At 39.2% G+C, this 72,089-nt stretch overlaps 1 protein-coding gene across 1 annotated transcript; it reads right to left on the bottom strand.

Moving 5' to 3' along the window:
- Positions 1-21,277: 21,277 nt before the first annotated feature.
- Colec10 (collectin subfamily member 10) lies at positions 21,278-57,266 on the bottom strand. The gene is made up of 6 exons (XM_005072662.4): positions 57,143-57,266; positions 37,152-37,223; positions 34,829-34,900; positions 25,595-25,648; positions 24,126-24,221; positions 21,278-21,752 (listed from the first exon to the last, which is right to left on the bottom strand). The coding sequence occupies exons 1-6, from the start codon at positions 57,264-57,266 to the stop codon at positions 21,364-21,366; spliced, it is 807 nt and encodes a 268-aa protein (XP_005072719.1). The 3' UTR covers positions 21,278-21,363.
- Positions 57,267-72,089: the final 14,823 nt, after the last annotated feature.

The raw sequence follows: 72,089 nt of genomic DNA, 5'->3' as shown, positions 1-72,089 counted from the left end.
TACCTTATATGCCATCCTAGAGCCTTCATCCAGTAGCTGATGGAAGCAGAGGCAGACACCCACAGCTAAACACTGAACTGAACTGGAAACCAGTTGCAGAGAAGGAGGAGTGATGAGCAAAGGAGTCCAAACCTGGCTGGTGAAACCCACAGAGACAGCTGAGCTGAACAAGGGGGAGCCCTTGGACCCCACACTGGTAACTGAGAGGCCAACATGGGACAGACCCAGATCACCTGAATGAGTAAGGAGGCCTCAGCCCTGGCGTACAAATGGACTTTGGGAGCCCATTCCACATGGAGGGATGCTGTCTCAGCCTGGACACATGGGGGAGGGCCTAGGCCCTGCCAGGGATAATATCACAGACTTTACCTAGATTCTCTGGTGTTGTGGATTGTAACCTGATTATCCTTTGCTTTACATCTGATATCCACTTATGAGTGAGTACATACCATGTTTGTGTTTCTGTGTCTTGGTTACCTCACTCAGGATGTTGTTTTTTCTCCAGTTCCATCCATTTGCCTGCAAATTTAAAGATTCCATTGTCTTGTTTTTGTCATTGTTGTTGTTTTGTTTTGTTTTGTTTTACCAATGAGTAATACTCCATTGTATAAACGTACCACATTTTCTTTATCCATTCTTTGGACAGGGGCATCTATGTTATTTCCAAAATCTGGCTATTACAAATAATGCTGTTATGAGCTGAGCAAATGTCCTTGTGGTATGACTCTACACCTTTTGGGTATATGCCCAAGAGTGATATTTCTGGGACATGAAGTAGATTGAAGAGGGGGTAGGTAGAGAATGGTTGGGGAATGAGAACATGAGGAATCATGAAGACCGAGTTGGGGAGAGGCAGAGGGGGAAACCAATGGAAGAGATACCTTGATAGAGGGAGCCATTATGGGGTTAGAGAGAAACCTGTTGCTAGAGAGTTTCTCAGCAATTCACAAGGATGACCCAGTCACTACCCTAATTGGCATCATAGAACCTACATCCAGTAACTGATGGAAGCAGATATAGTGACCCACAGTTAAGTGCTGAGCTCCTGGAATTAAGTTGAAGAGGAGGAGAAAGGATCAAGAGCATGATGGGGAAAAACACAGAGACAGCTGATCCGAGCTAGTGGGAACTTAAAGACTATGGACTGACAGCTGGAGAAGCTTCATGGGACCAAACTAGACGCTCTGAATGATGGGTGACAGTTATGCGGTTTGATCTGTTGGAAGGGCCCTTGGCAGTAGTGCTAGTACCTATCCCAGGAGCATAGACTGGCTTTTGGGGGCCCATCCCTTATGATGGGATACCTTGCTCAGCTTTGATATGGGGAAGGGGTTTTGGTCCTGCTCAACTTGGTCTGCCAGACTTTTTTGACTTCTGAAGAAGGCTTTAACCCCTCTGAGGTGTATGGGGGTTGGGGGAAGAGGAGAAGGGAGATGGTGATATGGGAGGTCGTTATGTCATGCTGTAAATATGTGTTGCTTTTATTGGTTGATGGATAAAGCTGTTTTGGCCAGTGGACGGGCAGTATATAACCTGGTATGAATTATAGGCAGAATTCTGGGAAGAAGAATGCAGAGAAGTGTGGCCACCATTGCAAGTTCACTGATGAGACACCTACAGTTCCCCTTTTAGTCTACAGAAGAAGGTTTTAAGCCTAATTCAAAAACTATATACAATGATAACAAATATCAAGCACATTTCAGGAAAAGGAAAGGTAAACACGCACAAATTAAAACGTACTATCAGCAACAGCAACATTGGGCAATAAATATATACTACACGTCCAGTATACATGTCTAATATTAGGGTAAAGGCATGACAGAGATTACTGTGATATTAATCTTAATAAGGAAAGTCTAAATCTACAATAGAAGAGGATATTGCTATGACTGTCTAGTCTTCATCCTCATCAAAGACCCGAGAAGGAAATTAACAATACTAGGGCCCAATCGTAGTGACACATACCATTAATTCCACCACTCTGCAGGTAGTGACAGGTGGATCTCTGTGAGTTCGAGGCCAGTAGTCAAGGAGAGAATGAACTCCAGATGGAGTGTCATCAGAACCCAACAGTTTTCTCTGCTATCATTCATGTTCATCACCCTTCTCCATTTACATCAGCCTTCTTCCTCTGTGAGACTCACTTACATTTCTCTACTACGAGGTGCTGAAAGTCCCAAGAGTTGACGTTAACTTAATAAATCTTAGGGACAGACAGGCATCCAGCAGAGAAATCAGTGGCGATGAAGGCTTCTCCCATGTGTTAAACATGACTGTCTTTATGAGCTATTCTCCATATTCCTACTGAAAACAACTCCTACTGTGTCAGAACAAGTGACAGTGACTGCTCCACCATTTCAGTTGTTAGTAATGCCAGAGGAAGAAAGATATATGGTCTCTCCCATTTGGGGAATATATGTACATACATACATACATACATACATACATACATACATACATACATACGTATTCACGAGAATAAGGAGATTGACCTTGTATTTGACGTATGTGACTTTTTGGGAACCAATCACAGTGGTTGGGCAAAGTAATTGGTCTGATTGGCCAGACTGGAACATTAAATTGGCCATGGAAGAAAAGTCAGATAATTACCAGACACCTCAAGACCACAGGGAAGCGGATACATTTAGTAACAGTGTTTGTTATAAAGTGTACCATAGGGCATTATTTTAATATCTGCCTTGCTCATTTACTTACGTATTTGTTTACTTGTTTATTCATTCTTCATCTATTTACTAGCCAAATCCATCACCCATGAGTGACAACCTGAGCCTTCTAGTTTCATTGTAATACATAATTCTACTTATGGGACTGATCCAGACCCCCTGAATCTGGGTGTCAGTGAGGAGGCCTAGGGAATCTATTGAGCCTTGGGCAGCAGATCAGTACCCATCCCAAGTATACACACGGACTTTGGACTCCCATAGAACAATGTGAGGTGCACTCTCACCCTGAACTCTTGGGGAAGGGTCTAGGCCCTGCCCTATATGAAATGACACACTATGGACACTCCCATGGAGGGCCTCACCCTCCCTGGGGGAATGAGGGGATAACGGGGGGGTTGGGGGGAGGGCACGGGAGGAGGGGAGGGAAAGGGAGAGGGACCTGGAACTGACTTGTGAAGCAACCTTGTTTCTTATCTAAATTTAAACTGGAAAATAAAATAAAAAAAGAAAGTGCTTACTTGTGTCTAAAGCCCATTGTGTAGGCATGAATCTTTGTACTAAGTGACTTTTTTTCTAAATTGAACATGATAAATTGCCATCCTGAATATAGATTGACTTTTTAAAAATATAAATATATATTAGTCTATTGAGAGTGCCTAACAGTGACAAATAACGACACATAAACAAGGGACATGCAAGTCAAGATTGCCTAGGAGTGGAGCCATGTAAGAGTAGTGAAATCTATTTCAAATCCATTAGAAAGGCTTCAATAGGTAACGGTAATGAATTTTATAGCACCCAGGTCAGAAACACCAAACAAGCTGTTAGTTCACTACACAGGATCCATCAATCATTGTGCATTAATCATCGTGCCTGCAGAACTGGTCTTTTGAAATGGACCACATCTATGGTGGGGAAGATGCTGCTCCGTGGGATGTTCAGACAAAAGTCCACCAGCGAAAACTTCCATAAAATATTGAAGGTTGTGATACCACCAGGAAGAAAAGAATAGAAAAACATGACAGAAAATATTTTAGCTGGACGAATGACTCTCCATTTTTTGGTACCCTGCAAAAATAGTCCCATGCTCAGCATAAAACTCATTGACACACTTGTTTTCTTCCCTGCCCTCCAAATCTGATTGGATCATTTCACTGATCAGCTTTGTCACCTGCTGAATCACAGTGACTCTTCCCAGTGGCCTCAGAATTCTCCCGGAGGTAGGCATCTGTGGTCCACCTGCATGCTTCAGCTAGTATCCACTGATGTGTGTGTTGACTCAAATGTGTTTTGTTCTAGTGGCTGATGATGGCAGTTCCCTTGTTATTGTAATAAAATAACTAACTTTAATGAATGCAGGCAATACTTACCTAAAAAGATAGTGGTTTCTGAGAAACCTGAATCTATTGTAAAATCCAGTTTCAAAAATTTGTAGCATTAAGGGGATGCCTTCAGTATCTCCTCAGAGTTGGACCTCTCCATTTTACCTTAAATATTTTCTGATGGTGTTACCCCAAGTTAACCCATCTGGTCTCATCCTCTTATGGAATCCATGGAGCTGAACTAGGAAAACTAATTAACTCCTTACCAGTCTCCCTTACTTTCTGTGGTTTCCACATGTGTTGGCCAAGGAGAATCCAGGGATCCAGGAGGTTTTGAGTGTTTATTCTTCCTCTTGCATCTTTCTTCCTAGTCACATCCACTGGGTGACCCACAGTTGTCTCTCGCTGGTGACCACACCCATCCAATTCCTTGCAGGCACACAGATGCCAACACCACTCCATTTTCAATCTTTGTGTTTCTCCATGCTTTGCCTATGTTTCATCATCCATCCCTTACTCTTTGTGAGTGTGCCTGCTCTTTCATCCCAGCACTCTGACAGAAACAGCACCAAGAAAGAGGTAAAAACAAAAACAAAAACAAGTTGGTCCAGAGTACAGCTATGGAGACTCCATGGGACTGAACAAGGCCTCTGTATATGGGAGACAGTTGTGAAGCTTGGACTATCTGAGGGGTGCCTGGCAGTAGGACCAGGATCTATCCCTGGTTCATGAGTTAGGTTGTTGGAGCCCTATTGTGGGATGTCATGCTCAGCTTTAATACAGCCGATAGAGGAGCTTGGTCCTGTCCCAACTTAATGTGCCAGACTTACTGGTTGGGAACTCTTACCTGTTGGGAAGAGTGGGAGGGGGCAGGGAGTGGAGTCAAGGGGGAAGGAAAAGGAGGAATTGGAGGGAGAATTTTGACTGGAACATAAAATGCAATAAAAAATAAACTTAATAAAAATAAAGTCCCTACCAGTCAACCCTGGTGGCAAATTTGACTTTGTCATTCCCTATGCCGATAGAAGGAAGAACAACATGAAAGGAACTTTTCAAACTCCAGTTTCATATTCATAAGAATATGGTTAATGTGCTCTTCATAGGCACATGTTCTGTTCTTACTGCCACAGGGGGAATACATTATTTATAGCTTTGTTTAATTCACCGTCTGACACCAATTTTAATAAGTACTCATTATTGGTACTTTTTAAAATGTAGTGAAACAATAGCTTACTTTATGATTAAAGGCAATATTTTCTCAGATGGATGACCTGATAAAGTCACCAGACACTGATCAGCTAACTTCTTCATGAGATTTAGGAAGAATATTTGTTAGACACAACCAGATGAGGCCATATAGAAAAGTTTTGTTCACATTTCTTCACATCATCAGAACTGAAATAGAGGAAAGCATGCAAATATAAATGTGTTAAAATGACAATGAGTCCTGAAAATGCATGTTATCTTGATAGTAGAGCCACATGGATCATGTTTACATACATACATGTATGTATCTATATCTGACTTTTGTTTTGTTTTTGTTTTACAAGACAAGGTTTCTCTGTAGCATTGGAGCCTGTCCTGGAACTTGCTCTGTAGACCAGGCTGGATTTGAACTCGTAGAGATCCACCTGTCTCTACCTCCCGAGTGCTGGGATTAAAGGCATGTGCCACCACCACCAGGCAATATATCTGACTTTGTAATATATTGCAAAACACTGTATTTACTAATTATCTGATGCACCATGTACTGATCTTTCAACCTTTTTCATATAACACTCAAAAATATCTTGTGTGTGTGCATATACTTGTGTTAAAGGTATCATATTGGATTCTTATGAAAAAGAAAAGAGAAAGAGTGCCTAGCCTGTTGTTCACTGTAGAGTGAGTAAATAATGAACTTTGTGTCTCACAATGTTTGGAAGGCACACTCTTGTAGACATCACATGGCATATCCAGAAGAAGAAAGAAAATGGTATTTGGAGCCCAGCTATTTTAAATAAAACCTGTAGAATGGAATTGGCTCTATTGTTGGCAACAGGGAGGTCCATATCATTTACTGGCATGTATGAAAAGCTAGTTCTTCCTTTTATTCTGTGTTGTGTAACTAGAAAGACTGTTGTCATTAGAAACTATAGCATTATAGATGACTTTAACTTGTGGTTTTGGGAATGACTGGATACTACAAGAACATTCATGTGTTTTGGTCATTATTGGCTGCCTTGGCAATAATGATTATAAAAACATGTCTCAGAAAGGAAGCAGTCAGTCCAAAAGTGAGTCAAGAGAAGGAAAGTTCAGTAATTGGACTCTTGCCTTATAAGAAGATGCCGAATCATTGATGATAAAAAGGCACGAGAGATTGAAGAAGGTTATAATATAAGAAATATTAGAAACATAGATTTGTTACTTATGGTTTCTGAGACTCTCCAAGAAGAAAGACAATTGCTTAAGACAGACTGTGGTGACAGGGCAGGTGGGCAGACAGGTACTGAACTTCCTGCCAAAGAACTTGGTGCTTAACACACAAGGCCAAAAAGCAAGCAGACCAGAAACCTACTAACTTCTAAGTGCCCCAAAACTTGTGAAGAAAGAGTCAAACTTCAAAGAGAGTCACAGCCCATTTATAAAGCATTATCTCCAATACCAAGATTAGACGTGGCTGGAGAGAAGGATGGGCAGAAAGATGACTAGCAGAACACCATGCTCGAGGGCATTCTTTCCTCCTAAAAAAGATTCCTTGAGATGGGGTTAGCAAATACATATGTGCTCTTATTCTAATTCCCAGAAGAAGCCTAAGTTCTCAAATTACAGTATTGTCAAGTTTCCAGATATGATGGGTCATCTTAACAGCAAAGTTGTTCCTTTAAGTAACAGAAACAAACGTTGTTTCATCTCTGAAATATCAGCTTGACATAAGTGTTAAACGGGCAATAAGATAATGATGGGCAATGTAAGAATTTGAAATACCTCATAGAGCTTGCATGCTTGTTCTGTGGAAAATTGAAATTGCTTGCTCCCCGCTTGGGAGACTTCCAGGAACTGCTAAAACGCCCAGGGAAACTGAAATTTCAGTGAGTTTGAAAGTGATCATTGCATTATACGATTGATTTCTGGCCAGCAGCTACACCCTTATGGTCTTACTCATGTTTGATTTCTGCGGATACAGTAAGCATATTCTTGCAGGCTGAACTGAGCTTCAAACTAGTGTGCCAAGGAAGGGCAGGGCAAAGGGAAATGCCCATATTTCTTTACTACCAGCTTTATTTTAAGGCTGCGTGGACTCATTATTTTACACTAAAATAAATGCCCTGCACTGTGGAATAAGAGATCAAATCTTTCAGAAGGCGTTTTGAGATGAGGCACATAGCTGCAAATGAATTCATGCTTACAGCAGTGGTATCTCACAGCCTCCCTGAGCTGAATCACTTGGCAGGAACAAGTTAACTGAGAACTGGAGGGTGAGAGGGAACAGAAGGAAAGAGGGCTTGTAGGAGGCACTCTACAATTTAACAAGATAGCTAGCGGTGCCTTGTGATAGTTATATATAAAGTCCCACTGGTCTTAGGACACTGAGTAGGAGAAATAGATGGTGACAGGACTTTTAAGTTGGAAAGCGCTGAGTAACTACAGTGGCGAAGTCATAGTATACATATACCCGTTAACTGCATCTCATATATTTACCTCCCTACTATTCAGCTCTTCAGTTAAATTTAAGCCAATACAGTTCAAACACTAGTACTTCCTATGAGGCCTAATGAATCTACGGATAGATAGATAGATAGATAGATAGATAGATAGATAGACAGATAGACAGACAGACAGACAGACAGATAGCTGTGAAGAAAGACACAGAAAGACATCAACTCAACAAGCTAATAAAATCATCCACCATATCCTTACTACCCTTCCACTTGTCCTGATGATGTGCTGGAATACCGTCCAACAATGGAGTCATGTGAGGAGAATCTGAGTGCTTGTGAGAAAGCTCCAAATCAAGATGAGAGTCTTGTGACCTAGGTGTCTTCAAAAACACAGACTTGTTCTTGGAATGTGCTTTCGTGTAGGGGATAGGAACGAATTTACTTAGGATCATTCATTGCAACTGGCTTTTGTTATTTAAGTAAGGAAAAACATGTTTTTCCCATATGCAGTTTGTCTATGTGATTGTACATCTGACTCTTCTGAACCCTCAGAGTATAGATTGTCTGACATTTTAAACAAAGTTGGCTATTGCATGAAACTTTAGTCTCCCTGGTTACATGGCTCGATTTTTCTAGGCATGACTCACTGCCTCTACAGTGGTGACAATGATGGACGCAAGATCAAGACCAAACATTTGGGGGCAAACACAGGTCATTATGTAATCCTGTAGGATGCACTGTATTTTATGAATTGATAAAGAGGAAGACTGACATACAGTCTGAACTTACAATTTCTCCTCTAGTGGGATGGAAAACTGAAAAAAGGAGACAAACAAAGGAATCTAGAAGGGATGCATGGACCTCCCTTGGAAGGCAAAATACAATAAAATGTACAGGTGGATGGGAAGCAGGTGGGACACGAGTGGGAAGGATCAGGTGAGTGAGGGCAGATGAGATGGAGGAGGAGAGTGAGGGGAGGGATGGGTGGAATTGGGGAGCATTGCAGGTGGAATTGGGGAGCACTGGGGGAGGGTGGAAACCTCATGCAATGGAAACTTCCTGCAATCTATGAGGGAGACCCACCTGAGAACTCCTAGTCATGGAGGATATGGAGCCTCAACTGGCCGTGTTTTGTAGCCAGGTAAGAATTTCAACGGTGGGACTGGGTTATAGAAATAACAACCTTTTTTTTTTGTTTTTTTGGTTTTTTGAGGCAGGATTTCTCTGTGGCTTTGGAGGCTGTCTTGGAACTAGCTCTTGTAGACCAAGGCTGGCCTCGAACTCACAGAGATCCGCCTGCCTCTGTCTCCCCAGTGCTGGGATTAAAGGCAGTTCCTGTCAGGTAACTCTTGTGTGAGTCTATCTCACTGTCTGTCAGTTGTCCCCACCACTGGCTGCCCAGGCTGTGACTTTTCTATGTATTCGTTATCCAGTGAAAATTTTCCTGAAGGCCTTTCTAAACAAGTCACCTCTACTACTCACTGAACTACCTTGTGAACATGGACCACATTTCTCTAAGTTTCCACGATAGCATTTTGCACAAAGTAGGACCCAGATGTACCAATGATTTTATATTCTATTCCCAGGTTTACCATTTATAAAGCAATGGCTGGGCAAACATGATTACTTGTTATATCCTGGACATTTTGCTTTGACTTTTGTGTTACAAAGATGAATGAGGCATCATAAGAAGTCATCCATCTAGGAGCTCAGAATTGAACTCTCAACAGACACAAATCTGTGGCACCTTGAATTTGGACTGCACAGCCTCTAGAACTATGAGAAATTATCTGTTGTTTATAAGCCACATGATCTTTTATATTTTTTCTGTTTTGAGACAGAGTTTCTCTGTTCTGGAATTCGCTCTGTAGTTCAGAGTGGCCTCAAACTCAGAGATCTACTTGCCTCTGTCTCCCAAAGACTGGGATTAAAGTCGTGTGTTACTATGTCTGGCTATAACCCACATAACTGGCAGCATTTCATTATAGCAACCTTAGTGAACTAAGACAGTAAGCAATGGCCAATAGATAGAAAAAATTAATAAGCATAAATCAGGGAGGTGAATATGCTGTGGAAACTAACAGATATATAGTTTGAAAATGTGTAGCAAATGGTAGAGGTGAAATTATAGACTGAGGTTATGTTATAATTATTTATTTAGTCATTCATTCATCAAAATGTAAGCATTGCAGATATTAAGAGTTCATAGCTTTACTTTTTAGGGCTATGTAACAGTAAGAAGCTGATCGTTGTCATGAGTAAATTAAATACTACTTCATATATTAAATAGAGCCAATACAGCCTGGTACACACATTTCAATAGTAAGAGAGAAAGATTGCTATCATTTTAGACTGACAAGGGACATTTTCATCTCTACGATAATATTTCTATAGTAAAGGACTTACATGCTTTTAGAATCCTAAACAAAGGATTACTCTGCTGCCTTTCAGGTAAGATCAAGTGTAGATCCCCAAAGAAAGGACCTAATGTCCTTACCACTGTGTACCCATAAGTCCGTGCTTCTCTCCAGTAGCTCTCACAATGCCCTTTTAGAGGGCCCTTGTTCTCCATCTTTCTGTCATACTCTACTCCAGTATCCCACTGTTGTAGCCCAGGGGACTCCAATACATCATCTTCCCTCTTCTGTCTGAGCAGTCGCCTCTCAAGTTCTTTTTGGAAACTTTATCATGTCTGACTTTAAGTGTTTTCAACCAAGTCCCCTCAGAACACTCTATCTCTATTAAAATCAATTCCTTTATGTGAGGCTGTATTTTTACTTGCCTTTTGAGGGATGGGGAAAAGAATAATCTTCAGAATTCTTGAAATATCTATTTGTTCGTTTTGAGGAATGAAAGAAATGTTCTGAAGTTTCAAGTCTACCTGAGACTGATGGAAATGTTGTGAAGTGGCAATGTTTTCTTCAGCTTTTCTTCCCCATATATCCATGAATATATGTGCTATCCATGTAAATAACAAGCTTATAAAGAACTGAAAAAGTCACAGGGAGTATGAGTTGCACAGTCATATTATAAATTAACAACCTCCCAAATGACAACGTCGTATGAGGCAGAATACTGCAATGGTTTACTAATACTGCATGGATAAACTGGCAAACTGAAATCATAACAAGGTGACCTTAGGGTGTTACTTAGTCTCTGTGACTTAATTTTTCCCATATAAAATGGGAAATAATAATAATGGTAATGAAAATTGTATTTAAAATGTTTAGAATCATGCTCATGTTACAGAAATCATTACAGTAACCCATCCTTATTTGCTGGTTCACGTCCTATTATTTTAAATACTTGGGCTTAATATGATTCACAAAATTTGGAGGGAAAAATTCCAGAAATAAGTAATTAATAGTTTAAAGCTGTTTATTGTTCTGAGTAGGGTGATGAAATCTTGTGTGCTCTCTCCTCTCTCCCCAACCCAGGACATAAATAATCTCTTCATAAAGCATATCCACACTATACATTGTTTGTCCATTTGTTACTTGGAAGCCTTCTTTGTTATGGGACTGTCGCTGCTTGTGTTCAAGTAACTCCTATTGTTACCTAAGTTACTGCCTTTATATAAAAATGTGAAAATTATGTACCTAATAAAAAAGGAAAAAGTGTATTCTGAGGAAGCCAGGGTAAGCATCCTTCTTCTTTTTATGAAATTATAATGCTAATACTGGTTTAGTTGCTGCATCTCAAACTGTAAGTGCTACAGTCGTAGTACTGGATAAACACATGGATAAGTGATGGGGGATGTCTTTCTGTGCGTGGTGAATATGTGTTTATCTTATTGGTTAATGAATAAAAGTGTTTTGTCCAATGGACAGGCAGGATGTAGCCAGGCAGGAAGTATAGGCTGGTCTACCAGACTAAGAGAATTCTGGGAAGGGGAACACAGAGATTGAGTCTCCAGACAGATGACATGTAGCTACCAGGAAGATAGACCACCTAGGTGTTCTCAGGCATTCTATATGGAGATACATAGATTAAAAGAAATGGGTTAATAATTAAGAGATAGCTAGCCAATAAGAAGCTCGAGGCATCAGACAACAGTTTATAATCAATATAAGCATCTGTATGTTTATTTGGGACTAAATGGCTGCAGGATGGGGCAGGACAGAAACTTCATCAAAAGATAAGACATTGCACTTGTGGATGCGTGTGGTGGGGGATGCATGTGGTAGGGGAAGTGTGTGGTGGGGCATGGGTGTGCTATAATTCGGGTTAGGTATTATCTTTGTGTTGAAGCATCTCTTGATGTCTTGGAATGTAACCTTTGGAACTGAAAGGAGACTACTATACTCTGTTTTGACTGCCATGTTCAGTCACCATTCTTGACTTTGTTACTTCCTCTCCTCTCTACAAGCAGGCTTGTGGAGAATATTAGCTATACATCCTTCCTTGACTTCTTACAGCTCATTTCCCCTTCAGTCTTACTCTATTTGATCTTCCACCTCCATTGTGATATTGACAAACCCAATAGCTACTTTAAAGCATTTCAATACTTAAATTTCTAGAGACATTCAATGTGATTGACTGCTTTCTCTTTGAACATTTTTGAAACTTTTAATACATTTCTGGCTGTTTTAAAATGTCTTCCTGAGGAAATAGTCCTCATTTTTCCTGTATAACTTTCTATTCACCTGACAGGGAATTAATGCGTCTCTCAAATCCCACCTGAGAAGCTTCTCTTTGCAGTAGATGGTGGCTAACACAGTGACCCTGATAGGACAAGATGTATCAAATAAGAGACTGCAGAATGCTCAGCCCTAAAGGGAATATGCATTCTGTACCCCAACCTCCAAAGCTTAGGGATCATTGCTGAAAAGGGGGCCACATAGAGTACAAGAACAAGAGACAGTGATACCTACGAAGAGATACTGTCTTATGGACACAGCAGGGTCGCTGTATACATGAACTCACAGCAGTCTTGACAGCACATACAAAACTTATGAAAGTCAGATCGAATCCCAGCCTAGAGAGGGAATTTAGGCACACAGTCCCACCCTTAGTCACAGAGCTATTGCAATAGCTAGCTTCTAGGAAGGGGAGAGACATTCTTCTCTAAGAGTGCAGCCTCCGGTCAGTTAACCACTCTCCACTGGAAGATCACATATCCAAGGATATCTAGGTAGCACACATTGGTCTTGAAGAATTAAAAGGAAGATACAGAGTTGGGTGAGCAAGGAAGAGGGCCACTCTGTGAAGAGCTAGGGAGACAGGTGAATATGATCAAAATCCGTTGTTGCATGAAACTCTTAAAGGTATAACCAATGTGTTGGAATAAACTGGATCTCAAGCTATTTTTAAAATTCAGCATCTCTTCTTTAAGCAATCTCACTGCACCATGAAGTCCTAATCTATGTGCATGGTTTGGACAGTACTTACTAGTCAAACTTGCCCATGGAAAGTACTAGAAAGAAGATAAGTATGATACCAGCTCAGCTAGTACAATATTGCAAAATTGAGATTAAATACACGTGAAGTTTCAGAATTTGATCTTTAGTTATATGTGACATGGCTGCTGAGGAGCAAAATCAAAGTCTTATATAGTAACAGAAGTTGTTTCAGACAAAGTCTTTTGAAGAAGAAAATTGGTTGCCCAGGGCTTTTCCACCATAGTGTGCTGCTTGTCTTATGTGAGCTTCTGAGCACCGTTCACATGAGTGACTCCTAATGAGTAATAGATCGGAAACTTGCTTAGATGTATAATTTGGTAGATATCACTCTTGATTAATTAATCAAATGTGCATGAGTTTTATTTCTCTGGCACTTCAAGTCATCCCTTACACACTTCTTTGATCTGGCTCTAAGAAATTCTTAGCACATGAGCTAGATGGTAAAAGTAATCTAATAGCTGATTGGAGATGAAAGGAGACAAGGATAACATACCCTCTGTATCAGAGCAGCATGGTGGAGATGAGTCAAAGACTTACGGGGCATATCCCATTAGTGAAGAAAAAGAGATTCTATCTTGATGTTCTAGAGAGGCAGAGCAAAACTTACTGCTCTCAGCTGCTAAGGAATAGTTGAAAGGAAGAATTTGAACCCAGAGCTAAGGCTTTTGGCATGTGAGAACAGAGGCTTGTTTTCTTCAGGTCCATAGCATTGTACAGAACTGTTCTGTGAGCCAAACTACCAACATCTCCGTCAGGTCAACTGTGCCCTTCAACACCAAAACCCACCTGAGAAAGCCAGGTTTGTGGTATACCTTACTAACCCTGGCACTGGGTAGGTAGATTTCTGGGGGTCAGTAGCCATCCTGCTTAGCCTACTGACAAGCTCAAAGTCATTTAGAGGACTTGTCTCAAAACTCAAGTGTTTGGCTCCTGAGTAATTGTATCAAAGGATGTCCTCTGGTTTCCACATGCATGGGCCCCCCTCCACCCAACAGAGAAGTTTCTGAATCTGATAACTCTAAACATCCCTACATAGTGAGAATTTTTAGAAATTCAAGAAGTTAACATATTTGTTTGTGTCTCTCTCTTTGAAAATATAACAAAAAAGTAATATAGGGCTCCTCTTCCTTCAAACAATCAATGTCATTGGGGCAGGGGGGAGCATTATGCCACTAGGTATCTCCAAAAGGGATTTCCTTACATTTTAGACAAATTCAATAATTTCATTTGACTGGGCAGTGATGGTACATGACTTTAATCCCTGTACTTGGGAGGCAGAGACAGGCAGTGAGTTTGAGGCCAGCCTGATCTACAGAGTGAGTTCCAGGACAGCCTCACCTATGCAAGAAAATCCTGTCTCAAACAAAAACCAAAAAACACAACGAAAAACCTAAAAAACAAACCACCACCCATCCAAAACAAACAAACAAACAGCAACAAAATAAAGGGAAAAAAGTAATTAGATTTGGATTTTATCAATTTCTATGTCACAAATCAGCAAGATAATATTTGTGTGGTGATATTCACAAAGCAATGACTGTGTCCACTATAAACAAGCCCTCAGTTCTGAGTGGATGGAAATCACTATGTATCTGGTTCCTGATATTTAAAACCTCTGGGAGTCTTTGCTGTCAAACTCTTTGCATTCCCAAGTATTTTGTGAGCTTGGGGTTCTGAAGCATTCTTGTTTTGATAATAACTTTTCTGTGCCATTGATTCTTGGACACTCTCAGGCACACTGTTTAGAGTGTAATGAACACGAGCCTGTTGGGATGGTATATTTTTAGTTAGTTCCTTTACTCCTGGAGTAACTTCTCCCTGTTACCAGTTGCAAAAAGAATACAGGGCACCTACCAGGGCCATTGGGAATGCCTCCCGCCCAATTAAGTGTATGGACTCAATGACTACATATCTTAGTGTAAGATTTTGAACTAATGAATTTCCTTAACTGCTAATTCAATAGAGTCTGCCTCAGTTCACCCAATCTGGATAGCTGTAGTGCCTTAACAACTGTCTGTGTTTGAGGAGTTGCTTGCCTGGGAATAATAAAATCTCACTTCCTTTTCAGATACCTTTGTCAAACTCCTGGAAGATCATGGCTTTAGCTACCAGTTGTGAAGAAGGGTGGCAAGGAAACTTCTCCATACATTGATAGATGGAACATGACCTGGGACACCCATGGGGTGTTAGAAGTCTTGGAAATATTTTGTCAAATTTAATAATTTTCTGTATCATATTCCATTGTTCTTTGACATTTCTTCAGAAACTTCATGCTTGGCCAAGTAGGCAGATCTCCATTAAAAATATCTAGGAGGTTCATTATTCCATCACCTAGTTGAATAGAAATTTGACATACTGTCCACTTTGATTTTCAGAATGGTACAAAATTTTTAGCTCTGGATGGTGGTAGGATGCTGGTAAACCTCTTACTTCCTCCTGCTAATATCCCAGACAAAAGCAAAGTTCAGTTCTGCTAAAGTTGAGCCTGGGGAGCTAAAGTCAACCAGTGCCACTTACAGAATCTGAGTGGAGGCTATGGGCAGAAGCCTGGGTGACCCTAAAGCAGACACACTGGGAAGTGTGCACCTGCAAAGATCCTGTTCTTACTCCACTCCTGCCTGGCCTGATGTAAATGAAAATAACCGCTGCACACTCCTGCTAGTGAGCTGCCTACCACCATGCCTTCCCTGCTGTAATGGACTGTGTGAGTTCAAACTGTGAGCCCAAACCCATTTTTTCCTCTCATATATAGCATTTTGAGGAAGCTGGTCACAACCATGAGCAAAGTAACACACTCCTGTGTTGTGTGATATTGTGTTTATGTTCTGACAAATAAAGCTTGCTTGAAGTCAGAGGGCGGGGCTAGCCACTAGTTAGCCACAGAGGTCTGGAGGACTGTTCTGGAGTACTGTACAGACAGGGACACAGGAAGTGATAAGATGGGTGTAGAGAGGATCTGGGGCCCTTTTGGACTGAGGAAGGAGACGACTGGCAGCTCTTCCACATTTTCTGATCTTCCAAGTTTTTACCCCAATAACTGGCTCCTGGTTTCTATTGATTAAGCTTAATTAAATTAATACTTCACTCCTGTGTTTATTGACTCTTTTTTATTTTTGTTTTAAAGATTTATTTGTTTATCAAGCATACATCGATCTGCCTGCATGTGTGCCTGCAGGCCAGAAGAGGGCACCAGATCTCTTTACAGATGGTTGTGAGCCACCATGAAGTTGTTGGGAATTGAACTCAGGACCTTTGGAAGAGCAGTCAGTGCTCTTAACCACTGAACCATCTCTCCAGTCCCCCCCTACTGACTCTCAATCTCTCTCTCTCTCTCTCTCTCTCTCTCTCTCTCTCTCTCTCTCTCTCTCTCTCTCTCTCTCTCTCTCTCTCTCTCTCTCTGTGTTCTATGTTTCTAAAGCAAACACAGTGCCTCTGTTATGTGAAATGAAGAGCTATGGGGTACACAAGTACCAGTAGAATAATCCCTCAACATCTAAGAATGTGCATCCCTGAAAGCCATAGAAAACTCAAAGATAACCTCTCAGAAGAGAGTTGAGGGCAAGGTTTCTTCTAAACATTAACATTTCCAGAAAATGTGCACTTGTAAAACACCTCCTTTCTGCCTGCTAGCTTTCTCTAGGGTTCCATTATAGGAGTTGGTTCAGTAAATGACTGTAAAGTTGTGGACAGCCTGGGAAAGAGCCTCTCATCCCTTAATTTCAATCCACACAAACTATGCTTCTCAGTATAGTGCTTACAATCACCTTATTGGGTTGAAAGTGAATATTACTTTATTTTCTCAAGACTTGCCTATGCTCCTGTGACTTCTTGGATAGTTTACACACCATGATTGAAGTTATGAGTAGTTTTTCCAGGACTAGAATTCTCTTAGTAGATCAAAGGGTTGATGCTAACCAGTCCCCATCGGCAACCCAGTTCCTGGAGGCAGACTGACCAGATATACACAAAAAGCAGCAATTAACTATTGAAAAGTTAAACTAAGATTCATAATAAGAACAACACACATGCCAAAAGGTATCAGGGAGAGGGGTAAGGGAGAGACATAAGGGGTCTTTGTCCCAGGACTGCCTCTGGGTAAAGAGGAGACTGATGTGGTTCATTAAAAAATGTGGTTTATAAAGGTACAAGGGGAAACCCTGTGTTAGGATGAGGTGTTTAATTTTAATTGGGTATGTTAATTAGGTGAGCTAAGGGGGGATTTTTGCTGGACTTCAACACTTTAATAGCTGGACCTTGGTATTCAGTCTCAGGAGGAGGAAGTCGCCAAATAAGGGAATAGCCCTTGGTGGCTAGTTTTAGGATGGTAACTAAACATTATTTTTTTAAGCAAGGCAGAAGGAATCGGGGGAAGGGAAAGACATGCCAGAGCCATGTTTACCAGGCCCAGACCAGCTAGAGTCCCTTTAGGTCAGCAGAATGAACATTTGGCACCTGTCAATGTTCATTCATGTACAAACAGAAGGATATTCTATCTTGTAAGGGAATAATGTGGGTAGATGTACACATTGACACGGGAACTTCGTGTTCACATAGAAATGAGTAAGCCAAAATAGATGAATTAATAGATTTGAGCAGATGTGTCAATGTTACTCTTTGAGAAATGGTAATGTAAATCCTCCTACAAAAATTCTTGAGCCAATTTATCTTAGCGTACTGTGGAAAAGATATTGTGTTATTACAACACTTATGTAAAAACAGCACGCCTTTATATAATCCTGGCAATGCCTCCAGTCCTGAACCTCATTATCATAGCTTGATGTGCAAAGAATCTGAAGTAAGTTTTGCTCATGAGGCTGGAAATATCAACTGTCTTCTCCATGGTCTTTCCAGTTCTCATCTCAAATTGAAACCACCGGAGACATGTCAGGCCATAGTATGTATGATCGATGATGATGCTAGTGAATTCTGCTGTTATCCTAAACACAACTTATTTAACTGCTCCTCTTGGAATCTTCATGCTTTCTAGCACATGGATTCTGATTTTAACCTCTCTACTCCACTACCACCAGATACCTGTCCTTACCCCTTTCTATGAGCTTTACACACCCATAGTGTTTCATAGTGTCTTCTCCAAGATGTTAGACCACATGTAACATACTCATTCCAGCCCAATGAATAAATTGTCTATGACTGAGATGACCCAGTTGATTAGTACCCATACTTTTCATCTCTGCATCTTGTGGCTCGTGAACACAATTCGAATTAATTGGTCATGCTGCGCAGTATTTAGGATTTGAGAATGTTGTTGTGGTACTGGACATCACTTTGATGATGTTTGGAGTGTCAAGGACAGTTCTTTTGTCTGCATCTCCCTAATTTAATAGCTTTCTGTTGATTTCCCAGCTGATCTCATGGCTTGACTTCTCAATTATAAACATCAAAAAGCATGACAAGGACAACGGGTGCAAATTAGATGAAATGTACTTTAATTCGCCATAAGAGCTGATTAAATTACCAAAAAGATTCAAATGCAGACTAGATGAGCATTTCTTAGAGTCACAGTGAAACAAAGCCTTATATTATATAAAGGCTTATGTATACAGGATCAATGGAAAACTGTTGTTCTATCATCATTTAAAATGATATAATAGACATTACCCTCATAATGAAAGAATTCAGCTGTGGTATGAAGGCCTAATCATGTAAAGGCAAAAGAGTTAACAGTTTTACTTTTAAAAAGGGATTACCTTACTTTTAATATGTGTATCTGTGTGCGTGACTATGCACATGTGGGAGTCCAGATAGAGGTGTCAGATTCCATGGGATTTTGCTAGGGTTCCTTGAAAGAGCAGCATGGGCTCTTAGCCACTGAGCTACCTTTCCAGGCCCCAGTAACTTTACTTTTATGTTTTAAAACTCATATTTTATGTAATTAAATATAGGTTCTCTATACATGATATATCGACATATATTAAGCTTTATATACGCATATCAAAATTCTCATGGTTTCTCTCATGCATCTCACAGCATGCATAGCTAGTAGCAATGTCTAAGTCGGTGGTACACATATAGTCTGTCTAGCTGGTACTCTCCCAAATAGCTCACCACAATTCCTCCTTAGTTGTCATGGTTCTTCATGAAGAGAAAATGATGAGGACACAAGAGATAAAGAACATTTAAATTATTCCCATAATGTGGCCAGGAAGGGCCACATTCACCAAGGACACTTAGACAATCATGATGCCAGATCTAGAGTTTGAACTTTAGAGCACATGTGTGTCATGCTGAATGAAGCCATAGGTGACAACACCCGCAAAAACTCAGCCTCCCTGTAGGCAATTCTGTGAGTGATGCTGCTCACTTAGCTTCTCCCTGCCCCTCGTTCTTGCAACCATCCAAGCCTGCACTCTAGGGACCTGTCAGCTTGGACCAGCAGGATAGAAGCTTTCTTTTGTCTCAAATATGGTGACTTTGTTAATATCCTTGCTTCTTTGAGTGTTTACACTGGGAAACGGCAATATAAACTCCTATTCTTTGAAGCTGCCATCTACTCTTCAAAGTGTCCTCCAAACGAATATGGGTTATTGAGAAAGCTGTTAGCATTATAACATTTATAATAGAAATGATAGCATTTGCCATATGTTCAAAATATTCCGACTTTAGGGACTCAGAGCAATTGTGTACATGGATCCAACAGGAGCCGCCCTAGGCTGTGTTTGCTCTTGACTGCCTTTCTCTCCTCTCAGAACTTTCTTTTCTTTGCCTGTTTCTGGGTGTTATAGTTCTCTGAGAACTTGGCTGGCATGTGGCATGGTGCCTTCATTTGTGATAGTATTAAACTGATCAGCCTTCAAAATACTCTATGCCACAATCTCAAAAGAGACTCTGTAACTCGTTTAATCACCTGATAACTGTCAAAGATTTAGCCAATTTCTCTAGTCCAGCTGAACTGAATAAGGCATTCATGGGAGACCTGACATTGATGTCATCATTTCCTAATGACATCTGGCACAATTAGAACTTTCCCCAGAGATGGAAATGGGAAAGTTCACAACTTGGCTAGCAGATATTTGTAGGTCTTAAAATCTAGGTTGGATATTGATTAATTGTCAACACTTAAGAATATGGAGTTATAAAGCTGCAGCTGTCTGACTTCTGTTCAAATGTCAGGACCCTGGCTTGTAGCAATTCTGGGTCCTGCGTGGCAACAACAGCAGTAGCTAAGGAGTAGCTGGTTCCTTCAAAGAGCAGGCTGTGCTTAGTGGATAGGGGGCCTCGCTCCTTCCATTCCATCTATTTATACCATCTCTCTGGGCTCTGCAGGACATGGGTTTGTGACTCTTGGTGAATTCACAGAAGTAATGTCAGTAAATCCCATCTCTCAACCAGTTAGTCATGGGCGACGTCATGAACAGATGGCTTAAGGGGAACATATGCTGTTGATCTGTTTCTCTTAGTTCATTAACTGCTTTGCCAGCATTTTAAACAGCCTAATCACGTGTCACAACCTGTAAGTGGAGCATCAGTTTAGAAGGAGATAATCTGGAGATTCGTTCAACTGTTTATTTTCAAATGCCAAATGAAAGCTGCTTTGAGGTTTGCTCTGCAGCCCAAGGTAGCATGCTGCCAACCCAGTAAATGAGGGTTCTATACACTTTCCAAACGCTGTGCCTGTCATAACCCTGTGATGGCAAAACAATAGGAAGGGAGTCTCCGGCAACATTAATTCGCAGAGAGTGAAAGGTCTCCCATGACATTTCTTCCATATAAGATGGAAGTGGGAAGGGCCTTGGAGAGGGTTGCACCTTAATATTTTTGAGTTTTCTGAAGGCTTCACAGCACCCAGCCCCATTGTCTATGCGGAAGGTGAGGAATGTCTACATGAATACATTTATGAAAAAAGATGCAGCCATTAATAGCAAGGAAACAATTTAACAAAGGGACTACTACATGTTTAGGAAACTCTTTCCCTTCAGAATTCTAGAGTCTTCTTTCCATTAACTCAGGGGGTTAAACAGAAATGTGAGAGAAAGATCCCGAAGCAGACATTATGTACAAAATTGCCACAGTTGACACAGAGAAAGAAGATAGTGGATTCAGGACCCTTATGTCATTTTAGCAAGGCAGTGTAATTAGGAAGGCAAAGATGGGTAAAACTCCTGGGAGGCCTAGGAAAAGAGTGACCTTGCGCCTGGCGTTGGTGGTGCACGCCTTTGATCCCAGCACCCGGGAGGCAGAGACAGGCGGATCTCTGAGTTCGAAGCCAGCCTGGTCTACAGATCAAGTTCCAGGACAACACAGAGAAACCCTGTCTCAAAAAAAAAGTGACCTTGCAATATGAGGGAAATGATCATTTCTTCTTGACAAACTCACAGACAAAATACATGGTAAGGTGACACTCTGTGTCATTCCACCTGCCTGAGCTCAGCATCTCCACACAGTCCTCATGGCCATAGGGGTCGCTAGGCTCCCCTTCCTTCCAGTTGCTGTAGTTCTGCAATGGGCTGTTGTCCGTGAACACATACTGCCCCTCCCTCTCGAGGTCATTCACCCCGATGAACACTCGGAAGAAGCCGCTCTTGGAGACATAGTCAGCAATAAGAGTGTTAACGACCTCGTCCTTAGGCATGGCTAGCATCCCTCCCCGAATCCTGCAGTGGGTCAGGGATTCCCTGTAGTTCTTCTCCTCCTGTACAATGTAGTAGAATTTCTCTTCAGTTTCCCGGATCCCTGCTATGACTGAAGGGATGAGAGGGAAAAATATTATAATGTGTTTCGAGAAAAGAAGCAGCAAATACCTACATAATATTGTCAGATCTTAATGCACTTGCTCATCATTCAAGAGCCATTTTTGCAAGGTCGTAATGAGGTAGTCACCCCTTTCCTTTCTTCTGTGCCTATCAAATGAAAGTAAAAGTCTACCGTTTGTCCTCCCTCTCCTTCCTCCTTAGCTTTCCACACATCAGTCTTAACAGCAGCCTTGGTAACAAAGCCCAATTAACAGGAGCTGCTACCTGGAGCATCTCACATTTTCTTAACCTAGCTCATGTTTCAGGTATCCCTGCCCCCCTTTCTTCTGCACCCACACTTTTCATGCTTAGGAAGACCCTGATGGTCTTTTAAATCTCAGAGAAAATGAGTTTTCCTGTGCAAGGGTTTCCAGTGACCTTGGCTGGACATGGAGTCTTCTGTGTTCCCACTTGTCCCTTCCAATGTCATCCCCTTTTATGCCACTCAACACTCTCTACTCTGCTTGCTTGTGTGTGTCTTCCCTTGAACTGTGAGTGTCTTCAGGTCACTGCTCATGTCTGACACCCTTCAATGCAGTACCTAGAACAGCCGAGGAAATGCTAAATGCTTATTAAAAGCAAATTCAATGGAATATCTAGGAAAAAAACGATGAAGTTTGTCCACTTCAGGTCAAATTTCTAGGATATGGACATGCACAATGATTGAGATTATCCATACAGATGTAAGGGAAACTAAGTTACTGACTGAGTTTCAAGATACCAAGCATTGAAAATCATCTTCAACTGACAATGTGGTCTTTGCATTCTTGGCTTCATTTTGAGGTCTTTAGACATAACAAGAAATCTGTGAGCACTGGAATGTTATAACTTTTTGGTTCTGATGTGTTCATGACAGTCTGAATCATGGAAGATATGGAATTTTATTTTTAAATTGGAACATACATGTATGCACGTCTCTATCTGTTTAGGCCGTGCTATGTCAATGTACCCATGGAAATGAGAAGATGGTATCTGATCCTCTGAAAGTGGAATTACAGACAGTTGTGAGGGCTTGACATGAGTGCTAAGAATTAAACTGGGATCCTCTGAAAGAGCAGTACAGGCTCTTAACTGCTCAGCCATCTCTCCAGTCCCATGCATGTATGACTTACTACTAGAACTTAGAACCAATTAAGTTGCTTAGGTAAGCCTTACTATTTCCTAAGCCTCTATCATTGCATGTTGACTCTGAACACAAGACAGCATTTGTGTGCTTCTGCTAATGTGCAACATATACCTCTAGATTGCACTAAGTAAAAGTCCAGCTAGCTGAGATCAGCCGTAACAGTCACTGTATCAGTTCCTTCAATAAAACTGTCTCAGTGGATCCCTTTCCAAGTTGAGGACTTTACTGCTTTTAAGTGTGGGAAAATGGATAAGGGGCAAGAAAAATGACCAAGTTGAAAAATTTATAGACACACATAAGACCTGTACTGAATGTATTATTTAAAAATGAAATAACAACAACAACAAAAAAAACCCTACTTGGCTATCCGTATTCATGGACATGGCATTCTCCAAGCTTTGGGTGACTTGCAGCACTTGTAACATGGTAATGAAAAACACTAAATGCTATATTGTCAGTAGTTACTTTATCCCACGGGCTCAAGGAAGTAGCCATTGCTGCTGTTCATATTTTCTGGGATGCTGTTTCTATTTGACTCTTGGCTGTGTTTATTCTTTTGGCACAGCTTGTCCAGCTCTGTTCTTTTCTGCTTCCCCTTGGTGGAGCAGTCTGACTTAATTTTATGATTAAAAGCCATCTTGTTTCAAGGTCAAATAAGTTTATTCCTGTTTTCTGTAAAACTTGGATTTGATCAGGTCTTGACCCATTTTTCTGGAATTTAGCATGTTTCATACCCTCCACCCTAATAAGAAAACATGTTCTGCCACATTTGTACATAACCAAAAAACCTGGAAACCCCCTAGATTTGCAGTTTGGGAGCTATATAAGTCCCGATCTTTCTTATGTTCAATACTATTTTTTCAAACCCTATTTTAGGGAGATAGCCCCATCAAACAGAAAATAAAACTTGCTTAATTTGACCAAAGAATTTAAGTAATGGTCTTTACTCTTGTTCAGTGGGACTAATACCCTTTTTTAGCAAAGATCTTTTTCCTGCCAATGTAACGCACACACACATTATTGATTCTGTGCAGTGAAATAAAAAATATTGAATTCTGAGAGGGTAATGAATATTTTAGGAGTCTTGTGAACTGTGATACTTTGCTTGACAAAAGGTATTTTCCACTAAGGAAAGAAATGTGGTGTTGAAAGATCAGATTAATAAACATGAAGCAACAAAGAGGTGACCCTGTTTACCATTCTTGATGAACTTCATAGATGTCTTAAGACGAGCAACACTAATATCCAGCTGTCCAACCACTTTCCGGTATCTCCCACAGTCGCAGATGGTGCCTTGTAAACGACAAAACTGTGAATTCACATTGAAGTACACGAAGAACCATTGGAGAGAACTGTTTCTCTTTTCTCAGCGTTTGCTGTGTTTTCTACTATTTTCTGGTTGGTTACCTCTCTTTATGAACCTTCAAGTGTTTAACTTTTCATTTAAAACAAGGTTTCTACTTTCTTGTAGAAAGGATCCATAAAACTTCCCTTAGCAAGTGTTTGGAATGAGTTAAATAAAAAACAACTCTAAATGAGAGGTTTACAAAGAATGAATGAGACAAACAACTGTGCGTGTATGTTGGGTCATTTGGCATTTTTGTTTGGTACAGAAATAGTCTGCTCAATTTCAGAAGAAACTTTTTACAGCTTCCTTAAAACATATTTGCAGCTAGGCCTCTCTCCTGTTACTATATTATTCATGAGCTCACACAGCTCTCCCAAGATAGAAGAAACTTTTCATGATTCAATTGCATGTTAACTCTGATTATCCATGTAAAGTAATGCTGTCAAGTTTCAAAGACTACATTTAAATACTGTGAATAGATGCAGTTGAAATTTTATAAGGCAGCTGTCCAGTTTATGGGTTAACTATTATTTTAATTTGCCATACAGCTTCTTTTTCTTATCCTGCCTTGGTTAATAGTGAGGAGGAGAAGCAGAGTCAAAGAAAATGGTGGTAAATCCAAATGACTCTTAAAAGAGAGAAATAAAAGTTTCTGTTTAATGGCTGCTGGGTACAGTTTTCCATTTCTTCATTATTTGTCCGTATGAGAAGCTAAATGAACCCTATTAGTCAAATGCAGAAACACCCGGTTCCTTAATTGATCTATGTATGCAGATAAATGCAAGCACACACACACACACACACACACACGACAATCCTTTGACTGTTTCTTCACTAGACCACTGTGAATAGAAACAACTGGGACTTCCCCCAACAAATATTACAAGTTGAGTTCTCTGAGGATCCTCCCAGCTCAAGGAGGACAGGCTCTGTAGCCAGGTAGTCTTAAAGGGCAGGCTCAGGCCAGCGTTTGACTCAGATGCTCAGGAACATGAGGCATGGCTGCTAATGCAGCTTCCGGTGTGGGTTTTGCCCTTGGTTCCAGACACTGAGCTGTACTCCCTGATATGTTGGGCTTGCTTGTCACTGCAAGCATCACAGGGATGGAATGTGCCCTCATTTCCTTCCCCAGGGCTTGGAAAGTCACCAGTGGGAAGGCAGGAAAGTTCTCTTTTGCCGTGTCCTCTACCTCGTGGAAATAAGGTTGAATGCATGGAAAGAGGTTCTGTTTTCTTAAATAACAATGTAGCTTTGCACCGGACACATTTGGAGTGGTGTGGGAAATCAATGAAATACAAAGTGAGCATGTTGTTCCTACCTGCCTTGCCTTTTTCTCCAGTCATCCCGACCAGACCTTTTTCCCCTTTGTCACCTAAATGAAAATAACAAAAAAGAAAGCACAACAAATAGTGAGTCATTTTAAGCTGACAAAATATCCTGTATCTCTAAAACTGATTTGGGCTGTTCAGAGGCACAGATAATCAGGTGAGCTAGAATGTATTCAGACTGGTTGCTGAAATACCTGCAGGATATATAAAGAACATTTGAATTTGTGGTACTTGTCTCACTTATAATATGGCCTTCTCCTTAGCAACAAGGTTAATATAATGTGCAGCATGGTTTTAATTTTGAAAATACAATTGCCTTGCAAATCTGTACTCACTGGTTACCATGTTGAGTTGCCTGTAGTTTCTATTTTCCAAGTCATTTTATGTGACTTTGACCTTGGGAAATCACCAGATATATTTTTTTTCCAGAAGAACTCAACAAAATTTGCTGTTTTCTTTGTGCAAGACCAATGGCTGGGTACTTGGAAAAATTTATAGAAGCACCAGATTAAACCTCAGGCTTCAAAGCATTTGCAGTTTTTAGTCAAGAAGTGATGCATGCAAATATCTTCTCTGCAAAGTCATATCACATTAGACTGAACAAAATAAAAATTACCAAGGTTGACTTTCAGTCTAATCTGCTTCTTTGAGAATTATTTTTTGGAAGTCTCTGAATGAGTAAGATAATTCTCAAAGAAGCAGGCTTTTTCGAAACAGAGAAAAAGAAACAAGAAAACAATGCAAAAAAAAACACCTTCAAAATAACTCCCAAAGCCCGCATCAGACACAACAATTAAAAGGAAAAGCTTTTGATTTGTAAGAGAAAATGTTTGACTGAGGTTCTTGAGGATCAAAGGAGAAGACATTGAGAGGAGTGAAATAAAGTTTCATGCTTCAGTGGTTGATCTGGCAGTATAAGGAAAGAATTATTAAGGATAAACACAGACTGAAGGTCACCCAGGCTGGAGGTGTAGGAGACCTACCTGGATAGGTAGGGAAGCTGGCTGTATGATCCAATAGGACAAAGTAAAGGACAATGCACTCAGCAATGAGCTTCTGCTTGGGGGCATCCTTCACAAAGCCACCATAAAGCTTGTAGGGTCCCTGTGTCATATGCTTTGAGGGTATCATTATTCTCACAATTGTCTACCAGACACTTCTCACTAAGAGCTTCTTATACACTGAAGGAAGTATGTTCACTGGGATCCCACCCCTTTCTAAACTTATCTGTGCAGATGCTTTCTTTACAGCGATGCCCAGCATTAAGGTGCTTTCCTAACAGAAGGAAAGAGGCTCTTGGCCTCCAGAGTGCTGTTTAAGTATGAAAATAGAAGCCTCAGAGCTTGCCTTTGGACAATGCTGATCTCTATGATTATATAGCATGGTAAGTCTGGGATTGATACCTCAAATGAAGATGATATACTTAAGAGGGACCCAGAACAGATAGGACAGTAGTAGGATGGATGGAGTCTTCTGCATGTGAGCCTGGCTAACAAAAGCTTCAGCAGCAGTAGGTGAAAGAGTAGGGATGACAGGAAGAATGAGCAAAAAGCATGAGAACATGTCACCTGCCTTGTTGAGGAAGATTGCTCACGTCTTTGCTGTTTCTAACGATTCTTTATTTCCTCATATATGTTAGAGAAGATGATACAAGATCGTGAGAATACGTTAGCAGAAGGAAGGGGACATGTATTTTTTAAATATAAAGTTGTCAACCATTCTGCATACGTCATGCACATTACCACATTAAATCCCAACTTTGGGCCATCTGATTGACTTTATTTTACAACTGCAGGACCTTGAGTCCACAGCGGCAAATAATATACTCAGTGGTTTGAATGGCAATGTTGATATTCAAACCCAACCATTCCTGAGTCCCCAGTCCACAATGCCTCACAGACAAGTTGGCCCACGATTTAATGAAGAAAACTAAAAAGAAAATGGTATCAAAGCAAAATAAGCCAGGTACAGAAAGACAAAGACTCCATGATCTTACATATATATAGGACTGAAAAAGTCAGGCTTGCAGATGTACACAGTGAGGAAATGATTAGCAGATGCTGGAGAGGGTAATATCAAGGAGCTGTTGGGGAAGGTTGGTCCAGGAGAATAAAGTTAGAATTAGTAGAAGCAAGCGATGGTGTTCTCCTGCACCACTGGCTGATTATTGTTTATAGTAATGTTTGAAGGGATAGATATGCTGATTCCATTGGATCATTTCAGAATGTACACGTGTAACAACATATCCTATCATACCCCTGAAGTCTGTATAATGTCAGGTAACAGAGGAAAATTTCTGAAAGAAATAGCAGTCTTTGCCATAAAAAAATCACTTAAAAGATCATGAATATGTGTTTAAGAGATCCAAAGGCATCGTTATTTACTGCAATACTTCTATGAGTGTGGGTTTAATATTTTAATTTCTTATAATTTATATTTTGTTTGCACCTAAGTCTTTTTCAGATTGATATGGTCTGAACATGGATTCTAACTCTTTTGTGGTACCTCTTCTGGGTGAGTCTCATAACAGACATAAGGTAAATATAGAGAGCAATAATCCTCTTACTGGCTATTTTGACTTCCATACTTGCAGTCCCCTATGGTCAGCCATAGTCCAAAATGATTAAATGGAAAATCCAGAAAATTCACAAGCTTTAAATTATGTACCATTCTGAGTATCATACAAAAAAATCTCATTTTATTTTCCTGAATCTCCCATTTGCATTATATGTACACTGAATATATCCACACCTATGCATTAGTCGTTACCTCAGTTATCAGATGGACTGCCACATTGAAGCATTTTAAATAAGCCTTACATAGCATCATGACACTTTGTTACAATGCCTGTGTACTTGCCTCTCTCAGCTAGTGTTTGGCATTGCAACACCTCACGTCCCCACAAGAAGTGGTACACAGTGTGATGATGTGACGATCCTTTGAGAGGAAGATAAAGTAAGAGACTACGTTCACACAGACTGCCTCAGAACACGTCTCATTTAATTAGTTGTCAAAATCCCTTATTTTATATGATTTACAAATTAAATTTCATCATAAGGATTTTATGAATCGGGAACAAATAGTAAATCAAGGCTCTGGGTGACTATCTGCAGCCTCAGCATCCATTGTGCATCTCGGATGTTTCTGCCAGGAATAAAAAAGGTCTGTATTTGCTTTGGAAGAATGATGGGCTTTTAAGGAAATAAAAATACAGCAGAGAACCAGGAGACTGACACCATGATGTACTAACATTTCAAAACAAACCAAAAGCCTGGTAGGTGGTCAGAACAAGAAAAGACCCCTGTGAATCATAGCAGAAAAGATTGCAGTGTGGCCTGATCGTGAGGGAAGTGGCCTCTTGAACCCATGTGTGACTTTTCTTCTAAGGAGATGTAAGCACTGTGACTGTTTTTCAGTGTTCTGAAACGAAGTCCTTTCCTTTGCTGACAATTGGGAAGACAAAGCAGTGGATGTTCAAGGGTTCAAATTCTGAACCTGCTGCTTGGTGTACAGGCTGCTGAATGTCCTTAAGTCTGTGTTTCTTCATCTCCTAAATGGGAATAATGGTACCTAAAATGATGAAGTCATTATGGGAGCAAATGAAGGAATCCTATCTTGTAATGGAATCCACACTGATATCCAGTCGGAGAATGCTGAGCCAACCTAAGCTAAGTCAGAAGCTGCTGCAAGTTGTGCCCCTAGCTCACTTCCAGAGGATTTGGGCTTAGTATATCTGTCTTTCCAAAACTAATTATGATTTCAAGTCACCCAGAGAACTTTATCTGGGCCTGCAAGTGGGAATATGTCTATAACAATGTCTTAAGTAAAGAATTAGAGGTCACATTTGGAGGAACAAAAGAAGTCAGAATGTTTTCACTGTGAAAGGATTATTGGTCTTAAGTAAAAACATTTATTTTGCCATGAGATTGGATTTCCCTATACTAAATCATTCTTATTTCTTATTCCTCAAATGAAATATTGACATCTGGAAAGCTACCTTAACCATGTGGGTGACAGCATTAAGGTCAACCTAGCAAGAAAGTTGAGATTAATCCAAGTCAATGAAAAACTTAGGAGGGCCATGGCCAAATGAGGACAATAAATTTTCAAGAGCTGATTAAAAATGAAATTAGCCCAGGTGAGCCAAAACACTGCATCTCCATTTTTCTTAAGACTTGCTCATAAATTTTGATGATACATTATATAGGGGAAGGAAATCTTGGCAGCCAATAGTAGAACTGGTAGAAAAGTGGACTTAAAGGAATAGAAAGTAGAAAATAAGGCTACCTTCTGGGAAATAGTATGTTTTATCTTTCAACTTTTACCTATACCTCTGTGTACCTATGTGTAGGTAAATGTGTGTGTTTCAGGGAGTGAAACCCAGAGCTTGTGCATGCCAGACAAGCTTGCTACCACTGTGCCAAATTCAGTTTTCTGCATTCTTAACATAACACATTATTAGAAAGTTTTTGTGTTATACGCATAAATGTAAAATTATAGTTCTTAGGTGGTTTATAGATGTATACGCACACAAGTAGACACACACACACACACTTTGTGGGTGTATGTGTGTTTACGTGTGTGAATATGTTGTATGTATCTATACCTGTGTGTGTGTGTGTGTGTGTGTGTGTGTGTGTGTGTGTGTGTGAGTATGTGTGCCTACATATGTGTGTGTTTGAAGGACATTGGATGTCCTGGTCTATCATTTTTTGCCTTATTCCATTCAGACAGGGTCTTTCACTACACAAGAAATTTTACTTGTGACCAACAAGCCCCCTTCCTCCAGTGATCTTCCTGTCTGCACTTCCCCTTCTTATCACAGGGCTTTGATTACAGATGCCAACTGCCACACCATCTTTTAAAGTTGGTCTTCAGGATTTGAACCCATGTCCTTGGCTTCTTCAGCAAGTGATCTAACCGACCAGGTTACCTTTCTTTCACCTTGTTTGTATGTTTCAGTCAACAGACCCAGTAATGCTTCATTCATGTCTTACCCCCAGAAAGGAATTGTTCTACAGAGGCAAATAAGAAAACCAGGCTTGGCAGTGAGCACAGGCTAGAGGGGAATTCTGAGCGTTGTATACCTGGGTGGGGAAGGGGAAACAGGCCTGAAGGAGCAAACACAGCATTTCCAAATGTAGTTATTCAACATTTCAGGAAGTTGAGGGTTAGTCAGTCACACCAAAGATGGGACACGCTTCCTCATCTCTGCCATTTACAACCAAGTAAACTAACGTAGGTGTCAGGAAAAACTTGGCAAGAGTACAAGGTTTCTGAAAATGCCAAGAGCAAAAGCCACTTCAAAATGAATCAGAATCTGGGGTGTTTGTGGCAGTGAGCTCCCATGTTGTATCCCGCGACTTCACTGCACCCTGGATTCCGGGTTTACGACATGTACACTTTCTATAGCGTGCGTTGTCATCTTACACAACATGGCTGAACACTGTCTGAAATATTTTGGTTCATACTCCTTACCACAGATGCCTGTATGGTATGGGTTTTAATGTTTGTGTCCTATATACAAAGTTATATACACATAATGTTTCAGGTATGGATAGCAGAGATCATATTTTTCTATTGTCATTCCTTAGCAGGGAAATAGCAACTTGGTATAGCTTTTGATCGTATAGTGTTAGAAGGTTTGATACTTAAAATTGCTGCATGGATTGTTGATTTGACTTTCACAAAATATCATTAAGTGAAATTTGGCTTGGGATTTGGACAGAATTCTCAACAATTTCTGAAGTGATCCTAGATATACTGCCATTTCTATTATATATTTACGCAAAACAGCAAGCTTTGCACACTGAGCCAACTCAGTGGCTCAATTATTGTTTTTAAAATATACTTATCCAACTAACCCAGTACTATTTAGTGATAGGCTACTGATTTTCCAATGGAAATTGGTAACAACCTTCCATAAACCATTTGGATGTTTTTGGATTGTATTCATTTCCATTGATTTGTTTATTTCAATATTATCTCAACACTATAATTTTACAGTAGGCATTTTAATTTAGTAGTTTGTGTCTTCCAACACGTTTTTTTTAATTATAAGGCTTTCTTAAATGTTATTAGTACTTTTCATTTACACATACATTTTGCATTGGCTTATTGATTTTCTAAAGGATATTTCTGAGGCTTTGATCGAAAAGGTATTGAATACAAAGACCATGTCTGGAGGCACTGATAAATAAATAATACAGAGTTTCATGATCTGTATGGCTTTACTTCCATTTCCTCAGGTACATTTTAATTTCATTACCATTGTGCTGTGTTTGCTGTGGCGAGCTTGTATAAGTTTTACTAGATTTATTCATAGGCACATGATAACTTTGGTACTATGATAGTGTTATTTCAATTTCATCAGTTTTATGTAAAAATCAAGTTGATTCTTTGTTTATCTAGCATTTTAAACATCTTATCTGTACAAACAGCTTATCTGCAGCTCATTAGAATTTTCTGGTTATACAGTAAATCATTTACATATAGTGAATGTCAGTCTATGTTTTACTCTGGTAAGCCTTAGCTGTTTATCTTGAATTTTTGCTCTGACTAGAAGCTCATGAGAAATGTTGGCTAGAGTTAGTGCTAGAGGCCTATACTAATCTTGTTTCCAATCTCAAGAGAGGCATTTTCAGCTTAAAAAAATTCATTGAATGTTCTTAAGTAAATTTTTTTGTTGTTTACATTCTCTTTTGGATTAAGTATTTTCCTTAGTTTTCTATGTTAAAAAACACAAATTGGTATATGTTTAGTTAAAATATTTTTCAGGTTTTCTGGAGTTATAACTGAAAATAAGGCACAATCTCAGGCCTCTGTTCTTTGGTAATTCTTCAGAATCAACTGAGTCTGATCAACTTGAGTTCACATCTCTAACTCTTAAAGCTTCCTCCCCATGTGCACAGGTCACTGTACATGCACCGGTGAGTATCCTAGGAAGAAAGTCATCAGGGTGCACAACTTAAATTTAGTGTGACTCTTTCTGTTCTAGAGCATGGCTGTCACACTCTCATTAATTCGGGCAGTTCTCTCAAACCTTCAAATGTATGTTTTGCTGTTTTTTTTAAAACCTAGCCAGTTACAATTTTCAGAAGGATTAACCTGATACAGACTGCAGCCTCTTGCCCAGGATTTATTTCATTATTAACCATATGAATGTGCTTCCATCATTGCAACTTGTTATTAATAAGAAACACATGTTCAGATTATCGGCAAGTTTGAGAGCACAGCCTGGTAAATCCATTGTCATGTATACCTGGGATGTCTGACTTGGAGAAATCCTGACTATCTCTGGCCCTGTGTTTGTCAAATATTTTTTCCTTGTCTGGGTCTCCACCTTGCTTGTGCTAGATGCCCTGGGCACAGTCAGTACTTGTGTTTCATGACTTGTATTGGCCTGCACAGCAGGTGGCGGGAGTTTTCTTGGAGGCCATTCCCATATTGTACTTGTTAGTAATAATTTAACTGATTATGGAGGTAACTTCAAACTACATAAACATACCACCCTAATTCCAAACTAAATGTTTTTCTTCACTTAAGCCTGTCTTAGTCCACTCCCTGAATACTTGTGTCCACTCCCAAACTATCCAGTACAAGAATGAAACTAGACAGAAGGAAATTAGAGTTGGAGACAGTGATCTTAACCCATGGTTTGTCAGTGGTATTATCACTTCAGAAGTGCAAAAGAAGCATATTAGAATATATATTATGTAATATATATTATATTATATATAATAAGCATATTATAATATATATAAATATTATATAATATTTCTGTATATATGCATGCATGTTATGCTTACTGGAGGGACAATCATTTAAAAATTTTTGAAAATAGAGTATCACTATTTCAGCTGACAGATATAAATTGTCTCAATTCACAGACAAGACATACGGCCATGTAAATCTCCTCTCTGGGTCTTGGGAAGACTGTGTTACTGAAGAGTTATGAAGCCAACACTTCTCAGCTTTTTAATGGAACCATCAACTCAGGTCACAGCAAGCTGTCAGGACTGTGAAAAGCTCGTATAGCTTTCTCCAGCTGTGAGGACTTCAACCAGTGGTGAACGTACAAGAGAGATATGCATCCACGTCTTTAATGCAACTGAAGGAAACTCCTTAGGGACAAAGTGGAAGAGAGTGTGGAAGAGAGTGGGGTGAGAGAAACAAGAGGAAGGACAGAGGTCTCCGGTGAGACGAGAGGCCACAGTCTCAGCCCAGACACCACTCTGGCAACCTGCCTTTAAGAATTCAGTCCTGAGAGCCACGAGGCACTTGATCAATTATGCAAAGACTCAAGTGTGTATGAATGATGGAGAGTCTATACAGGATGCATTATTGTAATATTCATGGAATTCAGCTTCTTCCAATTTGAACCTTTGTAGAACTATTTCTTCCAAATGTCTTCTCTTGGTGCATATAAACATGTTGCTATTCCTTAAAAGTTATTCCAGTTTCTTCCCATATCAATCCTGCTCTGCTTTCTAATTTTGGTACCTCTAATACTCATGTTGTTCAGGATTATAATTCTTATTGAGAAAATCTTATCTTTCTGAATGATCTCTGAGTTGCAGGCAATGCATGTTGATTCTCCTTCAGCTTTGTATTTCCAACCATGTGGAACAATGGCTGTACATATGAATTACTGAATATGAGAACAATTGGGACTTGTTACCATTGTGAGGATTTATGAGAAGAGAGTAGGGAAGGAGACGTTAGGCAATAAAAAGCAACTCTTTGTTTTCTAATATTGCAGCTGCACTTAAAGCAGAATATGTCTGGAGAGGTGGGCATTTTTTGATAAACATTTCAGTTTCCTACCCTGCTAATAGACTATAGAGACAGTATTATCGATGTCTCTGCTTTATGCTTGTCTACACTGTGTTTTATGAGTAATCATGACAGTATATGAGTCATGGTATCATTGGATCTTAGTAAGAGTTAACAGCTATCAATAGATCCAGAGAATGAATTCCATATAGAGCCTACTAGAACTTTATGCTTCCTTCTGTTTTGAAATCTTGCTTAATGTTTCTCATGTCTTCCTGGTTCTGAGCTATGAGAGATTACTTGTTTAAGACTCAAGTTAGAGAAACAGAACAAATTTCATTTAAAAGAAAGAGAAGCTATCATTTCTTCATGACATAAAATGTTTAAAATGTGTCCACCGTGTGCTCCCTTGCTTTAATTTGCACTGGAAAATAACATGGTCAACTTACCCTTCTTGCCAATGGGGCCAGACTTGCCAATATTGCCCTGGGCTCCCATATCACCAAGCTCTCCTTTAACTCCTGAAAAACAAGCAAGTCATTGTTATAGCACGAGACCTTTTCTTGCCTTTAATGATGTGACTAACATGATCTTTAACTTTAATTCAAGGAAATATATATATTTTCTACCTCAGATATCTAATTGTAATGGTTAGTTTTCTCAACAGTTGAGCTGATGTGCAGGCATGTCTGCAGGGGCTCTCTTGGTAATGTTCTTTGAGGTGGGAAAGTTCATTCATTGTGGGTGGCAGCATTCCCTGGGTTTGGGTCTTAGACTATAAACACACGTATACAAGAGAAGAAGGAGTTGGGGACACACACTCTTGCATCCCTTGCTTTCTGCCCATGATTCTCGTTTCGATGTGTAGGATCCCCCAAGCTTCAGCTGCTGTGGCTTCCTGACTTTGGTAACACAGAAACAACAACACTTTCCCCTTTAAGCTTCTTATTTCAGAGAATTTTATCACAGTGCCAGGAAATGAAAGCAGGACACTAAAATGTATCCTATGCTATGTATACTTTGTTTAAACAGGGTTAGATGGTAATCTACTAATTGAAACATGAGTTATTCTGATGTTTCTGAGTATGTTGGTATTAAATTATTTACTCCAGTGACAGACTTTGATGACCCCCCCATGGGAGGCCTCACCCTCCCTGAGGAGTAGGTGGAGGTGGGGTGGGGAGATGGTGGGGAGAATGGGAGGACAGGAGGGAGAGGAAACCGGGGTTGGTATGTAAAATGAGACTCTTTTAATTTAAATACAAATTAATCAAAAACTATTTATTCCAGCAATATTCTCAAATGCCCCTAGCAGAGGGTTTGTGAAATAAAGGGTAGATAAGTGGCAGCCTGGGGCACTTGTACTTTGTTTCAGATGTGTTCACCTTTAGATACATTTCTGCCTTAGCTTTAGGACTGGTTTCTCTCTCTGCTTTCAAACAAGATTTAACAGTTTTAGCTACTTCAAAACAGGGAAGAGAACATGTAACCATAAAATCTGGTGATGAAAGAGATGCCAGAAATTGTCTTGCTGAGTTCTGTTGCTTGTTTTTGTCTTTTGAGACGGCATCTCACACTGTTGCCAAGACAGACTTGGAGTTCGCTGTGTATTCCAGGTTGACCTCTGATATAACAGTTTTGCCTCAAACCTCCTGGATGTTGGAATTGCAGATGGGATCCACCACAGCTCACTTTATTGCTGAGCTTGTAATTCTAAAACTTATCATCAGGACCCCTATAATATTCTAAAGTCATTGCTTGCTTTTAAAAAATGAATACAATGATTAAAAGTGGGTATGGTGCACACAGCTTTAATCCTAGAACTCAGAAGGCAGAGACAGACATCTCTATGAGTTAGAGGACAGCTTGGTCTACATAGCAAAATTTCAAGCCAGACAAGGCTATATAGTGATACTTCTCATAAAAAAACAAACAAAAAGCAAAGCAAAACAAAACAAAACTAAAATGTGACAGTATAAAAACAGTTACTAGTTACAAATTGGTTTTGTGAGAATAACTTAGCAACTGACAAAGAGACTGTCACAATGAGGGTAAGTCAGTCTTTCTCAGATTAGGCTGTAAGGGTTTAGTGGTCTTTCCAACGCTTTAAGTCATTCAAAAGTTTAAATGAGTGATCCATGAGAACCATCTGGTGTTTAGAAGATACATGATGGTCGATGGCCACATCACCCTAAGCAGGGTCAGGTCTGGTTAGTGCTTGGATGGGAGAAGATAAATGGTGGCAAACCAGAAGCTTTTCACTTATTTAGTTTACTTATTTAGTATGGTTTACTCTTAGGTTTATTTGTGAAAACATACAAATAGTGCTTGTTATTCCTGTCTGCTTTGCCTCTGCTCCCTGCAGGACCCGCCATTGCCATGTCATGTCATTTCGTAGTATAAACAAAGAGGAGTAAAGAAACCCAGAGATAGGGAAAGATGAGTACTTCAAAGACCCAGGCAGCTCTTTTGATGTACACGGTTATGTTTCTTATAACTCACCATCTTATAATTTCTTAGAGATTGCTGCTCCCTGAGCCACAGAGTGTGAGCTGCCCTGACCAGCCTTAATGGCACAGCTTGAGAAATATGACAAAGTCGAGTCATCAGACGAGCTCATGGGAGCCTTGGCTGGTCGAGTAACTCACATCTGAAGCACATTATGCGCATCTCTAGGCCAAAGAGATGCGAAACTATTAATTCCCAAGACAAGGGACAGGAGTGAATGAACATTTGCACATTAGAGTGGCGATTTCAGACAGGTTAGCCTACCTTTGGGTCCCCTGCGTCCCACTTTGCCATCCTTGCCTTCTTCTCCTGTGTCTCCTTTTTCTCCATCTTCTCCTTTTAAAGCAAAGCAAGAGAGTAGATCATCTCAAATAAGGATGAAGCGCATTATCCCCAGGGGGAAGGAAACTATGTTCAAAATGCCATTGTAACTTGGATATGAGAATATACCTAGGAACAAGGATTACACAGCTGAAAAGAAAGAACTTCAGTTGCAATCATCACAGTAGCTGCAGGTACCTGCCCTGAGCCCTCCAAGACTGACTGTCAGCAATCTGTCATGTATGGGATAGGGGTCATGGATCCCTGTCCCTTGGCTGAACTCTTGGCTATTGGTAGATGCTGGGAGTGGGGAATGGTCCAAGGTTTTTGCCTTTGAATCCACCGTTGAGCTCACAAGACTCTGATAGCTCCAAACTCATGGTCACATATAAGAGAGCACCAAACTCATGGCCCCACAGAGTTTGTTGTTGGTTAGACTCAGAGGCTCACAGAACACAAGAAATAGGCATGAATGTAAGAAATAGATATTTTTTGTGGAAGAAGAAAGATAGGGGTGGGAAGGAGTTAAGCATTAGAGCAATCATCATGTAATCTGTGTATGAAGATGTTAAATAGCAAATTAATACATTAATAAAAAGAGAAGAAACAGGCAGTATATATTATCCTTTCACTTGACTCCTATCAGCATTAGAGGAACCACAAAATTTGAGGCGTGGACTGGAAAGCTGAGACTAGGAGACTAGGAGTAGTGGACAGCTGACTAGCAGTTAAGTGTCAGTGGTCATCTTAGCTATAGATGAATGTAGTGTCAGCACCTTGAACAATTCAAACTGACTGGATGGATGGATTAGTGAAAGGTGTTTTGGACTATGACTTATAAGGTACAGATTACAATATGGCGTTAGTGACTAGTAGTTTGAGTAATTCTTTGATAAGATGGTGATAGAGTTTATTGATTTGGGGGGAAGATCGATCCAGAGAGTCCCAGTTCCTCCCCTGCATATCTGGAGGAATGTGAATGTATGACCTTCTTTTCTGAGTCTCACCTTTTCCTTCCTGAAAAGTAAATAACAGCTCCTACACGGACTAATATACACAGAAGAGTGGGGCACAACTGGTGTGTAATGTTAGTGGCTAATGTTATTCTTTCATGCGCTCTGAGTTTCCTTCTCCTTCTTGTGGGATATTACCTGCCCTCCCTGACTTGCCCAGCTGTTTTTGAATCAACAAGGTAAAAATGTGAATGTGCTTTGGACATAAAGAGCATAACACATTCCATGTTGTGACTAGATACACACATTATCACTGTGGCAATCTCAGGACAGTGAAAACATGAGGAATGATGGGAAAATTAGATTCCAGACTGTGAGATGATTTCTGTGGTCAGACTAGAGGAGCTACGTTTGGGCTGGAAGGTGTTTTCCAGTGCCAGAGGTTGCTTATTTAACAGGGTTAATGTGTGCTGTGCACTCCAGCTAAGGATTTTTGACATGGAATTGTGGCAATTTCAGGAGGTAGAAACTATTTTTGCTCTATTTCATAAATAAAATCAACAACAAAAAAACAAGACAAAAACTCACCGAGATCCTGTGTGATTAAATTACTTGTGAATTATCATAGAACTGAGTATTCCAATGAGAATTCTCCCGTGTCTATTTCTGCCCTCCTAATGCAAACTTGGCATTTCCATTGTAGTCATCTGTGAATCTTAGCAGATGGTGGATTTTAGGAAACTTGGCATTTTGTCAAAGTTTTTGGATAGAAAATGGAAGTTATAAGGAAAATAATTTGACAATTGGTATTACCTTCTAAAGATAGTAGGACGTATCTTAGTATTCTAATGACTTAATACATATGGAATGCATCCTCGAGGTAGATTTGCTGAGACCTGGGTTTGCCACTCACTGAAGGATTCTGCATCCTGGGAAGTCTATCTGTCTGAGTATTGTTTGACTCAGTGATAGAATGAACAAAATAGTGTGTGTGTGTGTGTGTGTGTGTGTGTGTGTGTGTGTGTGTTTTCTGGGAGTTTTAGTCATCCTTCCCTCTCTTCCTTCCTTTCTTCCTATCTTCCTTCTCTATCATTACCAGCCTGAGCTAAATTGTTATGGTTACCTTTGTTTCTTGAAATACCTCTTTATACTCAATGTATCAGCTCATGTCTTCTTAGAACTTACATACAGTTCTCTGTGAGTTAAGGGACAGGTTGCCATTCTAAACAATTCTTGTTTATATAGAGAGAATATGTATGATGGTACAGTTCCCAGCCTGCCTGCTAGAGCTGCAGCAAACAACTTGTGTCTTTGCCTTCCACCTGGGTCCTGATTATTTAATCACTGAGAATTAGTTTAATGGAAACAGTAGGGAGACATAAAAACAAGCACTGGAAAGGATCCCCATGTCTCACTGTTATCTTTTAGACCCTTGGAAATATTTCCTTGGATGGTTGGGCATATTTAGACCACTTTTTTTCATTAAAAAATAGACATTTACATTTAGAAAACCAAGGGAAAGCTAATCTACAATAAACTTATTTCAAGTTTCTAAAAATCGCTCTCCCTTCCAGGCCATCAGCATACTGTAGTACCTTTACAGCAGAATTCCACCAGAGCATACAGTTGGCCACATATTCTTAGGCAAGATTTATTTGAAATTACATAGTTGAACTCAAGTTTGTACCATGAATTCAAATGGAGTAAGCATTTAAAAAATTCTTACATTCATTTTGGAAATGCTAAACAAAAATCACTGAAAATGGTGTCTCCTCTATTGTTAAGTTAGTCTCGGAGGCAGGAGAGAAGTCGTCCGCAATCTGATTGCCCTTAGAATGGAGTGGAACATGTGGCCAGAGGCCCCCTGTAATGCTGCATTCAGTCCTAAAATAATCTCCTTTCCCTTCCTTGTAGTCTGTTTACAAATTGGCCAATTCTGTCCCCAGTTCTGAAGCGCTCTGATCATTGCTGAGATGCCTCTTGTGCCTGGGGAATAATGTTGTCATCACGGACCTGCACCGTCCCTTCTCCAGGCGCTTTGCTGAAATGTGCGCATCTTCTTGGGTCCTGCAATAGTTTGCCTTGCTCACCTTAATCCACTTATCATTCCCCTCGCGCCTTCCTCTGCCATTGCTTCAGATCAGTCCCTGCCACACAGCTCTCCCTAAGGCAGAGGGACTGCATAGAATTGTTGAAAATTCTCATTTTGCCTTTCCAAGTGTAAGTTTTCTTATCTATAAAATGGGAAAAGTCCTGCATACCCAGCACGATGGTTTCGAATTAGAGGCATCTCATTCAGTTGGTGGAGAATGTTCAGCTACGCATTTGGTGCGCTCCTCTGTTGGAGTTTCAAAAAGAAGTTAATACGTGATCATCCCTGTGTGCTTACTACCCCAGCCACTACCCTGTAACCTTTACTACATTTCATTTGACTACATGGTCTTTTTCTTTTCACTATGAAAAATTTCACACACTCAAATATAAAAATTACACTAGCACTAAGACATACTCACTAGCTTAATGCTACCATTTCAGAGAATATTTTTGTTGATTAAAAAATTCAATTACAGACATGACTGTATATTATCCCTAAACACAACACATATCTCTAAAGTGTAGGAACAGTCTCCTATGTAAACACACTACCATTACAACAATATTGCTTTTTATTCAAGTACTTGCTAAGAACAGCTTCACAGAGTTCTACGGTTTCCCTTATGCTCAGCCTATATTATTATGCTATTGCAGTCTAATCTAGTAAGAAGGAGAAATGAATATTTAGGAAGAGAAGCCAAAATTCACAGGAGTGAACCGGAGTTCTTTGAGAACAAATAATGAACAATAATACCATTTTTTTCTGCTGAAAGAAATACTAATAGACCAAAGGAGGCTTAGGGGAAGATGAATTCCTACTGGTCATTTATAGAAAGCAACAGTCCTTAGAAGGTTGGATATAAACTGGTGAAGTCCCACAGGCTCTATTCTTACACAGTACAAGTTCAGGTCTCATCATGTCAATTGTCAGTTGCAACAATTTGTATGGAGAATAGTCTCCAGCAGTCTATGTCTTGCAGACTTGGAAGGTGGTAAAGTCTTTAGCAGGCAAGGCCTAGTATGAAGTTATTTGGCTTTTGAGGATATTTCCTTGTAGGAGATTTAGAACTTTAGCCCCCTCCCAACTTTTCTTCTTTTGCTTCTTGTCTATGTGCTGAGAAGTTTGCTCTTCCATGGATTTTCCATTGCCATGCATGCCACCACTCATGGCCTAAAAGTAATGGATCTGATCTAAAGCTAAGCATTGAAAGCAAACCTTATCTTGATGTTAGTTATCTCAGATACTCTGTTACAGTCACGGCAAGTTGACTAATATTCAGACCTTTTAACTCACGTATACTATTTAACTTTGCAAGTCTTTGGTTTTTTTCCCATTGGTAGATGCTAGAGTATCTATCCATGTTTGACTTTCTGAGGGCAGTTTCATCCATTCACAACATATAACTCTTTGAATAACTTTGAGTAGCTTTGGGATGAAAATTGGCATCAGCTGAAGAAACCAGTCAAACATTTTTCTATTTATTGCCAAATGCAGTGGGGAGTAAGGGCTATCCTTATTGAATTGATACCACTAATTGCCTCAAGGAGGGATTTGTCAACTATCTAAATAGTCACGTACATTAGCAGTAGTACCTGTCGCTCAATTAATGGGAATAAACAGAATAAGGCAAAGTGTAATGTAAAGTAGACCTTAAAACCAGGAAATTGGGCATGCTGGCCTCCAGAGGGGGCAGTGGATGTACTCTGTGGGGATTATGGGACCATGGTGATGTTTCTCTCTAGTCTGACACATGGGGGGTTGTCCTCACATTTGTCTTCAGAAAATCATAAAAGGAAAGCAACAAGATCAGAAAAAGAAGGGAGCTTTGAAGGTGTTATAGGTCTGTTCTCAGTATCTCTACATGGCAGCTTATGTGCAGAAAAGGCTTGCCAAGCTATGGCTACTTAAGAACAATAAACAATAATGTGTTGCCCAGAAACAGGACTAGAGTTTACCTGTCAGTGGGACAGGAGCCCTCTGGGAAATGATTTCCCCAAGATTCTCATCTAATTTTGAGTTACATCATCATGATGAGTGTACATGAACACACAGTTCTACTCATGCGGAACCATTCTTGAAGAGTTTTCCTAACACAGTTAAAGCGTTCCAAAAATAATGGTTCTTGTAGACCTACAGTACAAAAGAATGAACTGCATCTTAATTAACTGGGACTTCTGTCCCTAAGCAGAAAAGCTGTTCCAGGGAGAATTTTATAAGATAGATAGCAACACTTTGAAAAGATGTGACTTTACACTATCTATTCATGAAAAGTAATGCCCTAAGCATGGGCAATAATGAATTCAAAATATTGATGAACTCTGAAAAATATCGATTTACAGACTTAGGTATCAGGGAAGGTTGGAACCATTCTAACTCCACATGCTTGAGCAATTTATTCTGGGATCAGTCTTCTTGCCTTGGCTTTCTTCTCCTCTATAACCAGATTGAAGATCCATTGATGATGTTTGCTGTTCTGTAGAATTGCATACTGAATCAATTTTAATTTTCTATATTCAAAATAAGTAAGAATATCCATCTGAAACGATATAATTTGCCAAGGGCTCCAGCCTTGGGAATCCATGTTTATTAGGTGCTGGTTTACTCATTAACATATATACATATCAATGTACATTTATGTATACTTTGGATATATGTATACTATATGTGCATATACAGATAGGCTCAAATCTTGAATTTCCCAAGTAATGAATAGTTAATCATATGCTAAATAAAGTATACTTCCACTTCATTAAATCATTGCATTTAATAAATAATTGAATCATAGTAATGTTAATAAATAACTTGTCAAATTATTTCATCAATTATTCAAATTTAAATTAAATCTTATACTAAACAATTGACTTCCCTTCTTCATAGTTTTTCATTGAGAAAGATGATAATGTCTTTCTTATGGAGCTACTTGAAGACTATATGAGATTATGGATAAAACTCAGTGGAGTCCTTGAATCAAACGTGCTCCCTTTATAAATATTGTGTATATAGTGAATGGGCATCCATTGATTTTACTTTCTTGTGTGTTTTTCCTGGGATTCTGATAACAGATTTATAATGTTCTATAGAATTCACACTCATTCTGGCATGGTTTGGATAGTAAATTGGGATGTGACCCACTAAGAAACAATGAGTTTTAACTTAAGGATTTGTAATTAGAACTTCCAAAAACTAGGGGAGCATCAATGTGTTTTAAGGGGTTGCCGAGAAGATTCTGAATATAACCTCACAGCGTGAGAAAGAGGAGGCTTTATAATGAAGTAATTAAAGGAGAGAATAACACCAAGGCACGAAGACGGAGTCTACAACAAGTTGCTCAAGTGTGGCTCTAGCATGGCCCCATTCTTTCATGATGCCAAAACCTGTAAATTGGCATTCTCCCCTGTTTGCTGATTTGGCTTGTGTGAGAGTCTTTCACTTGCTAATACAAGTTTCCCAATAATATAATTACTAGACGATGATTAAGACAACAACGCCCTTCTCCGTGGCAAGGGCAGATCCTCAGGAAGCCAATAATTACTGTAACAAATGCTAAAAGAATCTGTTATAGGAGCAGAAAAGAGCCAGCTGCTTCTATCTGCCCACATCCCCAGCTCTTCCTTGTACTTGTTAGGAAAAAGGAACATTTCTGAGAGAGCTTCAACAGAATGGATTTACGTCTAAGACAAAAATAAGCTACCATACAAATTTGTCAGTATATTAATAAAGCAAGCATGTGCTAAAATGTTCTCACCAATAAAAACTCACGTAAATTTTTATTTCTTCTGGGTGGTATGTTCCTGACAGGACTAGGTCAAGAGTTGTCTATATACAGGCATGCCTAGATCAGGTGGGCTCCACGTTAGCAGAGATAATTAATGGTGTTCCCAGAAGGGTATTCCTCTAATACTTCATAGCTTCCTGCCATAGTGTGTCACCCAGGGTTGCATAGATCTTAAACAACATACTGTCTTCCTTGAATTTCTAGAACTAGGCACCAAGTCTGAGCTGCAATAGATGCCTGCTCAATAAATGATCTTGAAATAAAGGGAGATCCCCAAAGACAAGATGGATAAATGTGAGCTTAATGACAGTATAGTCAAATGAATTTGTGATCGATTGAAATGTCATTCTCAATACTGGCTGATTAATGAATTGGCCTCAGTCTGTAGTAACAGCCTATAAAGCAATTCTACAGCCTAGGAAAACACACAAAACACCGTCCTTGCTACTGCCCTGCATGTTTTTGTTTCTTCCTATAATTTGTTTTCTCTCCCAATATTTCCACCATGCTCAAATTTCCCAGGTTCAACAGTCAAGACAGTTTTTATAACTTATCCTTTCTCAGGTCCATCTGAATTCTTACTTTTTCTTATTATGTACACTATATATATATATATATACATAATCACAATATTTAACATATAAATAAATATCTACACTATATTTCTCATCAGATCCAAATACGACATAAAGAGAACTGAAGTCTCTCATCCATGGCTCTTGACAATGGGAAGCAATTGGACAATATTCTGAAAGTAAGATTAAAGTGCAATAAATCTACAGGAAGTTATAGATCAGCCTGAACAACTCAGTGAGGCCCTGTATAAACAATCAGCCAGTAAGATGGCTCACATTTTGAAAAATATGCCAGAAGATAATGTGAAAATATCTACACCTTTCTCTTCCTTTGTAAGTCCTACCTATAAATTCTGTCTCAAGTTCTTACATTATCTGAGTTTGTTGATATCATTGTTTCCTTGGTAATTCACCATCTGGTTCCTTGTTACTACTTTCTCAATTGCTGCTTTGACATTTTATTTAAGTAATACACTTGTATTTAACATCATCTTATTGTTAACTACTTAATTTGACTAGACATTTTTTGTGAAACACTTGGATATCAAGTGTCATTCACAGCCTCAATTTAACTTACTTATTCACTGAACAATATCTGCTGCATTTCTGCTTAGTTGACTATGAAGCTCTGTGTTTGGCTCTAAGACACTGAATAATGCCTTATATAAAACCTTATCTGTGCCTAAGACCTTGGTGAAGGACCTCTGAACAACGACTTGCAATGCTAACAAGTGAACCTTTGCAAAGACCAATGGCCCTGGATGTAGGAAACTGCCTTTTCTCATCATAGATGAGTACAGTATAGTTGATCTCCTTCCAAATGACATCCTCACCCTACACTGGTATTTCATGCTATACTCCTAGAATATAAGCAAGAGGACATTGGAGAATATGCAATGATAGGATGAATTTGGAATGACTCAGTCCTAATTGATAAAGACATGTAGACAGATGTAGAGACCCTGTGAATGCTGGACTTTAGTTGTGCATATATGTATGTGCTCAGAATTAAAATATTAGATGATCAGGAAAAAGAGTAACAGGAAATTACATGCTAGTACAGTAGGGAAAATAATATCAGAATGGTATTTCCTCACCTGATAATGACAAGGTAAGAAAAAAATCCATAAAAATTATCAAGTTGTAAGTTCATCTTTTTTTCCATTTTACTTTTATTGAAAAATGATTTATTTCATACAATGTATTCTGACTACAATTTCTCCTACTTTAACTCCTCCTGGACCCTTCTCACCTTCCCATCCATCTGAACCCACAGCTTTTCTGACTCTCCTTAGAAAACAAACTGGCCATAGTAGCCAAGGATGCAGATATTCACCTATCCCTCCTCTCCTTCAAATCCAGTCCCCAGTCTCATGGTAACTCTGCAGAAGACTCCCTGCTGAGATCTGTCTGTATGCCTTTTCAGTGGATCACACAAATATTCCCCTCCAAACCTTCTTCACCTTACCCATTGCTTTAGCCCAGTCTCTAACTCCAACAGGCATTCCCTGGGAACCTGCAGGAGACCGAGCTCTGCAAAGCAAGTAGGCTAACCACGTGTCTTCACCTCTCTCTCCATTTCTTCAAGTTCAAACCCACAGTCTCTTTCCTAACACTGTAGCAGAACACCAGTTGTAGATTCTCTTCTCTATACCCAATTCCAGGGCATTAAACAGATCCAGACAGAACACACTTCTTTCCTCCCTCCTGTGGGCTTCACTTATCAGTATCCCAGAATTCGCTATTAGACAACACACAGCCACCACACTCCTAAGACCCAGAGAGGGCAACAGAAACCAAGGAACAAAACATCAACCAAACAGAGACAAGAGCAAACATCATCTCCTGGAATTTCAATATTCCCAAGTCCAGATGCCTAGATGTAAGCATAAAAATGCAATAAATAACAACCAGGATAATATGTCTCCACTGGAGTTCAGCAACCTGCAACCCTGCCACCTGCAACCCTGGGCCTTGAGCATTGCAACATATCTGAAGCATCCTTTATGAGTATGATAGAGGTCCTTAAGGACAGAATGAATAAATCCCTTAAAGGGATCTATGAAACTACAAACAAAATATGATAAAGGTCCTTAAAGAAGAAATATAGTAGTTCAAGACATATCTGTGAATGTCTGATTTTTGATAAAGAGATCAAAAATACGCATTGGAGAAAAGAACATCTTAAACAAATGATGCTGGTCAGACTAGATGGCTGCATGAAGAAGAATTCAAATAGATCCATACTCATCACCCTATACAAAACTCAAGTCCAAACAGATCAAAGACCTTAACTTAAATCCAGATACTTTGAATTTGATAGAAGAGAAAGTGGGAATAGCTTTGAACTATTTGACACAAGACAAGACTTTCTGAACAGAACACCTTTACTACAGGCACTAATTTTTGTAGTTAATAAATGGGACCTCATGGAACTCAAAAATCCATAAGAAAAAGGACACCATCATTCAGACAAGGTGGCAGCTAAGAGAATGGTAGAAGATTTTTTTTTACTAACTCCACATCTGACAGAAAGCTAACATCCAAAATATATAAAGAACCCCAAAACTGGACACCAAGAAAAAATAATCCAATTAAAAACGGGGTACAGATCTTAACTGAGAATTCTCAAAAGAGGAAATTCAAAAGGCTAAGAAACACATAAAGAAGTGTTCAGCAACTTTAGGCACTAGAGAAATGCAAAACTACTTTGAGAACTTAACCTTATACCAATCAGAATGACCAAGATAAATAAAATAAATGACAAATCATGCTGATGAGAATGAGGACTGAGGGGGAGCATCCATCCATTGCTGGTGGGAGTGCAAACTTGTAGAGCCCCTATGGAAATCAGTGTGGCAGTTCCTCAGAAAGATGGGAGCTGATCTACCTCAAGACCCAGTCACACCATTATGGGCATAAACTCAAAGGATGCTTCATCTTACTGCAAAGACACGTGCTCAACAATGTTGATTACTCCTCTGTCCATAATAACATGAAATTGGAAACAACCTAGATATCCTTTAACAGAACAATAGATAAAAATATGTGGTACATTTACACAATGGAATATTACTCCAATGATAAAAACATGAAATTTGTAGATAAATGGATGAAACTACAAAAACATTACCCCTAGTGAGGTAACCCAGACCCAGAATATAATATGTGTTTGCTTATACATGTTTGTTAGGAGTTCACTCTTCGACAAGTAAGCTATAATGCAAGCTCATCTTGATTTGGAAAAGAAAACGTCATCTTAGGTATACTGCAATATAGGAAAATAGATCATCCTCCCTACATTGTGACTTTGCTAGCTTCCTGACAGTGGGTTGGTCTGTGTGTTCTGCACTGGCTTTGCCACACAATTCCTGCAAGTCTGTCTTGTTCCTTTTGCTAAGGAGTGAACTTAGTTGAAAGCTGGCACTGATGACTTAATAGTTCCAGAAGTCCCTTTCCTTGGGATACTTTCAGTTTGTCATCTCACTCCATCTCTTTACTTTCGTCACCGTTTGGTGACCCAGCACAGGGTCCAAGGAAACAGAGATGACACTGCTTCGGTTTTTGTCTCTTCACGGCTTTGTTTTCCTTAGACACTGGTTCATTTCAGGACAATGAAAACACCACTATTGAAAGTGATGTTTTGCTTCATCAAATACTATTTCTTACTATGTTAGCACTGTAAGTATCCAGGTACCTGTATTGGACTGTCCTTGGGGGTTCTGACAGGATACGCCCTCAGCTGTTGCCTCTAAGAGCACCACCTGTGCACATTCACTATGTTCCCATTTAAAAGGGCCCTGCCCACCTCCCATCCTTCTCTCTCTTTGTTTTTCTCCCTCCGTCTGTTCTCCCTTCTCTCCCCCTCTTTCTTTTCTCCTCTCTCCTGATGCTCCTGTCTCTGGAAGATTGTCTTCCCCCTCTCCTTTTCCCTTTTTATTATCCCTCTGCTTGAACCCTGTTGCATGATGTCTTTCTCTCTTGTGCTGCTTTTCTTAAATTACATCAAGCACTATGTTTTACAACAAACGAATGAATCTGGATCTTCAATACAAGGAACAGTAGGTGCAACCTCTTCAAGGAAGTTGGAATCAGTGGTCCATCTACTCTTTCTTATGAAGGCAGGGATCGTTCTGATGTGACATGATTCAGTTAATAGATCCATGGTTTAAGGTATCAGTGATGATTACATGAACAAAATGGGTCACTGTGTTAAGGAGTGAGAAGAAGCTGGGTTTTATTTCTCTTTAAAACCCTTGTCACAGTAGTTCAGTGGAACCGTAAGCAGGAGCAGTGTGCCTAAATTTCTTCTCTTTAAAACAGGGGAAGTGATCCCCATATATGCCAGCAGAGCTGAAAATGAAATAATGGATGAGCCTTTTTGTGGACTCTAGAGTGATGTGCATATAATTTGCTAAAAAGATACAAGTATTGTCAAGTGGCCACAAGAGACATAAAATGATGCTCACAGGGTTCTCAAATCAAGCACAATCACAGTAAATAACAAACAAACATTAAATTATTTAGATGCCATTTCCCTTGAATATCTGCAGTCCAGAATCTTACTGCACGTATTTACAATCCATCCTTAAAAGAGCAAATATAGCTATAAAATATAATTTGAAAGACTTTCACACAATGGTAGGAGATTGCAAAGCAAATAATTGATACATAAAAGCAGGCAGACTCATTAGGGATGAAATGGCGTGAGCTGTGAGGATTGATGAGGGAGTTTTAACAGAGTTACCAGGTTCTACAAGTGAGGCTTCATTGGCTAAATTGAAAAAAGTAAGAGATGTATAAGTTGTTGTTTGACCTAGGCCTCCCGACAATGACCAGAGACCAATAGAATGTGTTGCCTGGGATAGACGAGAGCTAATGGTATGTTTCTTAAATAAGAAGGAAAAGGGACAAAGCTATAAGAACCAGGCTCACTGTCCTTTACCTTTTGCTAAACTTTTTATTTGGTCACATTTAGAGTCCCTGAGGTCAAATATTATACTAAATCTTCCTTGTAGCTCAACTCATTCTTCCTCACCACGACACCATGCCATACAGTTAGAAAATTCTCTTCCCTGTGTTACAGATGAGAAAAGCCAGGCTTCAGTTAGATGTATCCTGAGGTTCATTTATCCCTCATTACAAGCCTAGCCATGTTTATACAGCTATTATTCCCACTTTTGTAATCAGGGGTAGCAAGTTCAGTTGGAAAACTATATGAAGAGGAGAATACAGGAGGTTGAAGTCTCAAATGGGGCAAAAGTGGTTGTCTTTTCCAAGGAGTTTTTGTTTGTTTGTTTTTTAGTGGAAGCAACGAGAAAACAAACTTATGATGACTAATAAGACCAACAGGAGGCAGAAGAAATAGCTATAGCTAGACTACAAGCTAGACTTGCTTTAGTTTTAAAATAAGCATTTAAGGTTTTGTGATATACTTTTTAATCCTTTTAAAGTCGAAGGCACTAAAGGTTTATAGCAGTATAGCTAAATAAGAGGAAGAGATCAAATTTAAAATCATATCTGTATTTTCCCAAGCTCAAAAGTTTTTTGGAAATCTTTATTTTTATTAATTAATTTATTTTAATCCCAATCACAGCCTCCCTCTCCCTCCTCTCCTCCTACTTCTTCCTCACATCTCCTCTGGCTTCCAGCATTCACCCCTCTGTCTGTATTCACTCAGAAACATGCAGGCCTCCTATGGGCATCCGCAAAGCATAGCCTATAAAGGTGCTCTAAGACCAAGCACCTCTCCCTGTATTCAGGTTGGGCAAGGCAATCCAGCATGAGGAATAGATTCCCAAAAGCTAGTCAAAGCACCAAAGACAGCCTCTGTTCCCATTACCGGGAGTCCCACAAATAGAGCAAGCTACACAACTGTCACACATACACAGAGGACCTAGTCTGGTCCCATGTAGGCTCCCTGATTGTTGGTTGAGACACTAAGTTCCTATGAGCCATGGCTAGCAGTGTTGTGGGTTTTCCTATGATCGTCCTTGACCCCTGTGGCTCATATAATCCCTTCTCCCTCTCCTCAGTAGGACTCCCTGAACTAGGCCAGTGTTTGGCTGTGGGTCTCTGAACCTGTCTCCATCAGGCTTTCCCATGACAACTGGAGAAGTCACCAATCTGATCACAGGGGATGACCAGTTCAGGCTATGCAGCCACTGCTGCCAAGAGTCTTAGCTGGGGCCATCTTTGTAGACCATGGAAGTTTCCCTTGTATCTGGCTTCTACTTCACTCAGTAGAGAACCCCTTTCCAGCAATCTTTCTCAGCACTCCCTCTCCATACCCCGTACCCCATCCCTCAAGTTCCCATGCCCACCAACCATGAGTCCAACCAGGAGATCTCTCTTTCCTCTTCCCTGAGAGATCCCTGTGTCCTTCCTTGGGCTCTCCTTATTACCTAGCCTTTTTGGGTCTGTGGAGTATAGGTTGGTTACCCATTATAATTAATATCCACTTATGAGTGAGTACATACCATGTTTGACTTTCTTGTCTGGATTACCTCACTCAGGATAATTTTTTTTCTAATTCCATCCATTTGCCTTTAAATTTCATGATGTCATTGTTTTTAACAGCTGAGTAATACTCCATTGTGTAAATGAATCACATTTTTTAAAATCCATTCTTCAGTTGAGGGACATCTAGGTTGTTTCCATGTTTTGACTATTACAAATAATGCTGCTATGAATATAGTTGAGCAAGTGTCTCTGTGTTATGACTATGCATTCTTTGTAAAGCCCACAAGTTTTATCAATATGCAAGAACCTGTTGTTATGGTCACAGGCAGTGATTTGCACATAGCCAAAGAGTTACATGAGGGAATTGGGGAGAAGAACAGAATAAGGGTTATGCTGTTATTAAAATGATAATTAATTTTTAAAACCAGTGTCCCCTGATTCATCTCCAAACTTAGATGGATTAGGGCTTTGCACTTCCCCTCCAAACTTAAGCTTTGAAATATTTTCTTGGCATCTACTCAAAGGAAAATGAGGGGAAAAATGGCTCCAAATGTCCACAGCGTGGAATATAAAAATTAAAGAAGCCAGGCTGTTTGCTTAACTTCTCTGTGAAAGTCATTTGCAAAGAACTGGCAGATTAATATATAGAGGTGACCTAATCAATGTGACTATGCCATACCATCCACTGATCTCACAGATCTGTTTTTCTAATGCTAACTTGTCAAACCAAGCAATCAATTCACATACAGTAAGGACTTAAGGACAAGGTTAATGAAACTGTATGGGACGAAGAGAGTCTAGGATCCCAGTTCTCGTTGTAACTTGGCCACCAGTGCTCATAAGACTGGCATGACATTGTGCCTCATTAGACCTCAAATTCACAGACCAAACATCATTGAGAGTTTCTTGGAAAATGATAAGCCCTTAAATTTGAATGTGAAGAATCAAATACCCCTGGGGCATATCTAGCCTTATATATGAGGAAGTCACAAAAAGCCTTTTTTTGTCTGGACTTTTGAGAATTATTTGGAGGAATAACCAAAATTGCATCAGTTCTGCAATATCAAGCAGTGCCACATAATAAAGAAGATGAGCAGATGTATGTCCCTTTTCTTATGGTTAATGGATTTTTCCGGAGAAGAACTTATTCCTCTCAGCAGGGTTGATCTCCACCAGTCTTCCCTCACAGCATGATGTCTCTTACTAAAAAAGAGCAGCAGTGGCACCCACTCCTGTTGCTTTGTTCTAGGATGTGTGCCCTTACCTCTCCGTGAATGGCTTCTCCAGGGTCAGCGAGGAGGTTTTCAGTAAAACCCAAAGCAGATAATTTCCTGCCCTAGACAATGCTAAGTCACACTCACCGGGCTTTGAGTGCCCTTCCAGCTAGCTAAAGCATTCAACAAGCTGACTGGTGCAGAGAATAGGAATGGAACTGTGTTGAGCCCAAGTCCAATCTTCTCTTTCCAGCCCAGAAGCACTGGACTAGTGACAGTGTAGCTATGAACCTCAGATTCTTCGTATGCCAATGGGAATTACATATCTTTTGCAATGTTTATTGAGGTAATGGAGTACATCATAGTGGCAAAGTACTTATATAGCTGCAAATGGTAATACATGTATTAGCCTAGAGTTAAATAGTGCTTAATGCCAAATAAATGAAACTCCAGTGTTTATTAGAAGGACGTATGCATCACTTTAGCATACTTTAGTGTTCAACACAACTAATGAATGGGCTTAGATGACATGAGCTCAATGTCCTGAGATAATGGTCAACCAGTTATCACCAGAAGTCACCTAGTGGCTCTATTTTTATTGTTGTTGTTTTGTTTTTTGAGACAGGGTTCTTCTGAATTGTTTTGAAGGCTGTCCTGGAACTCACTCTGTAGTCCAGGCTGGCCTCGAACTCATAGAGATCTGCCTGCCTCTGCCTCCCGAGTGCTGGGATTAAATGCGTGTGCCATGAACGCCCAGCTTAGTAGCTGCATTTTTAAGTAGAATATATGCCTAATGCCAAATGGACGGCACTAGAAGAAACCATCTTGAGTGAGGTAACCCAGTCACAAAAAGAGAAACATGGCATGTACTCACTCATATATGGGTTTTAGACATGAATCAAGGGAGTGCCAGCATACAATCCCACTGCTAGAGAGTCTGGGAAACAGAACCTTCACCCAGAGACTGATGGAAGCAGAGGCAGATACCCACAGCTAAACACTGCACTGAACTCCTAGAATCCAGTGACAGAAAGGGAGAACTGATGGGCAAAGGAGTTAAGACTGGGCTGGTTTAACTCACAGAAACATTTGATCTGAACAAGGGGGAACTCTTGGACCCCAGATTGACGGCTGTGTGGAAAGCCTGGGACTGACCAAGACTCCCTGAATGTGAGTGTCAGTGAGGAGGCCTAGGTAATCTATGGGGCCTTGGGTAGTATTTATCCCTGGCATACAAATAGACTTTGATTGCCCATCCCACAATGATGGATGCTCTCTCAGCCTGGACTCTTGTGGGAGGGCCTAGGCCCTGCCCTGAATGAAATGACAGACTCTGGAGATGCACCACGGAGGGTGTCACCCTCCCTTGGGATCAGAGTAGAGATTGGGTGGGAGACTGGGCGTCCTGGTGGGGAGGGCAGGGGAGGAGGGGAAGGAGAGGGAGCTGGGATTGATGTGTGAAACAAACTTGTTTCTAACTTAAACTAAAAAAAATATGTCTAATGCAAACTAGTGTATGGTTTAGAATGGCTGGTCCTGGACACAAGGGTTTAAGAGGACACTTTCAAGATTAACTGTATCTCTGACTGAGCTTGGGAACTTCACTTGAACTTTCTAAGGTTATTTCCTCGTGCATATGCTTTCGATATTGATAATAGATATGGATGCTGTGAAAATTAAACAAGATAATCTATTCCAAAATGTCTTACAGGTTGCCAAGCATCCTTCAAGTACTCCTTATTATAGATACTATCTTTAAATTTTTTCTCGTCCATGTTATTTTCAACTAAAACCACCAGAGGTCAGAATTTCACGTAAGTTGCTGAAAGAAACCACCATGGTAGGGATAAAAAAATCAAAAAAGAACATTTCCTGCTAAGCAGTCTAAAACAAACACATCAAGGACAGAAAGAAATATAATAGGGACTTTCAGCAAACGTTTTTAGTAACTAGGATGCTTAACTTCAAATCTGTTACTCAGTGCAGTTGATAGGCAGGCAAAGAGAAGCAAAATTTGTTAAATATGCATTAATGATACCTGTACAAGATTAGTTTATGGTGATCATTTCATCTTAAAAATAAGAAATATGTATGATGAATGTCCATTTTCCAAATAAAGAAGCTGAAACATAAATAGACCAAATAGAACCCAGAGCTTTTCTTCCATTACGATGTGTTTGGGAAATGATGCTGAAAAGCGTGTCTTGTCTATTGAACAGCATATTCTATAACTGGATAGTATTATTGGCGTTTCATCTGTAAGTCTGAATAATTTATTTAGTTTCCCCTCTCCTGAACGGATTTAGAGTTAAGTCCTTTAATTGTCTGTTTCTCAGAGTATCTGGAAATTTCTGAGCAGCATAGTGCTGTGCCGGTAAACACAGAAATGAGATGATTAGCCACGGGGAGAAGTATACTCTGGTTTAATTGTAGGAGAGAAGACACTGAAGAAAAAACTATAATTTCCCTCTGTAAAATGTCTGTTTGACCATCAACATTTTTTTCCTTGTGTGGAGCCCAGAATGCAGGCCTGCCCTCTTTGGATTTGAGGAGGGGCTGTTGTCATTCTCACAAGGAATGAAATAGTTAACATTAGAAAGAAGGACCCATGTATTTCTTGTGCACCCACCTTTAATTATCTGCAAAACAGAGGAAAGGCAGCAGTAAACAGGCTCACATTGCGGCAGTGTGAAGATTCAGAGATTCAGGTCAACTAGGAGCTCAGCCCCAGAGCTTGCTACTTGGAGACAATTCAAAAAGGGGTTCTTCACATTAGCTTCAAACCCAAGTTATTGTACATGATTTCTGGACTCGAGGAACATTCGATTCCTTACAGAGTCGTAGAATCTCTTTGCTGAGAAGGGAACTTTGAATGCCTTTGGTGCAAAGACTGCATGCTTCAGAAGAGGAAACCATATCCATTGTCTTTAAGATGAGAAGCTCTGACACACTGTTCCAAAACACCTCTCACAGCTTCTCCTTCAAGGTGCCCTCCCATCTCCATCCCTCCATATTAGCTTATGATCCGCTCACATTTCTCCCTGGGCCCAGGAAGAGAGTTACGCTTCAATGGATTGTAACAAAACTGATGAAAAAAGACTCATGCACACTATGTATAGATTGAAGTGATAAAGTGGTTTCATTTAGTGTCTTGTTTTTCCTCATAAAGACTTTCATTTTTTAAAAAAAGTTAATTCAGTGTCCACAGGTAGCTAAGGGTGACCCTGATTTTGCAGTTCTCCTGCTTCAACCTCCTGAATGCTGTGGCACCTGGCTGATTCTGTACAGATTTAAGATTTGACTACGTATTGCACGCAGCCTTTGAAAATCAGGAGTTGATCAGTGTTTTTCTCAAGGTCCTCCTGCAGTCTTGCTCCTGTATGTACAAATGCTGTCCTCATCTGCTCTCCAGAATCAGGCCTGAGCCTCAACTCAATACCTTATCAGAAAACCTGTGCAAATCAATTTATCTCTTTATTGTTCATGACACTCATATATTATTTACTGTACTTCTGTGCCTAAAACAGGGCCCGATGATAAAAAAATCAATTCCCATTAGTTGACTTGCAAGAGACATAGTTGTTGGATGGGAATATGTTATGGTTAGGATATTAAACTAATGGTTTCTTGTGCATTTTCATTCCGTTGTAAAAACTAGCTGTTTCTTCAAAGGAAAAAAATAACAGTATTATGTTCAACTATATTCTCTCAGCTGCACAATTGAGGAAGCCTTTAATATTCAGTCTTTATGATTCCACAGGGAAAACACAGTTTCCTTGTATTCCAGTAATGAATTGAAGTAAATACTTTATTTCTAACCAAAAATTTCTTTTCTGTACATTTGCCCTTACATTATTCATTTATTCACCCAAGAAATTATTTGGAAGCCCCAAGGTCTCAGTGTAACTCCCTGCGGTTATTTTGTGGTATCAAAGGTTAGAAGTTGGATTGCAATCTTGGAGAAAATTAATTCACTGATTAAGAAAAATGCACTTTAAGTAATACAAATTTAAATAGCTGACAAGAATTGAGTCATGTTTCTTTTCTTTCTTTTTTTTAAATATTTCTTTTTCTACTTGAGATTTTAAGCAGCTACCATTCTTCCACACAACAGCCTGAGGAAGCATAGCATGAATTACTAATAGGAGAGACACAATCTGCAGTGCAGTGACCACTTTCAGAACAAGAGGGTAAGAGCTGAAACCAGGAAAACAGATTTATTAAAAACAAAACGACAGCAGCAACAAAAAACCCCAACCAATTCTAGAAACATATTCTGACCTTAGACCTTGATTTCACTAAGGAAACCAAGAAATATTCTACCATTCTCCAACTGAAGGCAGTAGACCCCAGAGATTGCACTTTGAAATAAAGAAATACTCATTTATATACTACTTTTGCTCCTTAATGAAAATGCAGTCTTCCTCGCTGGAACTCAGGAGCCCAGTAATTACAAAATGTAGACTTCAAAACAAGTTTTTGTTTTTGACCTCCTAGTTAATTGTTCGAATCATGGTGGTGTGGAAAGGAAGAAAGGGCAGCAGCCTAGAAAAAAGGGACGTGGTCTAATCAAAGCAGCTTGAATCCTCATCTCTCTCCAGGTACAATGGAAGAGTTTCCCACAGTGCTCAGTGACTGCCATCAGACTCATGTCCCAGGATTCCTCCTTTCCCGACCTTTTCTTACCTACCACCAAGGGAAGCCTATAGTCAGGAATTAATAGTCCAGTGATTTCCAAAATAGACAGGAAGACGGAGGAAGCTAGGGAGGAGTGGGAGAGAAGTCACATAGCAGCTAGGGTGGATTTGAGGTGGGGAAAGAGATCACACATGTTAGATGAGATTTGAGGTTCTTCCTCACCTTTAGGTCCTGGTGAAATTGTGTGTGTGGCACAGACTTCTGCAGCAGGTCGGCTGTCAATATCCAGACCCAGACTCTGAAACTGCAAGAGAAGTAGCAGCAGCAGGACCCTAAAGCCACTCATGACTGTGGTTCTTCAGAAGAAGGTCCCCAAGACATGCTAAATCAATTGAATTATTTTCAAGCAAAACCTGCTACAGAGAAGAAAGGAAGTAACTGAATAGTACATTCCAGAAGTGGCTGCAAGGATGAGCAGCAGGCCTTCCCTTGGTTGTTTATTTTCTCAGGATCCCAAATGGGCCATACATTGTCCAGACTGTTTCTTTTCAAGTGACAACAGTTTATTGAAAATTATCTCTAAACTAAACACTCGGATGTGCAGGTCACTGGAACCAGCCCCGCGAGCAGAGAGAATAGAGATGATTGAGGCTCAGACCTCCAGCTGGCTGCTTAGTCTGCATTGAGCTTAAACACTGCATTCCAGGGGTGTGGAGGAGGCTGTGACCAGAGATCTGCACACTTTGTAAACACCCTGCGTGCCTTTGAGCTCTTCATAATGTGATGCTTGTTACTGAATGTGGCAGTTGACCACAGATGCTCTCAATATTCTCTATGACATAGCACTTACTCTTGAGACCAAATATTACCTTGGAAGTAAGCCCCAAAGGAATAAACAACCAGATTTTCTGAAATCAACTTGGTAATAAGTACGAAGTCTATTAACAATGTCTATAACTAATTGCCCTTCTAGCACGACCTCTCAAGGACATAATGAGAAATGAAGACAGATTTATTTGAAAAATGTGACAAAATGGGAAAGGAGATAATTTGTCTACCCACATATTGACAAATTTTGGTGAAATAGAAATGTGTGAGTATGATGTTTATTGTAAGTTCTTTACATAATAAAAGCATCTGTTTTTATTTCTTAAAAGACTGAAATTTTCATGTAGGTTGTATGGATTTGAGATGGAAGTGAAGGCATGATTGTAGGGATTGGGGCCTCTGTATTTCTCTAGTATCCTTATTCTCATGTATCTGTCTATTTCACTGTGAACAGTCAGGACTTGACTATATACCTACTGGAACATTAGAACCAGTCATTTACACTGGCCTCTTAATATTCTTTTTTTATTCTCTGTCTCTGTACCTCTGACTCTTTCCCTGTGTGTGTGTGTGTGTGTGTGTGTGTGTGTGTGTGTGTGTGTGTATGAATACATACAAGCATGTGTATGTGTGGAGGCCAAGGGTCAACACAGGTGTCAATTGCTCTCCACCTTATTTTCTGAAATGATGTCTCTCACTGAACCTAGGATTTGCCAATTTGTCTAGGGCTGCTGGCCAAGAAGCTCCTCGGGTCCTCTTATCTTACTAAGTGAGCACTGGAATTACAAGTGTATGCCACTGTGCCTGGCTTCTTTATATGGATGTTGGGTATGAAAAACAGGTTCCCATGCTTGTATGGCAAGCATTGTATCAACTGACTCATCTCCTCTGACCCTGATATTCTTTACTATTGAATTGTTATATTGGCAGATATGTTTTATAGACTTGGATGAAAGACATTTCCAACCCATTTTACTTCAGTCTGGGAAGTTCTTACAGGAATGAATAAGAGTTAGTTCTTCAGAGATATCATTAGAAGTAATGGCCAATATAAAAAAATGTATGTATGCTAATTTCTCAGTGCTGACATAACAAAGTACCTAAAATTGAGTGCTTGAGCACTTAAATTTGTACTGAAATACTTTCTGGTGAAAGGGAAACAATGACTCTTAGTAACAACAGGTTTATAGAGTGTGCAAACTGTTCAGAAAATATAGAGAAGATGAAGGAAGGAAACTGATATTGATGAAGCATCATTATATACAAGGAATGATTGATCTCAATATTGCCTCCTTTTAGTCTCACGTCTACCCGGTGGAACAGACAGTAACTCACCTATTGCACAGATAGAGCAACTGAGGCTCAGAAAGGCTAAGCGTTTTTCTAAAGACAACTGAAGAAGCCAAATACACAAGATCAAATGCAGATTATTTCCCCAATCCTTGCTTTTAAGACACAGTTTGCTTTCCACAAAGGTGGATGTTCTCAAGTTTTGAGGATGCATTGATTTTTCAGTCACTTAGGGTTTCCAGAGTGGATGTACTTATCAGGTTGACAGTGACAGGAAGGTAGTGAGAACAACCACAGGGATGCTAGAAGCCTCAATTTCCACATCTGTCACTCATAGTTGCACAGCGTTGAAAAATGACTCTATTTCAATTGCCATGCAGCACGTAAAGTGAGCCTTGACTTTAAATCTAGTGCTCTTTAGAAATTGATGCCCTTTAAATTATTTAGCCTAATCTGAATCTATTTCATTTCTTTTGTTTCTTTTCAAGGATTTCCAGGAACACAGTGAAAGTAGACTTGTTAAATTCATATGTAGGGATACACTGGTTAGAAATTTGAAGGAAAACCTACTGCCCTTAGTATCTTTCCTTGTCATAGATCATTTCTTACAAATTCAATGGGCAACCTCTATTAAGAAAGTACCTTTCTATATCTATTGATAGAATATTAGATCAAAATTTAAGTTGTTATGCATTATTCACATATTTTATATATAAAAATACATCTAACAAATATGGTATTGGAGCATTTTACATCTTATTGATGTTATCAATGAACAACTCTGTAATGGGCATCCTTTTCATCTTTGCAACTAGCTTGTGTCCATTCTTTTTCACCATTAAGGAAGGCAAATGCATGTAGCTTGTGAATTTATTGAATGTAACAAACTGTAAATAAAAAGAAACACACAAATTCAGATGGTGTTATACTCATATCTCTCTCTCATGCCATTTATTTTCAGGTTTTTTTAACATGGAAACTATAATTCTCCTTTTTTGGGGGGTTTACAAGACAGGGTTTCTCTGCATTGTTTTGGAGGCTGTCGGTCCAGCCTGGCCTCGAACTCACAGAGATCCACCTGCCTCTGCCTCCCGAGTGCTGGGATTAAAGGCGTGAGCCACCACCGCCCGACCTATAATTCTCTTTCTTTATCACTGATAAAATGATAGCTTATAACTGTGATATTCAAAAAAGACTTTCATATATCAGGCAATACCAGAGATACATGATGCGTATGTCATATGTTCCATCCTTGAGCTGAAAAGTCTGCCCTCAAAATCACCCCATGGCTTTAATTTGGAGGACTTGGAAATATATTATTCCTACTAAGTGAATCTGGTAAGGAATTAAGTTTGATGTAAAAACACTTAGGCCTTTTGGGTTAAGGAAATACCAGAATGGAGATTATAAGCAGGAAGTTTGAAACACAGGTCTTAAATACAGTCTAGAACTGGTATTTCCTTTGAAGAAGCACATGTTTAGAGATTGTGTCAAAGTAGAGCATTGAAGGAGAAGTTCTAGAATACAAATTCTGAGAGAATTCTAGTACTCAGGTACTAGAATATACACAGAGACGTAACAACATGTAATGAAAACCAAAAAACAAGAAATTTTAGACACATACCATCCACACCAACCAAATCCTAGAAGCTGAGATGAAGGATTCAGTAATTTACAAAAATATTTTGTGAATGCAATAGAAAACTAAGTTGAATTATTGAGACAAAAAGAATGACAGAGTAACACACTAGGCCTGAGAAAGTCATTATTCAACACTGATGATATAAGAAAACTATTAATAAGAACACTTACCATTACTGAATTTTTTGTCATGTGCCCGGCACTGTAATAACTTAATACACAAATAATTTATGTTTAACATTAATTTTAAGGAAAGAACACACCCACATAAATGTTGTGTATATATATATGTATATATATATATATATATAATCACAAACCAAAAGAAAATCTGTAAGAAATGTGGTTCATAACACGATATGAACAAAGGAATGGTTACCAAGTCTCTTGATCTTAAATACTTATCCTTATCACCTGGAAAACAAGGATTATTTCTTCTTAGAACTCTAAACAGTATTTAAATAAGGGCACAGTCAAACCTAAGGAACACAACAAATGAGTCAATGGAATCATCACTGATTTCTTAACAAGTTTGTTGATGAATAAACAAAATAATACTAGAAAGTATTGATAGAAGTTCTCTTGTGACTCATTTAATGCAGCAGGCACATACGTGAAAATTATGTGCATGGTACCAACATTATGCAAAAGGCTTATCTAAGCTCCTGGTGTTCAAATAAATATGGAATGAGAGAGCTTTTAAAACAGGGGAATTTTGAAATTGTCAAATTATGTTAAATGTGTTTCCTTTAGTGTGCTAAAAATACCTCCTGCTGCCCAAGGAGACTTCGACTGGCATTTCTAAGACTTCATTTTCAGTTATTCTCCAAACTGAAGCAACTGAAAAATATAAGTCAACATTGCTTTTACTTCAGAACATTGTGTTGAAAACAGACAGCAAGCCCAACAAGTTTAGGGCGACAATCAGATTGGAAGATTGTTTAAACCCAGATCCCCAAAGAGAGGAATCCATGGCTGGCAGGAGTCCCTTTAGGAGACACCCAAAGACACAGGCAAGGACAAGAGTAGAAACACATGTGAAGACAGAAGCAGGGACTGGAATTAGGCAACCATAAGCTATGCAATAGCCTTGCATCTGCCAGAAGAGGTAAAAGGCTGGGTAAGAGTCTCCCCATGAGCTCAGAGTGAGCTCAACCCTGCTGACACCTTGAGCTCAGATCTTTGGCTTTGGGAAACATGAGGTAATAAGTTCCTGTTATTTGAACCCACCAAGTTTACACTAATTTGTTACAGCAGTCCTAGGAATCTGAAATGCCATTCTTGTGATTTCCATGCACAGTTACTGGAAGGAATGACACAGAAAACATTTGCTCAGTGCCTGACAGAGACCTACAAACATCTGTTCTTATGCATTTTAATTATCATGCATCCAGCTTAGATGGTATCTGGTGGGAAAACTAAATCCAAGGTATGAAATGAGCATATCCTAAGGCACAGTGTTTTACCAGCAAAAGCAACAAGAGGAACAACCACCTCATCTCTACAAGGGGCTTCCTGACAAGTTGATAGAATTTGACATTGGAGCTTTGGACTTTTGGCTTTGTCCATTCTTGTAAATGCCTCATTGCATGTGAGTTTTCCCTTGTGGGTTGACTAAATCTGATGCAGTTTGGAAGCAATGGAATTCAATAGAATGGATTTTACAGTGCATATTTAGAAGACAGCATACAACTATAGCCGTCATTATTTTACTTTTCACATTTCAAATTAAATATGGATGAAGGCATAATTTAGAAACTCAAATGGTGTTAGCAGACTCATGAAATAAAATAGAAGCTTATTACTCCTTGGTTGCCACTACTCATTATTATTCTCTCAAGGAAGTTGTTATAACAATGTTAGTGCTCATTCATTTATCTCCTCTGTATTTTACATAACAAATAGATAATTATGATATTTTAAAAATGTAGATACTTATTGGCTTCTTATTATGGAAGACAGAAAATTATTTTTCTCTTTCACCCTTCATCTGCCCTATACATATTTCTGCTGATTTTATCTTTGTAACTTAATAATAGTGTAAATTTGGAACAATATTCAATGTTTATGTTATGATAGCACCACAAAAATTACTCATAGTCAAGTCACAAAATATGCTATAATTACATTTTGTTTCTTGTACTATTCCTTCTGGAGTTTAATGATTGTGTTATTTTCTTTTGCATAGATTTCTATGTACCAGTCCTAATATAAACACAAATTCTTTGAGATTTATCACTGCGACAGAAATGCAAAGTATTCAATTAGTTTTTACTATTCTTCTTAGATATATCTCTTCTGAAATTCTTCAGTTTATTGCTTTATTTAGGCTGGTATGCTTGATACAGAGCAGTTGTGCTGAAATTTCACTTTGTCATTATCTAGGAATTTGTACTATAGTCCTTTTCTGATATCCTCATATTATCTCTAGGTTTTATTTCTCATTTTTGTGCAGTATGCTCTATAACAGTTTGCTGGGACAAAGTGAACTGTAGATTAAATGTAGAAACAATATATTTCTGAAAATATAATAATTTTACCATTACATCATGTGACAGTTTTGCTAGGTATAGAATCCCAGGGTGAAGATAACTTACCCACTGATGGGTAAAGACATTGCTCTGGTTTTACAATTGAGAAATTTAATGTCATTTGCTTTCTGGACATTTTGCCTAGAGTTTTCTGTCTTCCTCTTTGAAGATTTTTGAGAGTTTCTTTTTATATTGGATATTCTGTAAAGTTAGCAATATGACCTTGATGTTGGCTTTTGCATTTCCTTCATAAGGTTATCTGTAGTCCATTGAGTCTTGAAATGACTGTTCATCAGTGTTACACATTTTCTGGTGTATTTTTTAAAAATAATTTTTTGCCTTCTTTGTCAGCCATCTCTACATTCTCCATATTTATTCTTATCTTTATCTCTATATTTTCATAATTACATTGAGTAACTTTCTAATTAACATTTCTTAACCTCTGCTTTTTAATTCTGTTGTTGGTGATATCTCTCATATTTAATATTGAAACATTGTAAACTAATTGAACATGCACTGCCTATGGCATTTAAAGGATTTAATTTAATAAATAAGTACTTATTGAGTACTTATTACATGTCAGGTATGCTATTTTATTTTTAAGTTCTCAATAAAACCTGTTTTTTTCCTGTATAAGTGACTGAACATTGAGTTGTGTGACTGTCAGGCAAGCACTCCTACACCCCCAGCCTTTTTTTCTGCCATTTCTTTTTGAGAAACAGTGTTGCATAGTTTCTCAGGCTAGTCTTTAGCTTATTCTGTAGCTCACACAGATCTTGGATTTGTGATCCTACTACCTTAGTATCTTAAACAACTAGGATTGCTTGTGCCACTCGTGTTGGCTTTCAAGCCTGTCTTTGTTTCAATAATTTATCACCTTAGCTTTCTATTATTATAGTCTTCAGAGAAACATTTTGTTTCTTAGATTGTACCTATTTAGTATAAATTTCCTAATTTGTTTAATTTATGTTACATGTTTTAATTTCTCTCTTAAAATGTCTGATCACTCTACACCAATCCATTCACAATCGAGAACGTTGACATGTTATGAAGAAGCTCTAAGTCTGTGAGTGGACTAAGTTGACTGGGTTGGTGATGATTAGTCTTAATTGTCAATGCAATTATAATCACCTGAGAACAAAAGTCTTAGGGATTTTCTAGCTTAGGTTTGTCTGTGGGTATGACTATAGGGGTATCACTTCATTATGTTTATTAATAATGTATGGAAAACTTGGCTCACTGTGGGTGGCACCATTCCCTGGGCTTGTGTCCTGGGCTGTGGAAAAGTGAAAAAGTGAAGTGAGTAGTAAGCCTGTATGCACTCACTCACTCTGCTTTTGACTATGGATATAATGTGACCAGCTGTTTCAAACTGTTGCTGCTTTAACTTCCATATAGTGATGACCTCTAATCTGGAAATGTGAGCTAGCCCTTTCAGACCCAAATTTCTTTTTAGCAACCTATTTTATCACAACAACAGAATTGAAACAGGAATTAACAGACTGCAACTACAGTATTATAGGGCAAAATGAGAGTGATGCCCAAACTTTATGAACAAACCATCTATTCTCAAAAGTTTTAGATCTTTTTTCCTGATCCAAATAATTCACTTAGTATATCTTTTCTTCTGTCCAGTGTGACATACAAATCTCCATAGTTCTATTTGATTACGGGTAGGATTTGAATCTCTCCAGGTTCATTTTAGCTTTCTCTTGGTCATCTGTGGCTCACCATGACTTCAATTATCCCCGATGTCCCTTAACACAGACTCTTTCTACTTCAGTCTCTCTGTATGACAGAACCTCAGTGTTAAGCTCAAACATATGAAGAGTATCTTCCTAAACATCAAGAATGGGCTGGGAAGCCAGAGGAAAAATGACTGTTAAAGACTTGCCTAATCTTCAAATTTAGCCCCATTTTGCCAGCAAACTAAATAGCATCTTGTAGCTTCAGTACCTGAGCCTTCTGGATTTCTGGTGTGTTGCTAACTTAGATCTTCCTGTCACTCTTGGTGACAGGTAATTTTCATATCTCACTGGTCTGTTTAGATTGTATCTTCAAAATAACAGTGTCACTTTCTCAGTTTCTCTCTCCCCTTTTTGCTTTCTGTCATTGAGGCATGTTTTATCCTATGATGCTATTTTGGGGACATTCTGTAGGGAGCAGGGAATAAACATGTAGATTCAATCTGCCATATGGACACAGATGTTCCAAAATTACTTGGTGATATAATTTGATGGAAATCCTGTGGGAAAGTGTTCTGAAATGAGGTTAAACAACATATTTTTCCCCATAAAAATCAGAACCAGGGAAAACATTCCAACAATGGCTATGTAAAGTACTCAGAACATTCTTACCACAAACATCCATAACACTATATGACATTATAAGAAACAATCATTCCAGGGCTGTACACATTGGCCAGAGTAGGCATGCTTGTATATATTTATTCTTGCAAAGCTGCCACAGATTTGTGTAAGAACAGTGCTGTTTAAAGTCTTTTATATAAAGGCAGTCTACCACTGTGAGCATCTCAGTTGGTGAGAACAGCCATCGATCAGCAGGGATGGCCAGAATATACAGCAATTTTGTTTCTGCAGAATAAACTCCACATAAAGTATGGTTTGAAAACACAACAATGGTTTTCATAAGCAAATTGTAAGGGCATAAATAAACACACTCATGTTACTTAAAGATCTATTGGTTGCTAATGAAATTCCTGCTGTGATTTGAATGGGAAGTGAAGCTAGTCTCATGGTTTTGAGTTGGTGATGCTGTTTTGGGAGGTTGTGGGGTTGGTGGGATGGGAGGCGTTGCTGGAGAATGTACAACACTGAGGATAGGTCTGCAAAGGTTGTAGACGAGTTTACTTCGGCCCCAGGTTTTCTGTTCTTTCTTTGCCACTGTCATAGCAGAGGTCCCATTACCAGTGGTGAAGTTGTTCTAGCCATGCCATTGCCCACCATGACAAAGTGAATCCAAAGCAAACACCCTTTCCCTACAGGTAGTTGTGTAAGGTATTTGGTTGTCGTAACTTAAAAGTAACTAAAAGAAATACCAAATAAATTCAATCGAGTAAATGACAGTCTTGTTAGCAGTTGGTACTGGAAATTATCCACATATAATTAAATAAACTTAGATCTATATCTTAACATATGCAAAAAACAGACTTAAAATTATAGAGTAAAACACAAGAACATCTTCACGTTATTTACTTAGGTAGAAGCTTCATGAAAAGCTATAAATTATACTACATCAAAACTAGAAACATTAGGGGCTGGAGAGATGCACTTGCTTTTCTAGCAGAGGACCTGAGTTTGGTTCTAAGAACCTATACTGGGTAGTCCTCAACTGCCTATAACTCCAGTTTCTGGAGATCAAATGCCCTCTTCTGGCCCCTGCATGCATCTGCATGCATGTGGTGCATATACATACATACATACATACATACATACATACATACCTTAAGCATTATACATACACATAAAATGAACATTTACAAATTAGAAACTTTATTATAGAAAATGCCACTTAAAATAAACATGAATAGACAAGACACAGATCGCAAGATAATATTTGCAAATCATATAACTATTAGAGAACTTGTATCCAACTACATAAAGAAAATATGTACAAATTATATAGTCAATAAAGTACTTGTACCTAACTAAATAGTAATTAATATGACCAACTAAAACACAGCAAAATATCTGTATGGATATATCATCAAAATAAATAGCCAATATATACATAAAAGTATATAGTATATCCATTTATTAAATTCCAAAGAGACATTATTATAAATAGACCAAAATTTATGTCATAAAAATTAATCTGATTTTACTCTGTGTTGGGCAGAGTAAGGTGACCTGAAGTAATCACTGATTAATTGTTGTAATGTATAGTGATAGAGTTCCTTTGTAAATCAATTTGCTAAATTAGTAGGGAAGTTAAAAATAAATTTCACACACAGATCCAAGCAATCCAACTCCTAACTATCTAAGAGAAAGGAAGTTATGTGACTACACAAATTCTTGTAGATGAAGGTTCCCTATAACATTGTTAATAACAATGAAATAAACTTGCGAGGATTCATCAAACAGTGAGCAGATTAGAAAAAAACCGTGTAATTCCTTTCTGGTAGAATGTGAATTAACAGTTATGTAAGCTGGTTAGTAATGAATGCAAACATGAATGATATCTCTCCAAACTGTGCTAAGTAAAAAATGATACCACAAGTACACATTATATAGTTACTTAAAGATGAAATTTATTTTAAAAGTAAGGATACGTGATTGTTTAGAACCTAGAAAGGGAGCAGGAGCTGACTGATGAACACAACTTTCAGAGGTGAGGACTCTAATATAAAACTGGGTTACAGCAATGCATACACGACTGTATAAATGTACTAAAATCAAACTTCACTGAAAACTCAGTAAATTGTAGAATATATAATTCATACCACCATAAAAACATAAAATAACTGTCATGAAAATTGCATTTAATGCTCTTGGAATGATCATGAACTTCAAGTAGTATTTATTATCTCAGGATAAGTCAATTAGACAAATCCTTACTTTTGTGAAATGTCCTTATAAAGTCAGTAAGTCAGAAAACTTGAATTTGTTTTCAGTTCTCTAAGACTTGATTCAGTATACCCAGAACTTTTTTATAAAGAATTTTTCAACCAAGCTAATTGATATAAAATAGACAAAAGGCAGACATTAACATGGACACACATTACAAAGTTTATGATTTATATATAATTATGACATTAATTACAAATTAATTATATTAATGATCACAGGAATCCCAACCAGATTTACTTACAAAAGGATCAATAGCTTCCTCTGATGCTGATGGAGCTGGAGGTAAGTCATTGATTTTCATTATTGTTGTACAGTGATTAATTATATAGCAGTATTTTGATATATATTGGTTAAATTAGCATAGATTATTATATGGAGACATAATGAGAGTTTGATCTTGAATTATAGTTACTTGTAATGATAATGCCTTCATTCATCCACATAATATTACTTATTAGATACCACAATAAGTTATGTGGATTTTATTTACAACATTGGATGAAGGAGTCTTTTCCGTTAGAGATTTATCTTCGTCTTATTGAAGGTCCAGAGAAAGACGAAAGCAATTACCATTTGTATGAAGCTTACTTTATACTAACATAGTATAATATACAATCTCCTGCAATGTTGAAAGTAAATATTAGGTATGCAGTTGTTGTGGAGACTTAGACATGAGGTACCTTACCTAGGTTTGGTGGTCAGGACACATTTCCTATGGGTTTGTGGAAATCTGATTGGAGTTTGCTGGTGTATTGGAGAGGATAAAAGGAAGCTATTATGCATAGATGAATAGAACTTGTGGTGTTTTAGTTGAGTGATAGGAAGAGGTGTTGGTGGAACTGGAGATAGCTCATCAAAGCCAGAGTTGAGAATTTGATATGGTCACTGTGGTCCAGGGAACTAAAAGATGCTGGAGGGTGCTGTCCATGATGATACCGACTCTGAGCACCTTTGGAGAAATGGGAACCTATGCAAGATTTTAAGAAAATGATGTCATTCAGAGAAATGCAAATCAAAACAACTCCAAGATACTATCTTACACCGATCAGAATGGTGAAGATCAAAAACATCAATGACAGCTTATGCTGGAGAGGATGTGGAGGAAGAGGAACATTCCTCCACTGCCGATGAGAATGCAAACTTGTGGAACGGCTCCTGTGGAAATCAAAATTTCTCAGAAAATTAGGAATCAATCTGTCTCAAGAACTGCAATACCACTTTTGGGTATATATCTAAAGGAGGCACTCTCAAACTACAAGGACATTTGCTCAACTATGTCCATAGCAGTGTTGTCCACAATTGCCAGAACTTGGAAACAACCTAGATGCCCCTCAGCTGCAAAATGAATAAAGAAAATTTGACACATTTATACAATGGAGTACTACTGAGTGTAAGAAACCATGACATCTTTGAATTTGAAAGTAAACGGACAGAACTAGAAACAACCATCCTGAGTGAGGTAACCCAGATCCAGAAAGACCAATATAGTATATACTCACTCATAAATGAATACCAGGCATAAAGCAAAAGATACTCAGCCTACAATTCACAACTGCAGAGGAGCTAGAACCCTCTTCCAGAAACAGATGGAAGCAGATGCAGAAATCTATAATTAACCATTGGGCAGACCTCCGGAGTGCAATCAACATGAAGGAAGAGTGACAATATGAACAAAGGAGTCAAGAACACGATGGGGGAAACCCATAGAATCAGCTGACCCAAGCTAGTGAGAGATCACTGACTCAGGTGTGACAAATGGGGAACTGGCATAGGACTGAACTAGGACCTCTGAATACAGGTGGCAATGGTGTCTCTTGGGCAGTATGTGTGGCCACAGGCAGTGAGACCAAGGTCTAGCTATACTGCATAAACTGACTTTGTGGAGCCCATTCTCTATGGAGAGACACCTTGCTCTGTCTTGACATGGGGTGGGAGGCACCTTGGTCCTGCCTCAATGAGGTGACATCCTACGGGAGGCCTTACCCTCTCTGAGGAGCAGATGGGAGGTGGGATGGGGAAAGGAGGGAAGAATGGGAAGAGAAGATGGAGGGGGAACTGGGGTTAGAAGGTAAAAAATTTAAAAAGACAAGAAAAGGATGCCACGATTCTCAGTGAAACCAAGACTGAAAGACGACTCAGAAATGGAACTTCACTGTCTTCCTGAAATAGAAATCAGAAAGAGGTTTGGAGTTGTAGCTTGTGTTTCATATATCCAAAGTCACTAGTTAGGTCTCTAGCACCATGAAGAAAGAAAGAAAAGACATTCACAAGCTATACCTAGGTGAATAAATGGGATTAGAGGTGTTTTATTTCCTTATGTTTTGGTATTGTTGGTTTTCCCCTCCATTTTTATTAGTTCTCTGAGAATTTTGGGTTATGCGTTTTGATAGTATTCACCTCCTTCTAAATCAATCCCCATTTCTCTATCCACTCAAGTTTGTGTCCTCTTTTCTTTTGTTGTTTCAAATAGAGGTGCTGTGTGTGATTCCTGTCTACACTGGAATATGCAGCCTTTCGCCGGAGCACAGCCAGATGACTAGGAACCATGCCCTTGAGGAAAACTGACTCTCTCCTTTCTAGCAGCTGATAGCCCCTTGGTAGGGGGTGGAACTGGGACTTTATGCCCACCTCTCCTCTCCATTATATTTGCCTTGAGCTTGTGCAGGTCTTGAACATGCTGCCACAAATGCTTTGAATTTGCTGTGAAATTGCCCTACTGTTTGGGAAGTTTGGTTTTCTTGTAGTCATTAACCATGTCTCGCTCTTAAAATATTTCCACCCCTTCTTTACCGTTGATCCCTAAATCTCAAGAGGAGAGGGTGTGAGATGAGTGTCCCATTTAGGTTGAAACATCGCACAGTCTATCACTCTCTGCACTTTTACCAGCTGTGGGTCTCTCTATTGATCATCATCTCCTGCAAAAGGAAGATTCTTGGATGATGGATAAGCACTCATTTATGAGTATTAGGGCAGGACATTAGAAGTTGGTTTGATACCATGACATCTACCAGTGTAACAGTAGAAGCTTCTTCCTAGGTGCCTTTGACCTGTTTCACTCCAGGGTCTTGCAGTTGATAATGTGCTATGTGTGGGTTTCAACTTGTGGGATGGGGCTCAGATCCGATCAGAAAGTGGCTGATGACATCCATGTTACCATGGCACCAGTGTGCTTGTCTTGCCAGGGGATCAATTACTGGAGCTCACAGAGCTCACAGCCGAGCAAGACTTCATCCTTTTGTAGCCTACATAACGTGTTCTAGCACCAGGAGATCAAGGAATAAAGTCCATGTTTCATAACTGGGAAATTCCTTGAAGCTTTGGGTAGCACGAAGAAGAAACTGATGCTTTAAGCCCTCCAACCCCCCATCTTTCAAGGCACTTTTATTCCGTGTACTCAACCTCAGTACATGATAACTTCTAAATTGCTTTCTATTCTCCAGGACAAAAAGATGATTACATTGAATATGTTTAATAGAAACTAGGTTTGACAGTAGATGTCAGGACATTATAGAGGCCTGGGCCTAGCTTTTAATTCTGTCACAAAGTTTGCCTTGTTTACTTGTTCTACATCTTAGGTTTCCACTTGGCTCGCAAATAGGAAGGCCGAGGCCCATGCTCTCCCTACAGAGTAGAAATGAAGGTTCATTGTGCTAGACTCAGGACAAACGGGCAGACAAAGGCTAACTGCTAATGAGCATCTTTGCATTTTTGCTAGCTGTGCATGGGGTCAGGGATGAGTGTCCTCCCAGACAGTAGCTGTTATGCTCTCTTACCCATTGTCTCTGAAAAGCAACAGACAGTAGGACTTCCTCACATTCCAGACAGTGTGAGACTGACACGTTCTGTTTGATATTCAACACAGCGAACTAAAGGGGCCATCAGGCATTTTGTTGAACTGATAAAATGCAGAGTATAACTGATTCCTGGGAAAATATTTTCTGCCTTAAGGAGATAAATATTTATCTCTGTTCTTCTGGGAAGCATGCACTTAATAAATGATGTTTCTTTTTCTAATGGTCTGTTTATTTTTTAGAGACTCCACATCACAAATTAGACTGTGTTCCATTATATGTAACTCTCAAAATGTATTTTTTGTGAAATATTTTCAAGAAGATTGGTATTTACTTATCAAAAAACATTCCTCAGTTTCTAAGTTCCCACAAATGACTTGAATTTTTACTTCATAACATGCCTAGACACCAGTATCTTTTGCTCGTGTAATTACTTTTTATTTTAAAGGATCCAAAAACTTTCAAAGGCATATTGTAATTTATTTAATATCAAGGAGCA

This window comes from Mesocricetus auratus, unplaced genomic scaffold, assembly GCF_017639785.1.
Source record: "Mesocricetus auratus isolate SY011 unplaced genomic scaffold, BCM_Maur_2.0 Super-Scaffold_100023, whole genome shotgun sequence".
Classification (NCBI taxonomy): domain Eukaryota; kingdom Metazoa; phylum Chordata; class Mammalia; order Rodentia; family Cricetidae; genus Mesocricetus; species Mesocricetus auratus.
The sequence above is the reverse complement of the archived record's forward strand: the minus strand, read 5'-3'. Positions and strand labels throughout refer to the sequence as shown.

What these genes read in the sequence shown, in the direction of transcription:
- Colec10 (XM_005072662.4), bottom strand. Translation starts at nt 57,266, where the DNA reads ATGAGTGGCTTTAGGGTCCTGCTGCTGCTACTTCTCTTGCAGTTTCAG. An exon ending in GGGACGCAGGGGACCCAAAG is followed by an intron (nt 34,901 to 37,151) that starts GTAGGCTAACCT and finishes CTTGTTTTTCAG; the next exon opens with GAGTTAAAGGAGAGCTTGGT. An exon ending in TGGAGAAAAAGGCAAGGCAG is followed by an intron (nt 24,222 to 25,594) that starts GTAGGAACAACA and finishes GTCGTTTACAAG; the next exon opens with GCACCATCTGCGACTGTGGG.